Here is a 58,003-nt window from a genome sequence, read left to right as displayed (position 1 = left end):
AGGGGATGTCGGGTAATTTACTTATGCACAGAGTGGTGAGTGCATGGAATGGGCTGCCAGCAGTGGTGGTGGAGGCGGATATGATAGGGTCTTTTATGATACTCCTGGATAGGTACGTGGAGCTTAGAAATAGAGGGCTACGGGTAGCCAGAGGTAATTTCTAAGGTAAGGACATGTTCGGCGCAGCTTTGTGGGCTGAATGGTGTGTATTGTGCTGTAGGTTTTCTATGTGTCTATGTTAGATGGCTAGATTTACCCCAGTACCACTGAGGGAAGAAGTAGGAGGTGTTCTTGATGGCTGGCGATGTTGAGTTCCCTAATTTTGCAGGTGATGTGCTGATCGTAGGTAGACAGAGACTCCTTCCAGATCGCCTGATTAAAGTCTTCCAACATGAAATGACAGGTGTCAGGCTACACCATTTCCTTTTTTGTTGATTACAGCTCGTTTCCTCAAGAGCTAGTTTGATGTCCGCCTGAGGTGAGATATTGACTGCAGTCAGGATAATAGCAGAGAACATAGGTGGAAGGTAGAAGTTGGTTGCTAGATGTTGTGTGTAATTTAGGTTTAATTTGATTTTCTTGTAAATGCTTGTATGATGCTCTGTCCCTGTAATACTGCTGCAAGTAAGTTTTTCATTGCACTTGCGCAAATGATAATTATAACTTTGACTTTGTTGTATTATTGTAGTTATAAATCACTACTGCACAGGCACAGGCTCTTTGGCCCATCTAGTCCATGCTTAATCCTGTCAACTTGCACCTGGACCGTAGCCCTTCATACCCTGCCCATCCGTGTACTTATCCAAGCTTCCCTTAAATGTTGAAATCAACCCCACATCCACCAGTTTCACACTCTCACCATCCTCTGTATGAAGACGTTCCCCCTCATGTTCCCCTTAAAAATGTCACCTTTCACCCTTATCCCATCATCTTTAGTTTTAGTCTCACCATACCTCAGTGGAAAGATTCTGCTTGTGTTTACCCTGTCTATGCTCTTCATGATGTTGTGTTACGTGCTCAAGGAGATTTTTTTTTTGTGAAAATGATGTAATGGTCTTTGGGAGGTCACCTGATGTTTCTATTTTCCCGCCGTTGTGAGGTCACGTGATGACATGTGTCCCGTGACTATACAAGGGTCGACTCAGGTGACGCAGTTGGTTTTTAAGTTTGTAGATTTCCAGGTAGAACGTGCTGTGCCTCCGTTTCTGTTGCGTGTTTGTTTTTGTGACGCAGTTTCATTTTTAAAATGGTTGGGCATTCTGTTGAAAGATTCCATATTACTTGGACTGGAAATTTGTGGCTGGATGTGCCAATTTACTCAATTCCAACAGTTGAAGGGAGAGTGAAGAATTTATTGAAGGATCGAGAGAAGTCCGCATCGTTTGGCAGATTAATAAAGAATCAACCTTATTGAGTCTTCGTTGGAGGAGTACCTGCATCAAGATACCTCTTGCCAGAAAGAGCAAAGAGTTCATGCAAAAAGGTGCTTTCTCTCTCTCTCTAAAGGAATTTAAGGTCAGTCGATTTAAACTGTTTATTTCGGCATCATGAATCCTGTGGACAGAACCAGCAGTAAAGGTGCGTCCATGAAGAAATATTTCTCCAGAGAAGTCTCTCCCAATTGAATGTGTAAAACTGTTGGACTTTTGAAGTTACCGCTCTAAGAACTATATCTGACTGTATCACTTTAAGAACTGTTTTAGCATTTAACGCTTTAAAAACCAGAGCCGAGTGGAGTTGGTGAACGGCTGCATATCTGTTAACTTCTGGTTAAAGTTTTCCTTTGTTCTTTTCTCCCTTATCATTTATACGTGTTTAATAAATACTTGGTTGTTTTTATATAACCTGTCTCGATTGATATTCATTGTTGCCGCTTACATAACAGTTGTATACCTTTATCTAGTCTCCACTCATTCCCCTACATTCCAGCAAATGAAGCCCTAACCTACTCAACCTATCCCTATAACTCAGGTCCTCAAGACCTGGCAACATTCTTATGAATTTTCTGTTTATTCTTTCAATTTATTGATATAAAGTATAAAGTATAAGTATAATTCCTGTGGGTAGGTGACCAAAACTACACACAACTCTCCAAAATAGGGCTCACCAATGTTTTATACAACTTCAGCATGACATCCCAACTTCTGTACTCCGCATTGTGATTTATGAAGGCCAATGTGCCAAAAGCTCTCTATATGGCCCTGTCTACCTGTGACACCACTTTCAAGGAATTATAGATCAGTATTCCCAGATCCCTCTGTTCTACTGCACTCCTCAGTGCCCTACCGTTTACTGTAAGTGCTACCCTGACTCATCCTCTCAAAGTTCAACACTTCAGACTTGACTGCATTAAATTCTATCTGTTATTTTTCAGCACATTTTCACAAGAGGGCCAGATCCCTCTGCAAACCTAGCCAGCCTTCTTCGCTGACCACTACACCCACAGTCTTGGAGTTATCTGCTAACTTGCTGATCCAGTTTACCACATTATCATCCAGATGACAAGCAACCATACAGTGAATCCTGTGGCACAGCACTTCTGTCAGAGAGGAAACCACATACTGCTGCAATCCGGCTTCTGCCACAAAGACAATGGTGCATCCACTGGATTAGTGGAGTCAATTATTGGATGTCCTGCTGGAATGAATCATTGTGTTTGGCATCAGGAAGTGGAAATAGCCAGGGCATGACTGGATAAACCTGGAGATGGTCAAATTACCTGATTCATCCGTCCCTTCCCTCCACGCGAGACCTGAAGAGGCAAAACCCTGCTTCTGGATTGCTACAACACTCTTGGTTGGCTCCAAACAATAAGTTCACTTTTATTCCATAGCGCTGAGAAAACAAATGACTATGGAATTGAACTTCTGGATATTACCTAAGCTGTGTTGTAATTAAAACCTACAGAAAGCAGTTCAGGACATTTGTACAATTTGTAAAATGGTCATTTAAGAATTTAATAAACTGATTCAGGATTTTACTAGTAATGTGGAAATAACACAATTGAACATTTAACATCAAGATCTTTATTTCTCAGAAACTACATGTCCCTTACTAGTTTAAGAAACTAACATGAGAAGTATTTGCCAATGGTTCTGATGATTCTGTAAGATTCTCAAAACTTGCACTTAGCGTCAGATTTGCAGGATTCAGGAACTGCCTTATCCAGTGGAAGTACTTGTGAATTTTGGTGTAGGTTCCATACTTGCCCTCACGGGCACACCCTTCTCCCCAGCTAACTATCCCTGTCAAAAACCAGGTGCCTTTGTACTTTGTGACGTGTGGTCCCCCACTGTCTCCCTTACAAGTGTCTTTCGATGCCTCATAATATCCAGCACAGAACATGTTGTCAGTAATTTTAAACTTGGTGGTCGACCGGCACAGAGATGTCCAGACAACTGGCACCTGGAGGATTTGCAGTATGTTAGCTACCAGCCCACCTTCGAGTACCCTTCCCCATCCAGTCACGGTGGAAAACCGAATTTGTGTTAACTCCCGCACAGCAAAGTCTGGCTCAGGTAAACAGATAGGAACTGCATAGTCATTCAGAGTAATGGGCACATCAAGCTTCAGCATTGCAATATCATTGTCAACAGTCTCAGGGTTGTAGTTCTCATGGTTGATCATTTCCGACACGTTCCTTTTCTGCTCCGTCCCTTCTTCTATATTCAGCATATGTTCCCCTTCAGAGAGGAGTAAAGGTGAATTTAGTTAGGCTCACTTATCAAGTCAATCCATTTGCCTTGTGCAGGCCAACAGTAAATTGCCATTAGTTTCCAGGGTCCATCTGTTCAATGTTATTCCAAAACTCCATCAGGTGATCACATTCAATAATGAGCATGCTTGGAATTGGCAAATTCTAATCCCACACATTTTCATCAAACCCGTAAGATTCTACACACCGGGGGCAATTTAGAGTGCCCGAAAAACCAGCCAACCCACATGTCCTTAGGATGTGAGAGGAAAGCACAACTCATGCCAGCACAAGGGGAACATACTTGTTCCTCATAGACAGCACCCAAGGTCAAGGTTGATGCCAGGTTAATGGAGCTAAGAGTCAGCAGCTCTATCAGCTGCACTGCTGGCTCACCCCTTTCTGCATATGTAGGCCTTCGAGAAGCATATGATGGGGTTTTTAACAATCAATGTGTGACTATGCTGAATCCTTTAAGAACTAAAGAGATGGCTGGCTATAAATTTGGCATTTGCTCAGTTGTTGATGTTATTTGGTGAAAGCTTTAAATTGAACAGTACTTCTGTGTTGACATAATTTAAACTTTTTCAGAGCGGTAGAAAACTTTTTCTAGCCCCTGATTATTCTTTACTTATGTGTGAAATCCCAAACAAATCACCTGCAAATTCAATATGAGTTATACCCAAATCCATCTAATCCCCACATCAAACCACGGTAATCCCCATTACAGATTCCCAGACCAACCTGGCCTCAGCTGCACACTACCAATCCAAACTTCATGACATTATCTCAAATTGGTAGATTTTCAGTTATCTCATTTCCATGCAAATGAAACCACAATACAGAATTCAAAAGCAACCATATTTTGGGCTGCTCATTGGCCAATTTGGGGGCAGCTGCAGGGAATGTTGAAGGATAACACAGGATTTGTGTAAGTGGCTGGTTGTTGGTTGGCACAGATTCAATGATTTCAGTGATTCACTGGGCCTGCCTCCATGCCGCATCTATTTATTACTCTACAATCCTCCTTCACAAGGGGATACGACCGGGTCTTTTAAGAGAGTTTTAGATAGGTATATGGAGCTTAGAAAAACAGAGGGCTATGGGTAACCCTAGTAATTTCTAAGGTAGGGACATGTTCGGTACAACTTTGTGGGCCGAAGAGTCTATATTGTGCTGTAGGTTTTCTATGTTTTTATGTTTCTAAGGGCAAACACAAGCTATACGTTCCTAGTGGACTTCCAATCCAGTTCTTTTGACACAATCCCAAACCACTATAGCATCCAGATTTGTGGAAAAGTTTCAGTATCAAGTATCAACAACAATCAAATTGAAATGGGAAAAGGATGGAAGGGGTGAATCGTAATGTGGTTCCACAAAAGAGCTCAGGCTTTCAGTGATACCATGGTATCATTCTCAGCCTTGGATCTACTCCATGGCAGAGTTGAGAATAAAGAAACCAAAACCCAAAACTATGTTTCTAGCTGAAGACTGTCTGGGAGAGAAGGCATTAATCACTTTGAACAGTGCTGGTGAAGATAAGTAAATGTGTGCTGGACCAATGAATGTTTTGAAGATCTACTCCCATAAAGTTGGGCAGCACACAATACTGCTCCTGATTTGATGTTCCACAGTGAAAAGCCATTGCTTCACCCTCTGCATGCAAAGGAAATCCAGATTTGTATTTGATGGGGGAAGGGGTTGTTAGTACTGTAAATTTGCACTTGCAATGGAGGAGATGAGGGGAGAGATTGGTTGATGCGGGGGTTGGGGCAGATGAACAGGTGTGAGAGGAGGTGTGAGCTGGAGGAAGTTGCAACCACTCGAATGGGGTTGAAATAATAAATCAGCCATGATCGAAGCAGATCTGATGAGGCTGAATGGCTTAAATCTGCTCCTATGTCTTATGGTCTAAGAAAAACATACCTGCTACAATTTGCAGATCCTCACTCCTCTTGTCATGGGTGCAGTGAGCAGCAGTGAGAACCCACTGAGGAGCAATTAACACAGCGCCACACAAAAATTCTCCTTTATTAGTTAAAAATATCTGTTCAAAAATACAGACCAGAATCAGATAAAGCCTTCAGCTAATCCCACTCTAGGGCTCAGATACTGTACAAAGATTTAATAGTATAAATACCCATATAAGTTGAGGGGTATAAATACAAAAAGAATGGGGTACCTACACCTGATCAAGGACTACATCAATTTATCCACACAATGAGTATATGTACAAAGATCTAGAAGTTGGAACCTTCATGTTGTGTTAGATTCTGAAAGGTAGTGATGCTTCCTCCTGTTTCAGTAAATCTGGAGATGTGTGTCAGATCAAGAAAAGCAAGAGTGTCCTTTTTCACTGGTTGGAGCCAAAACCTGAGGCTAAGTACCACCAGGATGCCGACCTTGTGCAATTGGATCCCTAATTTCATCACTTGCAGACGCCAGTCAGTTCAGATTGGCAACAACATGATCTCCATCAGCACAGGGGCTCCACACGGCTGTGTGCTTTGCCTCTTGCTCTACTCACTTTACACGTATGACTGTGAGACCAAGCACAGCTCCAATGCCATATGTAAGTTTGCTGATGTCATTGGCGAAATGAATGGCAGTGACAAATCAGCATTTTGGAGAGAGATTGAAAATCTGGCTGAGTGGCCAGACAATGACCTCACACTCAATGTCAGCAAGACCCAGGAGCTGATTATTAACTTCAGGAGGAGGAAAACAGTGATCCATGAGCCAGACCTGATCGGGGAAATCAGAGGTGGAGAGGGTCAGCAATTTAAAATTCCTCAGTGTTATCATTGCAGAGGAACGGTCACGCACAGAAGTGTAATATAAAGGAAGCATGGCAGCACCTGACTACCTCAGCAGTTTGCTAAAACTTTGACTAACGTCTATAGGTGTGTGGTGGAGACTATATTGACTAGCTGCATCACAGCCTGGAATGGAAGCACCAATGTCCTTGAACGAAGAATCCTACAAAAAGTAGCGGATACAGCCCAGTCCATCACAGGTAAAGCCCTCCCCACCATTGAGCACATCTGCATGGAGCGCTGTCGCAGGAAACCAGCCTCCATCATCAGGATTCCACCACTCAGGACATGCTCTCAGCTCACCATCAGGAAGAAAGCACAGGAGCCTCCAGGTTCAGGAACAGTTATTATTCCTCAACTATCAGGCTATTGAACTATTGGGGATAACCTCATTCAAATTCACTCGCCTCATCACTGAACCTATGGACTCACTTTTGAGAACTCTTCATCTCATCTACTTGATATTTATTGCTTGCTTACTTATTTATTTATCTATCTATCTATCTATCTATCTATCTTTTGTATTTGTCTTTTTCACATTGGTTGTCAGTCTGTCCTGTTGGGTGCAGTCTTTCATTGATTTTATTATATTTCTTGGACTTACTGAGTATGCCTGCAAGAAAATGAATCTCAGGGTACGTTGATAATAAATTAACTTCGAACTTTGAGGAGGAAGTCATGCGTGTAGCATGTAGATTGGCAGACCACAGTACGTGTGCTTGCAACACTGTGTGTTCGACAGAGTGATCAGCAGCACTGGGGCTCCACAGGGGACTGTCTTGTCTCCCATTCTCTTCACCATTTACACCTCGGACTTCAACTACTGCACAGAGTCCTGTCATCTTCAGAAGTTTTCTAATGACTCTGCCATAGTTGGATGCATCAGCAAGGGAGATGAAGCTGCGTACAGGGCTACGGTAGGAAACTTTGTCACATGGTGTGAGCAGGATTATCTGCAGCTTAATGTGAAAAAGTCTAAGGAGCTGGTGGTAGACCTGAGGAGAGCTAATGTACCGGTGACCCCTGTTTCCATCCAGGGGGTCAGTGGGGACATGGTGGAGGATTACAAATACCTGGGGATACAAATTGACAATAAACTGGACTGGTCAAAGAACACTGAGGCTGTCTACAAGAAGGGTCAGAGCCATCTCTATTTCCTGAGGAGACTGAGGTCCTTTAACATCTGCCGGATGATGCTGAGGATGTTCTACGAGTCTGTGGTGGCCAGTGCGATCATATTTGCTGTTGTGTGCTGGGGCAGCAGGCTGAGGGTAGCAGACACCAACAGAATCAACAACCTCATTCGTAAGGCCAGTGATGTTGTGGGGATGGAACTGGACTCTCTGACGGTGGTGTCTGAAAAGACGATGCTGTCCAAGTTGCATGCTATCTTGGACAATGTCTCCCATCCACTACATAATGTACTGGCTGGGCACAGGAGTACATTCAGCCAGAGACTCATTCCACCAAGATGCAGCACAGAGCGTCATAGGAAGTCATTCCTGCCTGTGGCCATCAAACTTTACAACTCCTCCCTTGGAGGGTCAGACACCCTGAGCCAATAGGCTGGTCCTGGACTTATTTCCTGGCATAATTTACACATTACTATTTAACTATTTATGGTTTTATTACTATTTAATTATTTATGGTGCAACTGTAACGAAAACCAATTTCCCCCGGGATCAATAAAGTATGACTACGACTATGACTGCTGAAGCTCAATCAAGAGTAGCTGGGTCAATTGTGCAAGGGAGCAGAGGAGAAGAGATTATTTCTCGATTATTTGATACCTGCAGGCTTCACCAGCCATGCCTTGTGACACCAGTGAATTGTCATGGGCACTGCAGTTCTGATCAGAATCTAATTATTGGTGATTACCTGCCACGGGGATTGTCCTTTGACAGCATTTTTCCCATGCACAATTCTGGCCAATCGGTCAGGCGCTTCAGCCACATGCTCCTTCATCCGGGGCGCTTTCCCACATGGGTACGGCACTATTGAGAAAATAAATCATTTCTTTTTTTCCATTAAGTAAATGTTGTGCCAACAGATTTGTTTTGATTTGGACACTACACTTCAGGTTATCTCCAACTAAGACTTTTGATCTATGGCAGTGATAGGGTCAGATAGCAGAAAGCCAATGTGTCCATGTGTCTTGTGGATCAACTGCTCAACCAGGTGTGGCTGAGATCGCAGCTCTTACTGACGTTATTCAGCTCCACATCCCAATATGGGATGGGAACTAACTCCTCCGGCTCCACCATTCACCCTCAGCCGCTGCTTAACCTTCTTTCTGTCAAGGGATAATACTGCCCTTTCTTTGTATCTTAACCTTTCAGAATCTACCCTCCTCACACAGTCTCCTCTTTTTTAGGGTGAAGAACCTCAGCCCTGCCAATCGTTCTTCATCATTAAAGTCTTCAACTCCAACACCATTCTCCTGACACAATTATGGGGTCCTCAACTATACACAGTTTTCTAACTGACCTAACTAAGAGCCTCTCTGCTCTTGCATTTTTGCTTTGATTGCTAAAGGAATATTTTACTTTATCTTTCCTTATCTGCCTTTCCCTTTGCCATCAGCTCTCCATGGACCTACTGAAGGTTCTGTTTGTGCTCCTGATGTCTCCAAATGCTGCTATCAGCAGGTTCAAAGCTTCACCCTTCAGCACCTGCACTTTGTCACCCTGTTCTTGCCAATGTTACAAATCACTTGTCAAATAAGCATGGTAGAAATGACCTGTTTTTACACACGATACTCCATCTTCTGCAAGCCTGTAGTCTTCTGTACAGCTACATTCACGAGATGAATGAGCAAAATCGTTGCAGAACTGCTGGCAATTCCCATTTTCAAAGATGCATTTAATCTTTGTAGTTTTTTCTACAAGCAAGCAAAGTAGGTTATTTTCAGGCAATGGGGATACAAGTAACTGCAGATGATGGATCCTGAAGCAAAATGAACAAATAACTGGAGGAACTCAAAGGGTCAGGTAGCATCTATGGAGGGAAATAGAGCGTTGATGATTCAGGTTGAGGTCCTTCACTTGGACTGCTCTTCTCCCTGGCATCCCAAAAGTTAATTCCCACTGTTCTCTCCAATTAGGCCCTCACCTGACTTTCAGCCTGACCTGGGAACTTACTCTGTCTGTCCAACTCCCAGTGCTGCTCTCTCATGGACAGGTCAGCGATAACAAAGCTATTGGGATCAGGCAGGCAAGCAGGGCGAAGGCTCAGATTGTACCAACTATGTTCTCAGTGAACATGCCCAAATCCTCAACCTGATCCCTCTTGTCCAAAACTAGAGGAATTTACACAGAATCGTTAGTTATTTTCCCTTTAAATATCATCTCCCAAGTGTGGTCCAGAGGCTTTCAAGGTCACCAAAAAGGAGTCCTAATGGACCTTGTTCAGAAAGCTGATCCGAGTTTTATAAGAATTTTATGAGGTTTGAAATTTTACAGAGTGGAACATGACATGATAAGACCTTTAAGAATGACACAAGTAGAGATGGGAGATATCTACACATAACCATTTCAACCATAAATGGGAAAATTCTGATGGTTATGAATTTGTGAGGAATTTGAGGGACCCTAAAGTCAGCAGAAACATCGAGACTGCTAATGTGACTAATACATAGTAAATCTCTGATAATTCAAAGATTTGGCATTGCTGGACTGGCAGATTATCCACTCTACTAAATGCTCCCAACCATTTTTTGAGACAAGTCATAAAACGTGACAGCACAGAAATAGACATTTTTTCCCATCCTCTGTGCCGAAGTATAAATCTGCATCCTCCCATTGATTTGCATCTGGACCACAGCCCTCCAAATCGAATCCACATCCCCCATATCCACTGGGAGCTCGTTCCACACTCTCACCACCCTCTGAGTGAAGAAGCTCTCCCTCATAGTCCCCTTAAACAATTCACCTTTCACCTTTAACCCATGACCTCCACTTCAAGTCTCATTCAATCTCAGTGGAAAAAGCCTACCCTATCTATACCCCTCATAATTTTGTATATCTCCCCTCATTCTTCTATGCTTTAGGGAATAAAGGCATAACTATTCAATCTTTCCTTATAACTCAGGTCACCCAGTCCCGGAAACATCCTTGTAAATTTTCTCACAATACTCCAAATTAGGCCTCAACCACGTCTTATACAACTTCAACATAACATACTCTCTCCTGTACTCAGTACTTTGATTTACGAAGGCCGATGTTCCAAAATCTTTCTCTATGACCCTATCTACCTGTACCGCCACTTTTAATGAATTATGGATCTGTATTTCCAGTTCCTTTTGTTCTACCAGAACCATCAATGCCCTACCATTCATTGTGTAAGTCCTACCCTGTTTGGTCCTACTGAAATGCAACACCTCACACTTGTCTGCCATTTTCCAGCTGGTCCAGATATTGCTGCAAGCTTTGATAGACTTCCTTGCTGTCACCAATCTTGGTGTCATTTGCAGATTTGCTGATCCAGTTAGATGCTTTATCATCCAGATGGTTGGTATAGATGAAAAACAACACTGATAACAACGATACAGCACTGATACAGCACTGATCAGCACTGATACAGCACTGATACAGCACTGATCTCTGAGGCACACCTCTAGTCACATTGTCCAGTCAGAGAGGCAACCACCTACTACAACTCTCGAGCTTCTCCTGCAAAGCCAATGTCCAATCCAATTTACTATCTCATGGTGAATATTGAGCGACTAAATCTTCTTGACCAACTTTCCTATGTGGAACTTTGCTGAAGGCCTCGCTCAAGTTCATGCAGACAACATCTACTGCCATGCCTTAATCAAATATCCTGGTAACTTCCTTGAAAAGCTGTAAAGAAAAGATTGAAATGATTGGTTAAGCATGACCTACCATGCACTATACCTACATTGACTATCCCAAATCAGTCCCTGTCTATCCAAATACTAATGCACCTGGTCCTTTAGAATACCTTTCAATAACTCACCCACTACTGATGTCAGGCTCACCAGCCTATAATTTTCTGATTGATACTTACAGCCTTTATTAATTAACAGAACAACCTTACCTACCGTCCTCTCCTCCTGCACCTCACCCGTGCCTAAGGTTATTTTAAATATCTCTGCTGGGGCCCCTGCAGTTTCTGCACCAGCCTCCCATACGACCCGAGGGAATACCTTATCAAGACTTGGGGATTTATCCACCCTAAATTTCTTCCAAACAGCAAAATCTCCTCCTCCTCTCTAATCCATATACAGTTCATGACCTTACTGTTGTTTTCCCTCACTTCTTGGTCCATCTCTCGAGTAAATACAGATGCAAAATATCCATTTTAGATCTGCCCCATCTCCTTTGGCTCCACACATTGAGGACCATTCTGATCTTCCAGAGGACCAGCTTTGTCCCTTGCTAACCTTTGGCCCTTCATATATCTGTAGAAGCCCTTGGGATTCTCCTTCACCTTGTCTGCTACAGCAACCTCTTACCTCCTTTTTCCCTCCTGGTTTCCTTTTAAGTGTTCTCATGCATTTCTTATACTTCACAAGTACCCGATTTGTTCCTACCTGCCTACGCCTGATCTATCAATTTTCCTTTTATTTACTTTGAGTAACAGCATGGAATAGGCTTTCTAGCCCTTTGAGCTGCACTGCCCAGCAATGCCCAACCACCCCGATTTAATCCTGACCTAATCATGGAACAATTTACAATGAACAATTAATCTACCTGGTATATCTTTAGAATGTGGAGGCAACCAGAGCACCAGGGAAAACCCACGCATTTCACAGGATGACGTACAGACACTCCTTACAGAGGATGCTGGGATTGGACTCTGCACTCCGATGCCCTGAAATGTAATAGCATCACCCGAGTGTCTGCACTACTGTGGCTATGCACCTCCGTCTTTTTCTTAACCAGGACCTCAATATCTCTCGAAAACCAAGGTTCCCTAAAACTTTTATCCTTGCCTTTTATTCTGACAGGAACATACAAACACAATGCTCTCAAAATTGCACTTTTGAAAGTCTCCCACTTGGTGCGTATATCCTTGCCAGAAAACAACCTGTCCCAAATCATACTTGCCAGCTCCTTTCTGATACCATCAAAACTGACCTTTCTCCAGTTTAGAATCTCAACCCAAGGACCAGAACTATCCTTCTCCATAATTATCTTGAAACTAATGGCATTATGATCACTAAATGCAAAGTGATCCTCTACACAAACTTCTGTTACCTGTCCTTTCTCATTTCCTAATGAGAGATCTAGTATCTTTTTAAACAAAATAAACTTTATAATGAAGAATTATTTCTAATAATAAACTGTTTAATTCCTATTCATTCTTTACATTCATAATCAATGCTTTCTGAACTGTTCACACCTGCATTCATACAAAGCAACAGGATTGCTGGCTGTCACACATGTGGCACTCTGGGGTGGTATAATGCTACAATAATAATTGGTGGGCTTCCTCCTCAATCCAGCAACTCCCTCTCTGGTAGAGGAAGAACTCTACTCTGTGGTCCTTCTCACCGAGCCCTTGTGGTGGCTGCATCAAATTTCTGTGTGTCCCTCAGCACGAACTCCTGCAGCCTGGGAAGTGCCAGTCAGCAGCATTCCTCCACGGACATTTCAGTGTGTTAGCAGATCAACTAGTTTCAGGCAAATCAAAGAGCTGATGAACTGCCAACAGCACTTGCTGTTTGACTCCGAGTGTGTCCCTGGGAACAACCCTAGATCTCAGGGTCTTCTATCATGCAACATGTAGTACAATAAATTCTTCAGCAAATCACATGGAATTAAGGGGAGTGTGGGGAATTTTTCTCCATTGAGTTTAAAAGGCAATATCATCAGCTGATGTTGAAACTTCAGGATATCCAACCACTCAGAGACTGGATTATTAAGATTTTTACAATAGAATGGGAATCACTAAGCATTACCAAAAGCTAACAGTGCATGGAGATTGGCACCTGAACTACAATTTAGGTGCCTGCTCTCTGACCCAGTCCAGACTGAAGTAATTTTAGAAAGGTTATGGAGGATCTGAGGAACATCATCCGTGGGAAAAGAGTAGAGCAACTGTGTTTATTCTCCCTGGAGTGCAAAAGGTTAAAATGAGATTTGAGAGGCAGGCATTCCAGATTATGAAATATCTTTGCAGAGTAAACAGAGGAACTGTTTCCATTTGCAAATGTCAGTGACCAGCAGTGCATGAGCCGTTTTCCAACTGGGAGGTTAGAATGATCCAGACTATGCTCTCTGAGAAAGCAGATGAAGGTCCCATGTTGTGCTGCAGAAGCTAGCTATTCAGCCTTCCCAAACCATACATCTCTCAAAGCAATTCCAACCACACCCTCTCTAGCTTATAACTTGCCTGTAACATCTATAACCCACTATTCTCGACCACCCACACCAGTCACAAACCTGCACACCTTTGGGACGTGGGAGAAACCAGCACATCCATGGGAAACACATAATGTCACAGGGACACAGTCAGTTCTAGAGGTCAGGATTGCATCTGAGTTTCTAGAGCTGTGACTCTATAGACAATAGACAACAGACAATGGGTGCAGGAGTAGGCCATTCTGCCCTTCGAGCCAGCACCTCCATTCACTGTGATCATGGCTGATCATCCACAATCAGTACCCCGTTCCTGCCTTCTCCCTATATACCTTGACTCCGCTATCTTTAAGAGCTCTTACCATCTCTTCCTTGAAAGCATCCAGAGACTTCACCTCCACAGCCTTCTGGGGCACAGCAGTCCACAGATCCACCACTCTCTGGGTGAAAAAGTTTTTCCTCAACTCTGTTCTAAATGGCCTACCCCTTATTCTTAAACTGTGGCCTCTGGCTCTGGACTCACCCATCAGCAGGAACATGCTTCCTGTCTCCAGCGTGTCCAATCTCTTAATAATCTTATATGTTTCAATAAGGTCCCCTCTCATCCTTCTAAATTCCAGTGTATACAAGCCCAGTCGCTCCAATCTTTCAACATATGACAGTCCCACCATCCCAGGAATTAACCTCGTGAACCTACGCTGCACTCCCTCAATAGCAAGAATGTCCTTCCTCAAATTTGGAGACCAAAACTGTACACAATATTCCAGGTGTGGTCTCACCAGGGCCCTGTAAAACTGCAGAAGGACCTTTTTGCTCCTATACTCAATTCCTCTTGTCATGAAGGCCAGCATGCCATTAGCTTTCTTCACTGCCTGCTGTACCTGCGTGCTTACTTTCAGTGACTGATGTACAAGAACACCTAGATCTCGTTGTACTTCCCCTATTCCTAACTTGACTCCATTCAAATAGTAATCTGCCTTCCTGTTCTTGTCACCAAGGTGGATAACCGCACATTTATCCACATTAAACTGCATCTGCCATGCATCCGCCCACTCACCCAACCTGTCCAAGTCACCCTGCATTCTCATAACATCCTCCTCACATTTCACACTGCCACCCAGCTTTGTGTCATCTGCAAATCTGCTAATGTTACTTTTAATCCCTTCATCTAAATCATTAATGTATATTGTAAAACAGGTTCGGTCCCAGCTGAGCCCATCACAGAAACCAGCCCCTAAGAACCCCCACCACCCTCCCCGAACATTCTCTCTTCTGCCCCCACCCCTCCCATCGAGCAGGAGGTACAGAAGCCCAAACACACGTCCCATGTCTAGCAGTAACTTTCAAAAGAGAACGGGATTAATACCGTTCAGAACAGAAATTGCAGTGCACTCGGAAAAGGCTGGAGAGGGTTAGTTAGGGATCAACCATGGGCCAAATGATTGTGCCAAACTGTATAATGCTGAAATTCTGTGAGTATTGGTCTTGTGTTGGCTATAATCCTCCAGAACCCTTAAGATCAAGGAGCTGTGAAGCAATGCTGCTGTAATTCACTGGAAAGGTGAAAACTTTGTGAGGAGTGGGGTAATTCAGATCCTGACTGTCATCCCAAGCACATGGCAGGAAGTGGGAGAAAGCAGATTGAGGAGAAGTGCCAGAGGTAATGGGAGTTGGTCTAGATCAATACAAGAGTTCAGATGGGAAAAGGGAATCTGTGTCCATGAGATAATTAAACATGCTATGGACCAAGGAGTAGAGAGTGCAGGGTGTGCTGCACTTGATCAGCTCCCACCTCAGAGGTTGTGGAAAATCAGGGGTTATGGTGCAGGAGGTAACATTTTAGCGAGGGCTACCGAAGTGACTTTAAACTAGAATGGTTGGGGGGTGGGAATCAAATGAAAAAGAGGCTAGGTGTGAGGAGGTTAGTTCACTACAGGGGGATGGGAACCAGTGCAGAGAGACAGGGGGGTGTAAAGTGAGGGTAAAAGCAAAAAGTACTAAGGAGAAAAGTGAAAGTGGCAGGCCGACAAATCCAGGGCAAGCATTAAAAAGGGCCACTTTTCAACATAATTGCATAAGGGCTAAGAGAGTTGTAAAAGAGTGCCTGAAGGCTTTGTGTGTCAATGCAAGGAGCATTCGTAATAAGGTGGATGAATTGAAAGTGCAGATTGTTATTAATGATTATGATATAGTTGGGATCACAGAGACATGGCTCCAGGGTGACCAAGGATGGGAGCTCAACGTTCAGGGATATTCAATATTCAGGAGGGATAGACATGAAGGAAGGGGAGGTGGGGTGGCGTTGCTGGTTAAAGAAGAGATTAACCCAATAGAAAGGAAGGACATAAGCCGGGAAGATGGGAATCAATATGGGTAGAGCTGCGTAACACTAAGGGGCAGAAGACGCTGGTGGGAGTTGTGTACAAGCCACCTAACAGTAGTAGTGAGGTCGGAGATAGTATTAAACAGGAAATTAGAAATGTGTACAATAAAGGAACAGCAGTTATAATGGGTGACTTCAATCTACATGTAGATTGGGTGAACCAAATTGGTAAAGGTGCTGAGGAAGAGGATTTCTTGGAATGTATGCGGGATGGTTTTTTGAACCAACATGTCGAGGAACCAACTAGAGAGCAGGCTATTCTGGGCTGGGTTTTGAGCAATGAGGAAGGGTTAATTAGCAATCTTGTCGTGAGAGGCCCCTTGGGTAAGAGTGACCATAATATGGTGGAATTCTTCATTAAGATGGAGAGTGACATAGTTAATTCAGAAACAAAGGTTCTGAACTTAAAGAGGGGTAACTTTGAAGGTATGAGACGTGAATTAGTTAAGATAGACTGGCAAATGACACTTAAAGGATTGACGGTGGATATGCAATGGCAAGCATTTAAAGGTTGCATGGATGAACTACAACAATTGTTCATCCCAGTTTGGCAAAAGAATAAATCAAGGAAGGTAGTGCACCCATGGCTGACAAGAGAATTTAGGGATAGTATCAATTCCAAAGAAGCAGCATACAAATTAGCCAGAGAAAGTGGCTCACCTGAGGACTGGGAGAAATTCAGAGTTCAGCAGAAGAGGACAAAGGGCTTAATTAGGAAGGGGAAAAAAGATTATGAGAGAAAACTGGCAGGGAACATAAAAACTGACTGTAAAAGCTTTTATAGATATGTAAAAAGGAAAAGACTGGTAAAGACAAATGTAGGTCCCCTACAGACAGAAACAGGTGAATTGATTATGGGGAGTAAGGACATGGCAGACCAATTGAATAATTACTTTGGTTCTGTCTTCACTAAGGAGGACATAAATAATCTTCCAGAAATAGTAGGGGACAGAGGGTCCAATGAGATGGAGGAACTGAGGAAAATACATGTTAGTAGGGAAGCGGTGTTAGGTAAATTGAAGGGATTGAAGGCAGATAAATCCCCAGGGCCAGATGGTCTGCATCACAGAGTGCTTAAGGAAGTAGCCCAAGAAATAGTGGATGCATTAGTGATAATTTTTCAAAACTCGTTAGATTCTGGACTAGTTCCTGAGGATTGGAGGGTGGCTAATGTAACCCCACTTTTTAAAAAAGGAGGGAGAGAGAAACCGGGGAATTATAGACCGGTTAGCCTAACGTCGGTGGTGGGGAAACTGCTGGAGTCAGTTATCAAAGATGTGATAACAGCACATTTGGAAAGCAGTGAAATCATCGGACAAAGTCAGCATGGATTTGTGAAAGGAAAATCATGTCTGACGAATCTCATAGAATTTTTTGAGGATGTAACTAGTAGAGTGGATAGGGGAGAACCAGTGGATGTGGTATATTTGGATTTTCAAAAGGCTTTTGACAAGGTCCCACACAGGAGATTAGTGTGCAAACTTAAAGCACACGGTATTGGGGGTAAGGTATTGATGTGGATGGAGAATTGGTTAGCAGACAGGAAGCAAAGAGTGGGAATAAACGGGACCTTTTCAGAATGGCAGGCGGTGACTAGTGGGGTACCGCAAGGCTCAGTACTGGGACCCCAGTTGTTTACAATATATATTAATGACTTGGATGAGGAAATTAAATGCAGCATCTCCAAGTTTGCGGATGACACGAAGCTGGGTGGCAGTGTTAGCTGTGAGGAGGATGCTAAGAGGATGCAGAGTGACTTGGATAGTTTGGGTGAGTGGGCAAATTCATGGCAGATGCAATTTAATGTGGATAAATGTGAAGTTATCCACTTTGGTGGCAAAAATAGGAAAACAGATTATTATCTGAATGGTGGCCGATTAGGAAAAGGGGAGGTGCAATGAGACCTGGGTGTCATTATACACCAGTCATTGAAAGTGGGCATGCAGGTACAGCAGGCGGTGAAAAAGACGAATGGTATGCTGGCATTTATAGCGAGAGGATTCGAGTACAGGAGCAGGGAGATACTACTGCAGTTGTACAAGGCCTTGGTGAGACCACACCTGGAGTATTGTGTGCAGTTTTGGTCCCCTAATCTGAGGAAAGACATCCTTGCCATAGAGGGAGTACAAAGAAGGTTCAGCAGATTGATTCCTGGGATGGCAAGACTTTCATATGAAGAAAGACTGGGCTTGTACTCGTTGGAATTTAGAAGATTGAGGGGGGATCTGATTGAAACGTATAAAATCCTAAAGGGACTGGACAGGCTAGATGCAGGAAGATTGTTCCCGATGTTGGGGAAGTCCAGAACAAGGGGCCACAGTTTGAGGATAAAGGGGAAGCCTTTTAGGACCGAGATTAGGAAAAACTTCTTCACACAGAGAGTAGTGAATCTGTGGAATTCTCTGCCACAGGAAACAGTTGGGGCCAGTTCATTGGCTATATTTAAGAGGGAGTTAGATATGACCCTTGTGGCTACGGGGATCAGGGGGTATGGAGGGAAGGCTGGGGCGGGGTTCTGAGTTGGATGATCAGCCATGATCATAATAAATGGCGGTGCAGGCTCGAAGGGCCGAATGGCCTACTCCTGCACCTATTTTCTATTTTAGTGTGGATAGAAGATTGGTTAACAGTGTGACAAAAGACCAAGTTATCAGAAGATTGATGCCGATGAGATAAGGGAGACAATGGGGAAACATGCAGAAATGTTAATGGCAGATGAGAGAGATTAACGAAAAGAGACACAGTTCTGAGTATTGTCAGACTGGTGGCTTTGAACCTGAACTGTTTGAAGTTTGACGGACAGGCGATACCCTAGCAGGGGGATAAAAGGAACAGGTTTGCTAAGGCAAGAGACACACCAAGACACCACGAGATCACGAGACTCTGGAAGAGCAGTGTGCCCCCCCCCCCCCCATGTTGGTGCGAGTTTTGGAGTTCTGAATGCAGGACCGACCATAGACGCACAGGGTGAAAAGGGACGATCAGCGGGAACCCGGTGTGTGCGTCCGCCCTTGCCTGGGTGCTGGGTTCACCGCGGAAGGATGATCGTATCCGGAACGGAGGGGTCACAGTCGGTGACCTCAGAAGACAGTAAAAGGGCTCGCCCGAAGGTTAACGGCGAGGAACATCAAAGGTCTGTTTTGAATCAGGAAATTTGCATATTCGCTCTCTCTCTCTCTCTCTCTCTCTCTCTCTCTCTCTCTCTCTCTCCAACAGCACAACAGCAATTACTGCGAACTGTACTAAGCTGAACTGAACTCTGCGTCACTTGAGACTGATCATTTTACCCCTAGACTGCGATAGAGCTTGACTGATTCCTATTATCCTAGTTCTGTGTACATGTGTGTTTTACCATTGCTAACCTGTTGCATTTATAGCCTTACTATTAGAGTACTGTGTTACTTATTTCTTTAAATAAAACTTTCTTTGTTCCAGTAATCCAGACTCTCAACTAAGTGGTCCATTTCTGCTGGTTTGGCAACCCAGTTACAGGGTACGTAACAACAGGAAGCAGAGTTCACATACACGCAGGCCCCAGGTTCATTAGGGTTCCATTCCTGAGAATTGTTCGTATCCTGAATAGCTCATAAATCAGAATAAACAATAGCAGTGTGTGGGAGAGAATCACAGAAACAGCTGGGATGGGAGAGTGAGCAGGCATGGGAACTCTGGCCCGGCTGACACAATACTCCCACCTCTGCTCAGCTTGACAGACCCCAATTGCTGCAGCTCGGGGTGGGGAGAAGTGCCATACAGACCCACTTGGAGGCAGATGAAGGCAGTCCCACCACAGTTAGCCGAGTCCGTAAATCCAGGAGAATCGACACATAGGTCTTCCTCACCTTGGCAAAATGTGCTGCACTTATAAAACAAGATACCTAGATTAAGGCACCAAAGGTACGGTTGCTAAATTTGCTGATGATACAAACATAGGTTAGAAAGTTAGCTGTGAAGGGAACATGAGGGAGATACAAAGGAACAGAAATAGCTGGAGTCTTTGAAACATGAACAGAATGATGAGGTGAATTTATTTTCTGTCAGATGGTTGAGGGACTTTGCAACTCTCATCCTGAAAGCACAGAGGAAGCACATCCTGAACATTTCTAAGGCAGAGGTAGATAGGTTCTTGATAAGCTAGTCGGTGAAAGTTTCTGGCGTTAGGTGGGAACGAAGTTAAGGTCATTTTAGCCATTGTCCTATTGAATGGCAAAGACCAAGAACATGACCCCTGGCCTGAATTTGTATGCTCTGGCTGGCTGCAGTGATGTCTGTAAAAGTCATTGGGATTGAGAGAGACATGAATCGAAATGAAACACGGGATAAATGAAAGGTGGGATGGATGAGTGATAGGGACATGCAGCAGAGCATGAAGGGATGGATAGGTAGAGAGGAAATATTTGTCAGTGATGGATGGGAAGTGTGATAATTGCAATGTTGAAGGGAAGGGTGAAGCAACGAAAGAATGGGATGAAGAAAGAGAGAGGTGTTTGTATGAACAAAGAAACTTAAATGGGGTTCGTCAGTAGGATTTAGACAATTAGAAGTAGATACGCCCCATTTTCCTGCTTCCTACCCTTTACCTCTGACAACTTTACTAATCAAGAACCTGACAAGCTTCACTTTAAATATATCCTATAGCTTGTCTGCTTTAACTCTACTCAATGACTTGACCCCCCCACTCATCTGCAGCAATAAATTCCACGGATACACCACTGCCTGGCTAAAGAAATCCTTCCTCTTCTCTATCTCTATTCTGAAGCTGTGCCCTTTGGTTCGAGACTCTCCCAGTATTGGAAAAGCTCTCTCCATGTCCACTCTATCTAGGTCTTTCAATATTCAGTAAGTTTCAATGAAATTCCCCCCTTACTCTTCTAAACCCCAGTGAGTACAGGCCCAGAGCCACCAGACACACCTCAAACATTAACCCTATCATCTTTTATCTATTATGACCCTATTATTGTATTTTCTGGCTTCAACAGCTTGCTTTTCATTTGGCTAAATCTTGACATGGTGTATATTGGCAGAAAGATATACACATTTAGCTAATACGGTGAATTTTCAATCACATTTTCACTCAGACTTGCTATTACAGCCATATATCCTTCCTTGGAATGTGTCTCCACCATCAACGTACTCCAGTTGACTTTAGGATTCGTTTTTGTGCCTCTCAATTTGGACCTTCTGAGGATCCCAGGTACTCACATTTTATTGACTCTGCCTCTCGCCACTTCTCCCGTCAAGCTCTGAAGGCCACCCTCTTCGCCATGAGGAGGTACTTGGTGTCCCTATCCCAGACCCTTCCACATCTTCGGGACACTTTCTTCGCTGTCTGTAATGGTCCTACCCGTTATTTCATGCTCCGTCGGATTCACGCCTGCAATCGCCGTTTTTTTGACCTTGTCATGTTAGGCAAGGATCGCAAGATCCTACATCTACGGACTCCAGAGCCTGCCGGCCCCGATGCTAGCCGGCATGAGCTTCAGATTGTGGCCTCTGCCATTGATCTCGCCGGCTCCAACACCTCAGGGCATATTCAAAACCCGGACTCCAGCAATGACCATGGACACCTTCAAAGTGATTGCGCAACCACCAACTGCGACTCCAGCCTTGAACTCCAGGCCGGGTCTTTATGTGCTGCTATTGTGACTTCCGTCTCCCCTTCCCCCACCACCACTCTGCAACCCCGTCTCCCTCAGATCCCACCGTCAACTCCTGGGCCCTCAGAGGCTCCATCTTCCTCTCATCCCAACCCTCCCCTCTCCACTGACACCCCCAGCCTCCCCCCTCTGATCCCAGCCCTCATCCGTACCGGGTCTTCACCAACCCCTCCGACCTTCAACTGTCGGAGGCAGAACGCTCTGTCCTCAGTAAGGGCCTCACCTTTGTCCCCCTTCGCCCACACCTCAGCGAGTTCCGTGTTCGCCATGACGCTGAACTGAACGCTTCTTCCGCTGGCTCCGTCTTCGAGCCTACTTCTTCGGCAAGGACTCTCCCACCCCCACGGATGACCCCTTCTCCCGTCTTCAACCCCCCTCCTCTTCATGGACACCCCGCACTGGTCTTCTGCCTGCTCTGGATCTCTTCATTGCTAACTGCCGACAGGACTTCACCGCACCTTGTTCCCATTCCAACCTCACCCGATCTGAACGCTCTGCTCTCCACTCCCTCCACACTAATCCTAGCCTTACTATAAAATTGGCTGATAAGGGGGGTTGCTGTTGTAGTCTGGTGTATTGACCTCTACCTTGCCGAGGCACAGCGACAACTTGCGGATACCTCCTCTTATTTACCCCTCGATCATGACCCCACTAAGGAGCACCAGGCCATTGTCTCCCATACCATCACCAACTTTATCCGCTCAGTCAGGGGATCTCCCATCCACTGCTACCAACCTTATAGTTCCCACACCCCGCACTTTCTGTTTCTACCTCCTACCCAAGATCCACAAACCTGCCTGTCCAGGTAGACCCATTGTCTCAGCTTGCTTCTGCCCCACCAAACTCATTTCTGCATACCTCAACACGGTTTTATCCCCCCCTTGTTCAATCCCTTCCTACCCATATTCGTGACGCTTCTCACGCTCTTAAACTTTTTGATGATTTTAAGTTCCCTGGCCCCCATCCGCTTTATTTCCACCATGGATGTCCAGTCCCTATATACTTCCATCCCCCACCAGGAAGGTCTCAAAGCTCTCCGCTTCTTTTTGGATTCCAGACCTAACTAGTTCCCCTCTACCACCACTCTGCTCCGTCTAGCGGAATTAGTCTTTACTCTTAATAATTTCTCCTTTGGCTCCTCCCACTTTCTCCAAACTAAAGGTGTAGCTGTGGGCACCCGTATGGGTCCTAGCTATGCCCACCTTTTCGTTGGCTTTGTGGAACAATCAATGTTCCGAGCCTATACTGGTATCTGTCCGCCACTTTTCCTTCGCTACGTCGATGACTGCATTGGCGCTGTTTCCTGCACGCATGCTGAGCTCGTTGGCTTCATTAAATTTGCCTCCAGCTTTCACCCTGCCCTCAAGTTTACCTGGTCCATTTCCGACACCTCCCTCCCCTTTCTTGATCTTTCTGTCTCTATCTCTGGAGACAGCTTATCTACTGATGTCTACTATAAGCCTACGGACTCTCACAGCTACCTGGACTATTCCTCTTCCCACCCTGCCATCAACTTCCAGCAATTCATCTGCTCCGCCGCATCTGCTCTCAGGATGAGGCTTTTCATTCCAGGACGAAGGAGATGTCCTCCTTTTTTAAGGAAAGGGGCTTCCCTTCCTCCAACATCAACTCTGCTCTCAAACACATCTCTCCTATTTCATGCACATCTGCTCTCACCTCATCCTCCCGCCACCCCACTAGGAATAGGGTTCCCCTTGTCTTCACTTACCACCCCACTAGCCTCCAGGTCCAACATATAATTCTCTGTAACTTCTGCCATCTCCAATGGAATCCCACCACGAAACACGTCTTTCACTTTCCCCCTCTGCTTTTCGCAGGGATTGCTCCCTACACAACCGCCCGTGTCCACTTGTCCCCCCCATTCCTTCCCAGCGATCTCCCTCCCGGCACTTACCCTTGTAAGCGGAACAATTGCTACACATGCCCTTACACTTCCCCCCTCACCACCATTCAGGGCCCCAGACAGTCCTTCCAGGTGAGGCGACACTTCACCTGTGAGTTGGCTGGGGTGATATACTGCGTCCGGTGCTCCTGATGTGGCCTTTTATATATTGGCGAGACCCGACGCAGACCGGGAGATCATTTCACTGAACACCTACGCTCTGTCCAGCAGAGAAAGCAGGATCTCCAAGTGGCCACACATTTTAATTCCACGTCCCATTCCCATTCTGACATGTCTATCCACGGCCTCCTCTACTGTCAAGATGAAGCCACATTCAGGTTGGAGGAACAACACCTTATATTCTGTATGGGTAGCCTCCAACCTGATGGTATGAAGATTGACTTCTCTAACTTCCGTTAATGCCCCACTTTCCCTTTGTACCCCATCCGTTATCTATTTATTTATTTATTTATTTATTCTTTTTCTCTCTCTCTCTCCCTCTCTCTCTCTCTCTCTCCCTCTCTCTCTCTCTCTCTCTCCTTCTCTCTATCTCTCCTTTTTCTCCCTCTGTCCCTCTCACTATACTCCTTGCCCATCCTCTGGGTTCCCCCCCCCCTTGTCTTTCTCCCTGGGCCTCCTGTCCCATGATCCTCTCGTATCCCCTTTTGCCAATCACCTGTCCAGCTCTTGGCTCTATCCCTCCCCCTCCTGTCTTCTCCTATCATTTTGTATCTCCCTCTCCCCCTCCAACTTTCAAATCCCTTACTCACTCTTCCTTCAGTTAGTCCTGACGAAGGGTCTCGGCCTGAAACGTCAACTGTACCTCTTCCTAGAGATACTCCCTGGCCTGCTGCGTTCACCAGCAACTTTGATGTGTTTTACAGTGAATTTGAAGTAGGAACAGTTTTCGAACGTGAAAGAAAGCCAAGCTTGTTTTTATTTGGCTGCTTCAATAAAATATTTTTCTTACCTGTTTCACAATTCCAGCCCTCAAAGTTCTCTGGACACCAGCACTGGTAACTTTTCAACTGGTCAGTGCACGTTCCGCCATTTTGGCATGGGTTTGATGCACATTGATCGCCATCTGCAGGTGACAATTGTTAAAACAAGTCTCTGGTTTCAACAAAATAACGAATCAATAGTATATGAAAATACTTGAATCACAGATATTGGGAACACAGCTTTGAAAAATTGTGATTAAATCAAAGTAGCAAAAAAGCATTTGTTATTTTTACATCTTTGTTTAATCCCATCCAGTGATTTCGGATTGCACAGAGTCTTGTTGTGTTTACCGGAATGCTCAATGGTTCCTGCAGACATTCTATTCCCACTGACAAGTCTCCATTTCCTCTGTCAGGCAAATTAAAGTAATGGTGTGTTAGAATGGGAGTTTGAGAGTTTACGTTTAGCCTGTGATAGGTTTCTTAACAACAGGACAGGAGCTGTCCTCGAGTGTTCTAAGCTTTTAAAATCTTGCCCAATGGAAGAGGGTGAAGGAAAAGTAATGAGAGGGTGGGGGGTGTTCCTTGATTATGTTGGATATTTTCCTCACGTAGTGGGGGGGGGTGTAGACAGTCTTTGGAGGCAGGCTGGTTTGAGTGATGGGCTGGGCTGCATTCTCAACTCCTTAGAGTTTGGCCCTGTGAACACATGGGCTTCTGCTCACATCATAAAGGGATGGTAGGTTGATTGGCCAAAATGAATTTCCTCTGGTAGGTGAGTGGTAGAGTAGATTAAAGACATGCAGCACAGAAACAATCCTTTTGGTTCACCATGTCTGCACTCACCTTACCTCCAGAGGATCTTCAGAGACCCCATATCATAAGACCATAAAACAATAATATATAGGAGCAGAATTAAGCCATTCAGCCCATCGATCCTGCTCCACCATTCCATCGTGGCTGATCCATTTCCCCCCAATGCCATTTTCCTGCTTTCTCTCTGTAACTTTTCACACCCTGCCTAATCATGAATCTGTCAATCTCCATCTCAAATATACCCAATGACCTGGCCTCCAAAGCCACCTGTGGCAACAACTTCCACAGACTCACCACCCTCTGGCTAAAGAAATTCCTCCTCATCTCTATTCTAAATGGACAGCCCTTTATTCTGAAGTTGTGCCCTCTGGTCCTAGACTCCCCCATTGTAGGGAACATCCTCTCCACATCCATTCTATCTAGGCATTTCAATATTCGATAGGTTTTAATAATATCTTCCCTCATTCTTTTAAATGCCAGCAAATACAGGCCCTGAGCCATTGCAGTGCCTATAAAAAGTATTCACCCGCCTTGGAAGTTTTCATGCTTTATTGTTTTACAACACTGAACCACAGTGGATTTAATTTGGCTTTTTTGACACTAATCAACAGAAAAGACTCTTCAGTGTTAAAGAGATCTAAATTAATTACAAATATAAAACACAAAATAATTGATTACATAAGTATTCACCTCCCTTTAATATGACACACCAAATCATCACTAGTGCAGCCAAATGGCTTTAGAAGTCACATAATTAGTCAAATGAAGATGTATTTTTGGAGACCTGTGTACAGTTAAGGTGTTTCAATTGATTGTAGTGAAAATACACCTGTATCTGGAAGGTCCAACTGCTGGTGAATCAGTACCCAGGCAAAAACTACACCAAGAAGACAAAAGAAAACTCAAAGCAACTCTGTGAAAAGGGTATTCAAAAGCACAAGTTAGGAGAAGGATACAAGAAAATTACCAAGTCACTGACTATCCCTTGGAGTACAGTTGTCAATATCGAGAAATAGAAAGAATATGGCACAGCTGTAAATCTGTCCGGAGCAGGCCGTCATCAAAAACTGAGTAACTGTGCAAGAAAGGGACTAGTGAGGGAGGCCACCAAGAGACCTATGACAACTCTGGAGGAGTTACTGGCTTCTGTGGCTGAGATGAGAGAGACTGCGCATACAACAACTGTTGCCCAGGTGCCTCACCAGTTGCAGCTTAATGGGAGAGTGGTAAAGAGAAAGCTACTGATGAAAAGAACTCACATGAATTCTCAGCTAGAGCTTGCCAGGAGGCATGTGGGAGACTCTGATGTCAGCTGAAGAAGGTTCTATGGTCTGATGAAACCAAAATTGAGCATTTTGGTCATCAGGTTAAGTGCTATGTTTGGCATAAGCCAAACACTGGACATCATCAAAGCACACCATGTGAACACATCATCAAAAAATCCCTACCGTGAAGTATGACGATGGCTGCATCACGCTGTGGGGATGCTTCACTGTAGCAGGCCCTGGAAGGCTTGTGAAGGTAGAGGGTAAAATGAATGCAGCAAAATACAGGGAAATCCTGATGAAGTCTGCAAGAGAACTGTGACTTGGGAGCAGTTTTCCAGCAAGACAAAGACCCCAAGCATAAAGCCAAAGCTACTCGAGAATGGCTTAAAAACAACAAAGTTCATGTCCAAGAGTGGCCAAGTCAGAGTCTAGACCTCAATTCAATTGAGAATTTGTGGCTGTACTTGATAAGGGCTTTTCACTCACAATCCTCATGCAATCTGACAGAGATTGAGCAGTTTTGTAAAGAAAAATGGAGAGAAATTGGAGTGTCCAGATGTGCAAAGCTGATAGAGACCTATCTACACAGACTCAAGGCTGTAATTGCTGCCAAAGGTGCATCTACTAAATACTGACTTGAAGGGGGTGAGTACTTGTGTAATCAATTATTTTGTGTTTCATGTTTATAATTAATTTAGATCACTTTGACACAAAAGAGTCTTTTTCCGTTTATCAGTATCAAAAAGAAAGCCAAATTAAATCCATCGTAATTCAATGTTGTAAAACAATAAAACATGAAAACGTCCGGGGGGGGGCAGTGGGGAGGGTGAATAGTTTTTGTAGGCATTGTACATGATCCCCCTATGATAATTCTTTCATTCCCTCCTTGGAACCCCCTCCAATGTCAGCACAGCTTTTCTTAAATAAGGGCCCCAAAAGTACGCATAATACTCCAAGTGAGGTCTCACTAGTGCCTTATGAAGCCTGAACTTTAATAATAATACTAAGTACTTTATTGATCCCGAGTGAGAAATTCTTTTGTTACAGCATTAACATTTAAAAACACACTTAGCAGCGTGTAGACTTAAATAATAATAAAGTACAGAATAATAACATACACAATAATAATTTCCCAATGTGCAATAATAACGTACGAAGTAATACAACAGAGACTATTGTACTATGATGTGTGTTCTCCTGTCGCACAGAGATGAACCTGTTGTATATGCTTATTGCATTCAATAGGGAAGATTTTCTGTAATGATCTTTGTGACGGCGGAGCTGAATATCTGTTTGAAAAGGTGCTCTGCTGCTTATTCAGTAGCTTATGGAGAGGATGAGCCAGATTGTCCATAACAGATAACAGTTTGTTTAGTGACCTCCTCTCCACCACTAACTCAAAAGAGTCTGGGTTGTAGCCCAGGATGGATCCAGCCTTCTTGATGAGTTTATTTAATCTGTTGCATCACCAGCAGCGACGCTGCTCCCGCAACATAAAGAAGCAAAGAAGACTGCACTCGCTACAACAGACCGGTAAAAGATTTTTAACATCGTGCTGCACATATTGAAGGAGCTCAGCTTCCTTAGAAAATAGAATCTGCCCATCCCCTTCTTGTAAAAGCCTTGGTGTTGGTTTTCCAGTCAAGTCAGTTGTTGAGGTGAACACCCAAGCATCTGTATGCCTCCACCACTGCCACTCCTTCTCCCAGAATATATACAGGACTCCTGACAGTCCTCTTCCTCTTAAAATCAATCACCATCTTCCTAGGTTTGGCCACATTCAGGAGCAGGTAATTCCTCACATACTGCTCCACAAACTTGTCCATCTTTCCTCTGTACTTACTCCTGCCCACCTCTGATACACCCAACCACCACAGAGACATCAAAGAACTTCTGCAATTGACAGGACTCAGATTTGTACTGAAAGTCTGAGGTGTACAGTGTGAACAGAAACGGAAACAGGACAGTTCCTTGTGGGGCTCCAGTTCCACTCACCACCACCTCAGACAGAGAACTACCCAGCCATGCAAACTGGGGTCTATCTGTCAGGTCGTCAGTAATCCAGCAGATAGTGGATTGGTCTACGCCCATCTTTTGCCGCTTCTCGCTCAGAAGTGGCTGAATTGTACTGAAGTCACTATAGAAATCAAAAAATGTGATTCTCACAGTGCCACCAGCATCATCCAGGCGGGAGTGAGCTCCCTTCGACAGGTAGATGATGGCATCTTCCACTCCCACATGAGGTTGGTAGGCAAACTGTAGAGGGTCCAATGAAGATCTCACCTGTGGTCCAAGGTAAGTCTGCAGCAGCCTCTCCAGCACTTTCACACAAGAGATGTGAGGACAATTGCTCTGTAGTCAGATGATGTCAGATGGAGTCACCTTCTTGGGTACAGGAACCAAGCAGGAAGACTTCCATGGCACCGGTATCTTTTCCTGACTCAGACTCAGATTGTAAAGGTACTGGCAAACTACCAGACAGCTGGCTCGCATGGGCCTTCAGTACCCTGGGGCTGATACCGTCCAGCCTAGCAGCCTTGCCTTGATGTAGTCTCTCCAATATCTCTCATCCTGACCCGCAGTCACAGTCAGGTGGGGAAAGATGGTTATACCCATGGAGACAGGAAACTCAAAAGCTGGGGGGCTTGGAACAGAAGCACTCACCAGAGGGGAGAGAAGGGTGGAGGGAGAAGTCTTCAGGGGCAGGGAGGGTTATTATGTTATATTATTATTATATTATGTTCCTTGTTATTATATTCTAGTCCTCTTGAAGTAAATGCTAACATTGCAGTTGCCTTGTAATGAATGGCATTATGATCACTAGATGCAATGTGCTCCCCTATGCAAACTTCTGTCGCCTGCCTTATCCTATTCCCTAATAGGAGATCTAGTATTGCACTCTCTGTAGTTGGGACCTCTATGTACTGACTAAGCCGGAGCACCGTCCTGAACATATTTGACAAACTCTATCCCATCCAGCCCTTTTCCATCATCCCAGTCAATATGTGGAAAGTATGCCTTTTGCAACAGTCTGCGATCTCTCTACAGAATTTCCTCCTCTAAATCCACTGACTGTGGGGGCTAAGCTATAACATGATACCATTAATGTGGCCATCCCTTTCTTATTCCACAGTTCCACCCATATAGCCTCAGTAGGCGAGCTCTCCAGTCTGTCCTGTCTATTCACTGTCGTGACATTTTCCCTGACTAGTAATGTCACCCTTCCCTTTAATCCTTCCTGCTCTATCATGTTTAAAACAACAGAACCCCGGAAGACTGAGTGGCCAGTCCTGTCCCTCCTGCAACCAAGTCTCACTAATGGCTACAATGTCATAATTCCTCATGCTGATCCATACCCTGAGCTCATCTGCCTTCCCTACAATACTCCATGCATTGAAAATCAGAACATTAGTCCCACTATGCTCAATTTGTCATTTCCTGACCTTGTATGTAGACTTAACTACATCTTTCCCCACAGCCACTCTGCACTTGTGTTCTGGTTCCCACCCCCCTACAACTTCAGTTTAACCCCCCCCCCGACCCCCTACCCATGTAGTACTAGCAAGCCTTCCCCCAAGGATACTAATCACCCTCCATTCAGACACAATCCGTCCCTTCCGTACAGATCCCACCTTCCCCAGAAGAGCACTCAATGATCCCAAAAATCTGAAGCCCTCTCTCCTACACCATCTCTTTAACCTTGTGTTAAACGGTTTAATCTTCCTAGTTGTAGCCTCACTACCACATTGCACAGGTAGTAATCCTGAGATCGCAATCCTGGAGGTCCTTTCCTTTAACTTAGCACCACACTCTGCCGAACTCACTTTGCAGGACCTCATCACCCTTCCTAACTAAGCCATTGTTACCAACCTCTGGCTCCTCAGCTTCCAGTTAAGAATACTGTGCTGTGGACCCAATCCAAGATGTCCTGGACCCTAGCAGCTGGGAGGCTACATACCATCCGGGAGTCTCATTTTCATCCACAGAACCTCCTGTCTGTTCCCCTAACCGAGGAATCCCCTATCACTACAGCTTGTCTTTTCTCCCCACTTCCCTTCCGAGCCACAAAGCCAGGCTGAGTGCCAAAGACCTGTCTACTGTGACTTTCCTCTGCTAGGTCTTATCCGCAACAGTATCCAAAGCAGTATAGCTGTTGCTGACAGAAATGGCCACAGGGTATTCTGCACTGGCTGCCCATCCCCTTCCCCTCCTAATGGTCCACCTATGTGCTGAATCTTGGGGGTAGCTACCTCCCTGTATGTCCCCAGTCTCCCGAATTATCCAGAATTTATCCATCTCCTGTTCTAAATCCTTAACACACCCTGGAAGAAACTGCAGCTGGAGACACTTCTTGCAGGTGAAGTCATCAGGGACACAGGACATTCTGCAGAGCCTCATTTCACTATCCTGCCCGACATTCCCAGTGCACTTACGATGCATTAAGACCGTAAGCCACTAGAGCACAATTAGGCCATTTGGTCCATTGAGTTTGTTCTGCTATTTAATCATGTCTGATACATTTCCCTCTCCACCCCATTCTCCAACCTCCCCGTATTCTTTCACACCCTCACATATCAAGAATCTATTAACCTCCCCCTTAAATACACTCAATGACCTGGCCTACACAGCTGCCTGTGGCAATGAATTCCACAGATTCACCACCCTCTGGCATTTCTGTTCAACGTGGACATCCTGCTATTCAGAAATTGTGTCCTCATGTCCTACACTCCCCCTCTACAGGAAACATCCTCTCCACATCCACTCTATCTATGCCTTCAGAGATCCCCCCTCATTCTTTTAAATTCCAATGAATACAGGTCCAGAGGCATCAATCCCGGATCATCTTCATGAACCTCCTTTGAACCGTCTCCCATGTCAGCACACCCTTTCATAGATAAGGGGCCCAAAGTACTCCAAGTGAGGCCTCACCAGGGCTTCACAAAGCCTCATAAAATGAGTGCTAACATTGCACTTGCCTTCCTCACTACCAGCTCAAACTGCAACTTAACCTTTAGGAAATCCTGCACAAGGACTCTCAAGTGCATTCACACCGATGAGTTTTGAAATTTCACCCCATACAGAAAATAGTCTACACTTTTATTCCTTCTACCAAAGTGCATGACCTTACACTTCCCGACACTACATTCCATCGGCCACTTATTAGCCTGTTTTCCTCTGTCTCAGTCCTTCTGCAACCTTCCTGCTTCCCTGCTTCCTTCTATCCTACTCAGACCCCGAGATATTCCCAAACCCAGGTCTTCCAAAGCTTCTAGCACTAAGTAAGGGACATCTGAAAGAGGGCCTTCGGCTACACTCTCCTGCCAGACTCACCTCTTCACTGAAGCCAGGATCACCTTCCTTCTCAGTTTCCTTGTCACAGGACATTTCCAAGCAGCCACTATCAGATCTCTGGCAGCCCACTGCAGCATCAGGGAGGTCACTCAAGCACTGCATTCATGAAGAATGGACGATGGTGTTGAACAGGTAGCCTCTCAGCTGCATTGTCAGCTTCCAGGAGGCTGTCTACTCCTGTGGAAAGCCAGCGACTTCCTTCAATAGCTGGGACTTCTTTTCTCAATGAGAAGGACGTCTGCTCTCACAATATGTGAGCTGTTACGGATTATGAAAAAAGTTTTCTCATGGCAAACTCCATGTTTCCTGGCACATAGTTGACTTTATCTCCCTAAGGGAGTCAGCACTTCTGACTATTTCAACAGGCACTACTGGGACAGAACCTGGGGTACAAAGATTACCCTCTGTGGCTCCACACACCACAATGATGCAGCTAGAGCCATGACACTACCAGAAGTGCAGAGAAAGACGAGAGTTTACTGCCCGCATCAGTCTGAGGATGACATGGGACGGAGAGATCAGATTCTGCAGCCTCATCATTGCCATGTTTAGACACAGTCAGGCAGGAAATGGTGGAAACACTCAGTGGGTCAGGCAGTAAATGATGGGATATTCAGTGGGCCAGGCAGTAAATGATGGAAACACTCAGTGGGCCAGGCAGTAAATGATGGAAACACTCAGTGGGCCAAGCAGGAAATAATGGGACATTCAGTGGGCCAGGGAGTGTGGTGAAGATAGAAAGGGAGTTATTGCTTCAGCTTGATGATTGTTTATGGTAACACAGTGACCACTGCCAGAGCTGCTGCCTCATTGTGCCAGTGAGCCAAACTTGATCTTGATCTTGAGCTCAGACGTTGTCAGTGTGGAGTTTGCTCATCCTCCCTGTGACACTGTTGCTTCCCCTGGGGTGTTCCAGTATTTTTGCACTTCTCAAGCCCTTGCAATTGGGTCACTAGGTTGTCTGGCCACTGTAAATTGCCCTAAATTTGTCGGTGAGTGGTTGAAACCAAGAGAAATTATGGAAATGTGGGTAAAATAAAATAACATTTTTGCACATAGAGAGAACAAAAAATCCAACATGGAGCTCCTGCAGGATTGAACCCGAGCTTCCTGTTGCCTCTTGCCTGCCCACTCTGACCCCCTGCACCATTATTCTGAAGCCCAGTACGAGGCTGAGGGTGAACACCTTATCTTCAGTCTGGGTGCATTGCACCTGCCTGGACTCTGTACAGAATTCACCACCTTTCCACTGTATCAAACAATTTCTGCTGTCATCATTTTGGCTCCTGTTTTCAATTCTAATTTTACATTCTGACCTGTTGGACATGTCCTACAGTCTTGCTATTTACAACACATTAACCAACAAAGAAGCTTACTGTCCTGGTAAATGCCGCATTAACCCACTTGGACTCATCCTATCAAAGATATGCCCATTGTTCTACCCACCTCCCCTCATGACAACTAACTTGTTTCTTTTTTGCTGACGGCACTACATTGATTGGTCTTATCTCAAACATTAACGAGGTGGCCTATAGGAATGAAGTTATCTCTCTGACTCAGTGGTGTCAAAGGAACAACTTCTTCCTCAATGTTGCGGAAACAAAGGAGCTGGTTGTGGGTTACAGGAGGAATGGAGACAGGCGAACCCCTATTGACATCAGTGGATCTGAGGTTGAAGTTCCTTGGCATCCACATCACTGAGGACCTCACTTGGTCTGTACACATCAGCTGTGTGGTGAAAAGTGCACAACAATGCCTCTTTCACCTCAGATGGTTGAGGAAGTTTGGTATGGATCCGTAAATCCTAAGAACTTTCTACAGGGGCACAATTGAGAGCATCCTAACTGTCTGCATCACTGGTATGGGAACTGTACCTCCTTTAATCACAGGACTCTGCAGAGAGTGGTGTGGACAGCCCAGCACATCTGTAGTTGTGAACTTCCCACAATTCAGGACATTTACAAGGACAGGTGTGTAAAAAGGGCCCGTAGGATCATTGGGGGCCCAAACTATCCCAATCACAATCTATTCCAGCTGCTACCATCCCGGAAGTGGTACCGCAGAATAAAAGCCAGGACCAACAGTCTCTGGGACAGCTTCTTTCACCAGGCCACCAAACTGATGAACTCACACTGATCTGAGTGTACTCGATATTACATTGACTGTTCTATTTATTATAAATTATTATAAGTTACTGTGATTACACATTGTACATTTAGATGCAGACGTAATGCATGGATTTTTACTCACGCATGTGAATGATGTAAGAAATAAAGTCAATTCAGTTCAATTCTTTCCCAGTTTTGACAGCAAGTGTTAGCTGTTTATCTCCAGAGATGCTGAAGGATTTACTGAGTATTTCCTGTCTTTTCTGTTGATATTGTATAAATGTGTTCCTGATGGTTCACAGAGGCTCAGCAGGCCAAAAGGCCGGTTTCATTGATGCATTACACCACAACAGAGATTTTCGAAAGACCATCCCAAGTTTAGGACAGAAGTGGAGAAATACATTTCACTCTGCTGATAATCATCCAGCAGTTTGTGAAATGTTCTGAAAGCATACCTGTATAGATGACCCAGAACTCCTCCTGGAAAGAAGAGAAGAAAATAGTTTGTGTAAATTCCCTTAAAACAACACCAACATGAAGTACAGTCAAAAGATAAAGAGATATTTAAATCAACTCCCAAAAAGTGGAGTTGGGTCGTGGCAGAAGTTACACTGTAAAAATCTATATTAGTAATCAAGCTTGCCCTAAAGTGGCTGTTTCACAAGAGAGGTCTGAGGTGTTGGTTGCTGGTGTACTCAATGTGATGCAATATCATTACAGCTTAAAGATTAAAGTTGTTCTACCCTTGGTCACAGCTGACTGGGCTTTCAAGACCAGACAAAGCCAGCAACAGGGACTAGAAGCCAATGAAGTCGGTCTCCCTTTCCTCCTTCGCCTCTGGGTGGCTGTGCAGTAGGTGAAAGCTCTTGGAAGCAGGGGAGACGAGGCATCAACTATGGAGGGGTCAAGGGGAAACATACAGAAATGGTGACACAGGACGAGGGGAGTGGAACAGAGGGTGGGTTCAAGTACACTGGGTGTCGTTGAGTGAAAGGGTTCAGGTGCACTGGGTGAGGGAGAGTGAAAGGATTCAGATACACTGGGTGATGGAGAGTGAATGGGTTCAGATACACTGGGTGTGGGAGAGTGAAGGGGTTCAGATACACTGGGTGTCGTTGAGTGAAGGGGTTCAGGTGCACTGGGTGAGGGAGAGTGAAAGGATTCAGATACACTGGGTGATGGAGAGTGAATGGGTTCAGATACACTGGGTGTGGGAGAGTGAAGGGGTTCAGGTACACTGGGTGTGGGAGAGTGGAGGGGTTCAGGTACACTGGGTGAGGGAGGGTGAAGGGGTTCAGATACACTGGGTGTCGTTGAGTGAAGGGGTTCAGGTGCAGTGGGTGAGGGAGAATGAAGGGGTTTAGGGTCACTGGGTGAGGGAGAGTGAAGGGTTCAGATACACTGGGTGAGGGAGGGTGAAGGAGTTCAGGGTCACTGGTTGAGGGAGAGTGAAGGGGTTCAGGGTCACTAGGTGAAGGAGAGTGAAGGGGTTCAGGTACACTGGGTGAGGGAGGGTGAAGGGGTTCAGGTACACTGGGTGAGGGAGAGTGAAGGGTTCAGATACACTGGGTGAGGGAGGGTGAAGGGGTTCAGGGTCACTGGGTGAGGGAGAGTGAAGGGATCAGGTGCACTGGGTGAGGGAGGGTGAAGGGGTTCAGGGTCACTAGGTGAAGGAGAGTGAAGGTGTTAGGTACACTGGGTGAGGGAGAGTGAAGGGGTTCAGGTACAGTCGGTGTGGGAGAGTGAAGGGGTTCAGATACACTGGGTGAGGGAGAATGAAGGGGTTCAGGTACACTTGGAGTGGGAGAGTGAAGGGGTTCAGGTACACTGGGTGATGGAGAGTGAATGGGTTCAGATACACTGGGTGAGGGAGAGTGAAGGGGTTCCGGTACACTGGGTGTGGGAGAGTGATGGGGTTCAGGTACACTGGGTGAGGGAGAGTGAAGGGGTTCAGATACACTGGGTGAGGAAAAGTGAAGGGGTTCGGAGACACTGGGTGAGGGAGAGTGAAGAGGTTCAGATACACTGGGTGAGGAAGAGTGAAGGGGTTCAGATACACTGGGTGAGGGAGAGTGAAGGGGTTCAGGTACACTGGGTGTGGGAGAGTGAAGGGGTTCGGATACACTGGGTGTGGGAGGGTGAGGGGGTTTAGGTACACTAGGTGTGGGAGAGTGAAAGGGTTCAGGTACACTGGGTGAGGGAGAGTGAAGGGGTTCAGGTACACTGGGTGTGGGAGAGTGAAGGGGTTCAGGTACACTGGGTGAGGGAGAGTGAAGGGATCAGGTGCACTGGGTGAGGGAGGGTGAAGGGGTTCAGGGTCACTAGGTGAAGGAGAGTGAAGGTGTTAGGTACACTGGGTGAGGGAGAGTGAAGGGGTTCAGGTACAGTCGGTGAGGGAGAGTGAAGGGGTTCGGATACACTGGGTGATGGAGAGTGAAGGGGTTCAGATACACTGGGTGTGGGAGAGTGAAGGGGTTCAGATCGACTGGGTGATGGAGAGTGAATGGGTTCAGATACACTGGGTGTGGGAGAATGAAGGGGTTCAGGTACACTTGGAGTGGGAGAGTGAGGGGTTCAGGTACACTGGGTGTGGGAGAATGAAGGGGTTCAGGTACACTGGGTGTGGGAGAATGAAGGGGTTCAGGTACACTTGGGGTGGGAGAGTGAAGGGGTTCAGGTACACTGGGTGATGGAGAGTGAATGGGTTCAGATACACTGGGTGAGGGAGAGTGAAGGGGTTCCGGTACACTGGGTGTGGGAGAGTGAAGGGGTTCAGGTACACTGGGTGAGGGAGAGTGAAGGGGTTCAGATACACTGGGTGAGGAAAAGTGAAGGGGTTCGGAGACACTGGGTGAGGGAGAGTGAAGAGGTTCAGATACACTGGGTGAGGAAGAGTGAAGGGGTTCAGATACACTGGGTGAGGGAGAGTGAAGGGGTTCAGGTACACTGGGTGAGGGAGAGTGAAGGGGTTCAGGTACACTGTGTGTGGGAGAGTTAGGGGGTTTAGGTACACTAGGTGTGGGAGAGTGAATGGGTTCAGGTACACTGGGTGAGGGAGAGTGAAGGGGTTCAGATACACTGGGTGAGGGAGAATGAAGGGGTTCAGATACACTGGGTGAGGGAGAATGAAGGGGTTCAGGTACACTTGGAGTGGGAGAGTGAAGGGGTTCAGGTACACTGGGTGATGGAGAGTGAATGGGTTCAGATACACTGGGTGAGGGAGAGTGAAGGGGTTCCGGTACACTGGGTGTGGGAGAGTGAAGGGGTTCAGGTACACTGGGTGAGGGAGAGTGAAGGGGTTCAGATACACTGGGTGAGGAAGAGTGAAGGGGTTCAGATACACTGGGTGAGGGAGAGTGAAGGGGTTCAGGTACACTGGGTGTGGGAGAGTGAAGGGGTTCGGATACACTGGGTGTGGGAGGGTGAGGGGGTTTAGGTACACTAGGTGTGGGAGAGTGAAAGGGTTCAGGTACACTGGGTGAGGGAGAGTGAAGGGGTTCAGGTACACTGGGTGTGGGAGAGTGAAGGGGTTCAGGTACACTGGGTGAGGGAGAGTGAAGGGGTTCAGGTACACTGGGTGAGGGAGAGTGAAGGGGTTCAGATACACTGGGTGTGGGAGAGTGAAGGGGTTCAGGTACACTGGGTGAGGGAGAGTGAAGGGGTTCAGGTACACAGGGTGAGGGAGGGTGAAGGGGTTCAGGTACACTGGCAGTGGGAGAGTGAAGGGGTTCGGATACACTGGGTGAGGGAGTGTGAAGGAGTTCAGGTACACTGGGTGAGGGAGGGTGAAGGGGTTCAGGTACACTGGGTGAGGGAGGGTGAAGGGGTTCAGGTACACTGGGTGAGGGAGCGTGAAGGGGTTCAGGTACACTGGGAGTGGGAGGGTGAAGGGGTTCAGGTACACTGTGTGAGGGAAGGTGAAGGGGTTCAGGTACACTGTGTGAGGGAAGGTGAAGGGGTTCAGGTACACTGGGTGAAGGAGAGTGAAGGGGTTCAGGTACACTGGGTGAGGGAGAGTGAAGGGGTTCAGGTACACTGGGTGAGGGAGGGTGAAGGGGTTCAGGTACACTGGCAGTGGGAGAGTGAAGGGGTTCGGATACACTGGGTGTGGGAGAGTGAAGGGGTTCAGGTACACTGGGTGTGGGAGAGTGGAGAGGTTCAGGTACACTGGGTGAGGGAGGGTGAAGGGGTTCAGGTACACTGGGTGAGGGAGGGTGAAGGGGTTCAGGTACACTGGGAGCCAGAGAGTGCAGGGGTTCAGATATACTGGGTGAGGGAGGGTGAAGGGGTTCAGGTACACTGGGTGAGGGAGAGTGAAGGGGTTCAGGTACACTGGGAGTGGGAGGGTGAAGGGGTTCAGGTACACTGTGTGAGGGAAGGTGAAGGGGTTCAGGTACACTGTGTGAGGGAAGGTGAAGGGGTTCAGGTACACTGGGAGTGGGAGAGTGAAGGGGTTCAGGTACACTGGGTGTGGGAGAGTGAAGGGGTTCAGGTACACTGAGTGAGGGAGGGTGAAGGGGTTCATGTACACTGGGTGAAGGAGAGTGAAGGGGTTCAGGTACACTGGGTGAGGGAGGGTGAAGGGGTTCAGGTACACTGGCAGTGGGAGAGTGAAGGGGTTCGGATACACTGGGTGTGGGAGAGTGGTGAGGTTCAGGTACACTGGGTGAGGGAGGGTGAAGGGGTTCAGGTACACTGGGTGAGGGAGGGTGAAGGGGTTCAGGTACACTGGGAGCCAGAGAGTGCAGGGGTTCAGATATACTGGGTGAGGGAGGGTGAAGGGGTTCAGGTACACTGGGTGAGGGAGAGTGAAGGGGTTCAGGTACACTGGGAGCCAGAGAATGCAGGGGTTCAGATATACTGGGTGAGGGAGGGTGAAGGGGTTCAGGTACACTGGGTGAGGGAGAGTGAAGGGGTTCAGGTACACTGGGAGTGGGAGGGTGAAGGTGTTCAGGTACACTGGGAGCCAGAGAGTGAAGGGGTTCAGGTACACTGGGTGAGGGAGAGTGAAGGGGTTCAGGTACACTGGGAGCCAGAGAGTGCAGGGGTTCAGATATACTGGGTGAGGGAGGGTGAAGGGGTTCAGGTACACTGGGTGAGGGAGAGTGAAGGGGTTCAGGTACACTGGGAGTGGGAGGGTGAAGGTGTTCAGGTACACTGGGAGCCAGAGAGTGAAGGGGTTCAGGTACACTGTGTGAGGGAAGGTGAAGGGGTTCAGGTACACTGGGAGTGGGAGAGTGAAGGGGTTCAGGAGCACCTTGTTTGAGGTGTTGTAAGGAATTTGGATTGCAGAGCAGTGTAATTTTATGAAGTTGTTTAGATTGGTGAATGATTTATGTGTTAAAAATAACTGAGAGAGTAAGAAAGAAGTCACAGTGAAGGTTAGAGATAGATAGGCATGGGATTCCAACTGGATGGAATTCAGGGTAAAACATCTCTGATTGGGGTACCTTGACGAGATATGTTTCCTACCTCTCCCTAATTTTCACAAAAAATATGCTCGCTGACAGATAGACGTGTTAGTTTTGCATGCTTTCATCTAACAATTTTATTAATTCATATTCATCCCCTGTGCCCAGTGAGGTTCTTCAAATGGATCTTACCAATCTCGATTCATTTTCAAACACTTCTCTTGCTTCTTCACGTGTGCATTGTTCCTCGAAACATTCTCGCTCAGCCAAACCTGTTTTCAGTTCTTCAAATAGTGTATTAGCTCGCTGTCTTCTGTGCAATAGACTTTTAGCTTCCCCCTCCTGCAGGAAGACTGGCGTGACAGATTGCAATCAGCATGTCAGCATACTCATCCAACACCGCTCCTCAGATATTCCTGTGTGCACAACACTGAGACCGATTAAACCAACGTGTCCGATTGTTCGTACTCCGGTTATGATTTTAACATCATTGCTTCTTTCTTTGGTCAACACTCAGTTTGCTAATTGAATAATGTGGGTGAGATGAGGATGACACTCCTTCAGTTTGGAGTAAAGTTTGATCCCAAATCAACTTAATATTAATCGATGAAATATCCCATTGTCTTAAAATGGGGGCATTAATATTTCATGCAGTTAATGAGGCAACAGTGAAACAAGCCCCATGCAAAAGCACACTCACACTTTAAAGGTACAAACAACCAGCTGGAGGAACTCAGTGATTCGTGGGAGGAAAGAACTGTCGAAATTTTAGCTCAAAACTCTGCATCAGGACTATTACCCACACCTCACGGATACTGCTCCTCCAGCAGATTGTGTGTTGCTCCAGATTCCAGGCCTGTTGTCTGTTGTGCCTACACTCTTGGAAGGTTTGGCATATATCAGAACCAGCAAACCTGTGCTCTGTCAATGTTGATTCTATGGCCTTCCACCAGTATGGCTGCTTCTCCTTCAGATACCCAAGCATTCACTTCTGATCCTCACATAGAATCATGGAGTTGGCAGGGACAGAAACAGATCCCTCAGCCCACCACATCCTCGCTGACCATCAAGATGCTAAACCCATCTATCAGCCTTGTGTTCCACAAGATATTTCTTAAATGCTTTGAGAGTCTCTGATTTCACCACCCCTTAGGCAGGTTGTCTCATTTCCCAATCACCCTCAAAGTGAAAACATTCTTCATGATCCCCGCTAAATCTCCTATTCGTACCTTAAAACTATGATCTTGAATTTTAGACGCCTCTGCTGGGGGGAGATTTCTCTGTCTCTCAAAATTTGGATACCTTAATGCATCATCCATTCCAAGGCCAATAAATCAAGCCCATCCAATCTCACCTATTTCTTGTCCTAATTGTAGTCTTTCTTGTAAAAAAACTGTGTGTAATTAGTGTTAAAATTAAACTGCTTATTTGATGCTATGTGCCTGGGATGCAGCTGCAAGTAAGATTTTCTTTGTACCTGTGTACACATGTATTTGTGCATGTGACAATAAACTCAACTTGACTCAATAGACAATAGGTGCAGGAGTAGGCCATTTGGCCCTTCGAGCCAGCACCGCCATTCACTGTGATCATGCCTGATCATCCAGAATCAGTACCCTATTCCTGCCTTCTCCCCACATCCCTTGACTCCGCTATCTTTAAGAGCTCTGTCTAACTCTTTCTTGAAAGAATCCAGAGAATTGGCCTCCACTGCCTTCTGAGGCAGAGCATCCCACAGATCCACAACGCGCTGTGTCAAAAAGTTCTTCCTCAACTCTGTTCTAAATGGTCTACCCCTTTTTCTTAAACTGTGGCCTTTGGTTCTGGACTCCCCTAACATCGGGAACATGTTTCCTGCCTCTAGTGTGTCCAACTCATAACTGATAAACTTCGGGCAACATCGTGGTGAATCCCCCCACTGTGTGGTGACACCAAATACACACAATACTTGAGCTTTGCTCTAGCCAAAGTTTTAAAAAGTTGTACAATTCTCTCCATGCTTATATTTTCTATGCCCCAGTTAATGAAGCCAAGGAACCCGAGTGCCCTAATCACAGCATCACAGCATCGCCCCTTCCCTAATTCATGTACACATTGATTCCCCAATTCATGCACACACATTGATTGCTAATTCATGCATACATTGATTTTCTAATCCATGCACACATTGATTCCCCAATTCATGAAGACACATTGATTATCCAATTAATGCACAGACTTTGATTCTCCCATTCATGCACACACATTGATTCCCCAATTCATGCACATGTTGATTCCTCAGTTCATGCACACACAATGATTCCCCAATTCATGCACACACATTGATTCTCCAATTCATGCACACATATTCATTCCCCAATTCATGCACATGATGATTCCCCAATTCATGCACAAACAATGATTCCCCAATTCATGCACTCACATGAATCCCCAATTCATGCACATGTTGATTCCTCAGTTCATGCACAAACAATGATTCCCCAATTCATGCACACATTGATTCCCTAATTCATGTACACATTGATTCCCTAATTCATGTACACACATTGATTCCCCAATTTATGCACATACATTGATTTCACTATGTGAGTGTTGATTTTGCTGAATACATGTTGAAGATGGGGGACTGGGAGTAGAGCAGACTCCTGTGATTCTCTCTCAAGATTGCCACACCTGAGACAGTTGAGGCCAGCTCGTGACCGCGCAAACCCATACCCGGTAAGGGGGACTTTAGCCCATGGCCCCTGTGAACCTCACAGGGCAGAATAAAGAGGAGGAATGTGGGTGGAATAGTACAATAGGACTCTCGAAGACAACAGAGATCAGGGAGTTCTCTGCCAAGAACTGGTGGGATGGGGGGGATAGGGGGCGGGGGTCATGGTGATTGAGGATATGTATTGGGAGGGCGTTACCAGAGTGAGTTCATCTAATCGGGGGATTAGTACTTTAGGGGGCTCTCATCCCAACATCCTGAGAATGCCATTCGCTCCCCATGAGAGTAATAAATCCCTATGTGATCAGGTGGCAGTGGCAGTCATTGAGTGAGACTTAAAGCCCTGTGCAGAGTGGAAACCAGTAGAGAAAGGGACCAGAGCGGGCTCTAGTTATGGGTTTATACAGCGATACTGATAACCTGCCAGAAGATTCTGAACAAATTGCTGCCACAGTAGGGCAGTTGGTTACGACAGCAGCTCCCCACCTGAAAGGGGACCTGTCGTTGGGGGGACTTACCTGTCACTCGGCTGTATTATAGACCCATTAACGTGGTGATACCTTTCTTATTTCTCAGTTCCACCCGTAAAGCCTTGCTAGATGAGTTCTCCAGTCTATCCTGACTGAACACTGCCATGACATCTCTTATCCCTTCAGCTCTGTCTCATCTAAAACAACAGAACCCTGGAATACTGAGCGGCCTGTCCTGTCCCTCCTGCAACCAAGTCTCACCAATGGCCACTGTGATGGGATCCAGGAGTGCCCCTATTAACTGTTTGAAGAGAGACAGAGAGAGACATGCATCATTGATGGTTTGTTTTGAAAGGAGAGAGAGAGAGAGAGACGAAGATTAACGGTTGGACTGTCACTTTAAGGCATTGGAAGTAACTTTGGATTTCTACTGAGTTTGGAGCTGGAGACAGCACTGAGCAGCTTATAAGTTGCTATAGTGACTGAAGGCGGTGTTACTTAATGGACACTCGATGTTGTGATTTTCAGCAGGTTGTTGATATTTCTTCAAGGACAGTTGCCTGCTTGTGCACTCCTTTACAGACAAAGGAAGGAGGGACTCTTTGAATGACAGGTGATGCTCAGCCTGGTGAAATAAATGGGAGGTCAGATGATACAGACCTCAGACACGTGATCTGGACACTGAATGAGCATTGTTGTGCCCGCAAAGAAATTGGGTTTTGGAGGATCGATCAGGCGGATCAATTCCAAATTGCAATTCCAATGTAGGAGAAGGGGTTGACTGGTGGGGAGTTGTCTATATGTCCACCCTTGCCGGGGTGATAGCTCCACCAGAGGAAAACCGGTCCCCCTGGTTAAAGTCACAGTCGGTGCCTTGTAAAGGATTTCGGAGGACAACGAGAAGATCGACAGCATCAGCTCACCTGAAGACTCAACTCACTCTCTCTCTCTCTCTCTCTCTCTCTCTCTCTCCATCACCACTCAACCAAATACCACGAACTGAACTGAACTTTACTCAACATGGTAAGACTGTATCTTTTTACCCCTAGACTTAAAGAAGCTTGTTTTTCATACATATATATTCCACACTTACTTTTATATATAATTATTGCTTGATTTATAATTATTGTTTGATTTATCTACATTTATATTACTGTATTGCGTAGTTACCAATAAATATTATTAGTTTATAGCAATACTGGACTCCAAAGTGGTTTCTATTTCTGCTGGTTTCTTTATCCCCGTCACGGTGTACATGACAGCCACAATGTCATAATTCCAGGTGTTGATCCAAGCCCTGAGCTCAACCGTCTTTCCCACGATACTCCTGGCATTGAAATATATGCAGCTCAGAACATTAGTCACAATTTACTCAACCGTTGAGTCCTGACTTTGCTGAAGGACGTAACACCGTCTGTCTCCATAACCTCTCCACTGATTATTCTGGCACTCTGATTCCCCGTGCAACTCAAGTTTAACCCCCGCCCCACGCCATGCGGCACTAGTGCCTGTGAGAGTGTGTTAACGGTCCTATGGATGGCGTATGAGCATGCAAAAGCACTCCAAAGTGTTGGACCGCTGGGTCTGTATGAGGGTGCCGACACACGCCATTGAAGGGCTGTCGCACCGCTGGGTCTGTTTCAGGGTGCCGACACACGCCACTGAAGGGCTGTCGCAGAAAACAGTGAAGAACAGGACTGTTGGAGGAACTTGTCCAGCTTCCCGAGTTTGGGGGAAAGCTGGGAGGGACAGCCCATTCCAGCCAACCTCTCCCCATTGTATGGGAATGGCCTTAAAGGCTCTGAGACTCGGTAACCTGCTGTGGTGTAGTGTTTTAGGGGCTGGTACTTCCCGGGCAATGATTTGTCTAATCCCAAGGTGCTGACTCTGAGAGTAATCCCTCTGTCAGGCGATACCATGAGCACAGTTCCAAACAGTCAGTGTGTGCGTACAGGAGCGTTACCCCGAGTCGCCTGTGTCGACACCAACTGGGGCCTTGAAGATGGGCACTCCCTGAACCCTAAACGCTACCTACTGGGTATGCAGCACCTGGGCCCCCCCGTAGCTTTCTGTGGGACAGTACGGCTGCTGCTATCAGCACCTCAATAGCCCGAACAAGCACTCTGCCCATGAGAGTGACATGGTAGGAAGCATCCCACAGAGGTAGAAAGCCTCTCCCCTGTACGATACATCCAGGCTGTCCTGGGAAATCACACGCATTACCTCTGTCATGCCAACTCCATAATTACTGTACTCTGGGGGTAGTTAGTGGCCTTGGGGGTCATTGAGAGGCTGGTGGATGACAGTATTACACTGGTGGGTTGATAATTCTGGGTCTTGAGTATTATAGTGGAGTGCCCTCGGGGGTTACACCAGCCTGCAGGTTGAGTGTCACGGTGTTAAGGCTTTCGAGCGCTGGGGCGTTGCAGTGAGGGCCTCGACTGACCTGCTCAGCAAAAGGTGGCGACCAGCCGGTGTGAGGAACGTTGAAGCCCCTTCCACCAGCTTCCATTCAGCCGGTGATGTCACGCCCCGAGGGTTAATCTGGAGCGTGGTAAGCGCGTGGTCTCCTCTCAGTTGGGCGGTCGGTGTGGAAACGGTAAACAGCTGGGGTTTGGCTCAGTAAGTGTTAACTTCGGACGCTCAGTTTAGATAAGAGTTTATCATGAAGGGTTATTAAATGGTTAGCGCTGCAGCCTTGTAACTGAGGATGCTTCGGTAAATACTTGTTTGGTTGAGTGTTTCACTGTTTCATAAATAAAGAGTTAATGTGCTATTCGCAATGAGCGTCTTCTGTTCCACTTAGCGAATCGGCGAATCTGTTTCCCTGTAGGGGACACTCGCCACAGCTCACTCCACATGCCACACCCCATCAGTTCCTTGTCCTCGCTCAGCATGTTATAATCTCAGCTCTGTCTTTTACTAAATCATGCTTCATTCATCTGTGAGGAATACAGCAGGTCGGGCAGTATTTATTGACGGAACTGATCTACCCCCTCCCCCAACTACTCACCTGGATTCTAGCATCTGCAAAATCTCTTGTGCCTTCGTTCATCTTTTTACATCTGGTTCTTTACCAAAAATTATTAGTTCCCTCTGGGTTTGCTACATATCTGTTTGGATACACACATCCAAGTTATTTCTAAACATTGGAAAGACCAGTCAGCAATTAATCTGGCTCCTCTCACTGCCCTGTAATTTTGTCTGTTGAGAATCATCTACCCCTTTGAAATTCCCTTTAAAATCTGCTTCTAGAACACTCTGTGGAAGAAGCTTCCAGATCACAACTGATGTGTGCAGCTACCTCAGAGCTCCAGGGACCCACCTTCACCACGACTAGTGAAGTTTGCATAGTCTCCATGTGACCATGTTCCAGCTGGATGGGCTGCCAGAGGAAGTGTTTGAGGCAGGTACAATAGCAACTTTCAAAAGACACTAGGACAAGTACATGGCTAGTTAAGCTTCAGAGCGATATGGGTCAAACACAAACAACAGTCATGGTCCAGTCCGTGAAGTCCACGTTCCGGTTCTATAGACAATAGACAGTAGGTGCAGGAGTAGGCCATTCAGCCCTTTGAGCCAGCACCACCATTCACCGTGATCATAGCTGATCATCCACAATCAGTACCTTTTCCTGCCTTCTCCCCATATCCCTTCACTCCGCTATCTTTATACTTATACTTTATACTTTATTGTCACCAAACAATTGATACTGGAACATATAATCATCACAGCGATATTTGATTCTGCGCTTCCCACTCTCTGGATTACAAATATTAAATATTAAAAATAGTGAAAAATAGTAAATAATAAAAATTTAAATTATAAATCATAAAAAGAAAATAGAAAAATGGAAAGTAAGGTAGTGCAAAAAAAACGAGAGGCAGGTCCGGATATTTGGAGGGTACGGCCCAGATCCGGGTCAGAATCCATTCAACAGTCTTAGCACAGTTGCAAAGAAGCTGTTCCCAAATCCGGCCGTACGAGTCTTCAAGCTCCTGAGCCTTCTCTCGGAGGGAAGAGGGAAGAAAAGTGTGATGGCTGGGTGGGTCGTGTCCTTGATTATCCTGGCAACACTGCTCCGACAGCATGCGGTGTAAAGTGAGTCCACGGACGGAAGATTGGTTTGTGTGATGTGCTGTGCCGTGTTCACGATCTTCTGCAGCTTCTTTCCGTCTTCGACAGGACAACTTCCATACCAGGTTGTGATGCACCCTAGAAGAATGCTTTCTACAGTGCATCTATAAAAATTAGTGAGGGTTTTAGGGGACAGGCCAAATTTCTTTAGTTTTCTCAGGAAGTAAAGTTGCTGGTGGGCCTTCTTGGCAGTGAACTCTGCTTGGTTGGACCAAGTCAGGTTATTTGTGATATTGACCCCGAGGAACTTAAAGCTTTTGACCTGTTCCACTTGCGCACCACCGATGTAAATTGGGTCGTGCGGTCCGCTACTCCTTCTGAAGTCAACAACCAATTCCTTCGTCTTGCTGACATTGAGGGATAGGTTATTGTCTTCGCACCATGTCACCAGGTTCTTAATTTCCTCTCTGTACTCAAACTCATCATTACCTGAGATATGGCTGACAATTATTGTGTCATCAGCAAACTTATATATTGAGTTTGATGGAAACTTGGCTACACAATCATGGGTGTACAGTGAGTACAGCAGGGGGCTGAGTACACAGCCTCGTGGGGCACCGGTGCTCAGAGTGATTGTAGAGGAGAGCTTGTCCCCTATTTTTACAGCCTGGGTCCTGCCTGTGAGGAAGTTGAAGATCCAGCTGCAGATCTGCATGCTAAGGCCCAGGTTCCGGAGCTTAGGAATCAGTTTATTTGGAATGATGGTATTAAAGGCAGAGCTGTAGTCACTGAAAAGGAGCCTTACGTATGCATCTTGATTCTCCAGGTGTTCTAAGGAGGAATGTAGGGCCAGAGAGATGGCATCTGCCGTTGACCTGTTGCTCCGGTAAGTGAATTACAAAGCGTCGAGGTTGACCGGTAGGCTGTAGTTGATGTGTGCCATAACCAATCTCTCGAAGCACTTCATAGCAATTGATGTCAGAGCCACAGGTCGATAGTCATTCAGGCATGCCACCTTGCTCTTCTTCGGCACTGGGATTATCGTGGCCTTCTTAAAACACGAGGGGATCTTAGACTGAAGCAAGGAGCAGTTGAAGATATCAGCAAACACTCCAGCTAGCTCGCTTGCACAGGGCCGGAGAACCCATCCTGGGATGCCACCTGGGCCCGTCGCCTTCCTTGGATTTATCTTCAGGAAGGCCCTTCTTACGTTCTCCTCGGTGACGATGAATCTCGATGCCACCAGGTCCGGTTCATCCGGAGAGAGCAGAACGCTCCTCTTCTGTTCGAATCTTGCGTAGAATACGTTAAGTTCGTCAGGAAGAGAAGCGCCACAGTTATTGATATTCCCAGCCTTTTCTTTGTGCCCAGTAATCTCATTTAGACCCTGCCACAGTTTACTGGCATCTCTCTAGTTAGCCTGGGCTTCCAACTTGGCTCGATATTGCCTCTTGTCACCCTTAATGGTTTTCTGGAGTTCACGCCTGGATTCCGTGTAGCGACTGGTATCCCCGGACCTAAAGCCCGCAGCCCTAGCCTTCAAAAGGGACTTGACCTCATAATTCATCCAAGGTTTCCAGTTAGGGAATACCTGGATCGTCTTGCGAGACACACAGTTCTCCGTGCATTTCCAAATAAAGTCCGTGACAGCTTAGGCGTACTCATTGAGGTTAGCTGCCGAGTCCTTGAATACTAACCAGTCCACCGATTCAAAGCAGTCACGGAGGACCTCATCCGTTTCCTCCGTCCAACGCAACACTACTTTTGACACCGTGACCTCCCGCTTCAGTTTCTGTCTTGGTGAAACAGAATACACAGCAGTTCTGCATCTCCCTGCAGTAGGTGAGTCTCCATTTAAGATCATCCACCTTGTTCTCTATGGCTTGCACATTAGCTAATAGGATGGTGGGCATAGGGACCCTGAAGCCCTTCAGCTTCAATCTGACCAGCTGCCCAGCTCTTTTCCCACACTTCCTCAGTAAATAGTGCATCTTTCCAGGTTTCCATCGATGCAGTGTGTTGTTGGCAGCTCTTTGAGGTTGGTGGATGCGTCCCGCGGGGATCGATCAGCGGGTCGCGTCGTCGGATGCTCCGGGTCGGGCTGAGTAAGGGGAGAGGCTCCACTGCCACTTCCAGCTGCCGGGGGCCCGGGCTGTCGATTGAGTCGGGCCCCGAAGTCGACACTTAATCCCAGATGGCCGGGCTCCTGGCTGAAACAAGTCCTTAAGCCAAGTCATGGTTGCGGAGACCTCCACTCCAGTCGAGCCTCAGGCTCGATTTCCAAGGTCGGTGGCGGAGGCCTCACTTCTGGCAGCTGTGGATGGCCACCAACGGGGCTTTACACTGGTTGCACCGGGGAAGCATCTGGGGCACTTTGAGTTCTCCGCCATCACTTCTGTGTGGTCGTCTGTTTCGGAGAGGTTGCTGGTTGGAATGGGCCGTGTCTCCAAGCGCTCCAGCACGGTAGCAGACCGCGGGTCTCCAGGAACGTGGTCGGCCTCGCTGGTCGGGTCCCGGTGCGGTCCGGAGTTTAAGAAGCAGTTCTGGCGTGGTGGTCTCCAGCTGGGTCAGCAGCTTCGCCAGGGTGTTGTTGATCTTGATCTTGCTAGATTGGAGGTTTAGAAGGGTTTCTCGGGTACAGGATAGTGGAGAGGGCAGTTTGCTTGGGAGAGCACGGGCAAAGTCGCCATTTACCGGCACCATCTTTCTCTTCTTTTCTACCGTTCCGTCCCACAACCTCACTTCGGAAAATCGGACTATCAGACCTTCCTCCTCCTCCTCCCGGATTACAAACAGAAACTGAAGCGGGAGGTCACGGTGGGGTCAAAAGTAGTGTCGCGTTGGACGGAGGAAATGGATGAGGTCCTCCGTGACTGCTTTGAATCGGTGGACTGGTTAGTATTCAAGGACTCGGCAGCTAACCTCAATGAGTATGCCTCAGCTGTCACAGACTTTATTTGGAAATACACGGAGGACTGTGTGTCCCACAACCTGCATCTGGAGCCTTGCCCTGCAACCTTGTCAAGTTCTACCACCGGAGCAAGACCGGAGCCTTGCCATGTCAAGATAGGAACTGTCTCTATGTCCATGCCTTTGCTAGGTAGGTCCGGCCATTTGTCACTACCTAGTGTTGGGAACTGTCTCTATGTCCACGCCTTCGCTAGGTAGGTCTGGCCATTTGCCACTACCTAGTGTTGCGAACTGCCTTGTCGTGTTCAGTATTCTGTGTAGAGCCCCAGCCCCAAGTCCTGTTCCCAAGGAGGGTTTCCGGCTCTGTGTTCTATGTCCCTGTGTTCCTGTCTCTCAAGTCCAAGGCTCCATGTTCCCATGCTCTAGACCAGCGGTCCCCAACCACCAGGCTAGGGACCAGTACCGGGCCGCAAAGCATGTGCTACTGGGCCGCGAGGAAACGATATGAGTCAGCTGCACCTTTCCTCATTCCTTGTCACGCACTGTTGAACTTGAACATAGGGTTGCCAACTGTTCCGTATTTGCTGGGACATCCCGTATATTGCGCTAAATTGGTTTGTCCCATACGGGACCGCCCTTGTCCTGCATTTCCCCCGCTAAGGTAGAGTGTTCCTATGAAACCTTTCATGCCGAAATGGCATAAAGCGAAGAAGCAATTACCATTAATTTATATGGGAAAAATTTTTGAGTGTTCCCAGACCCAAAAAATAACCTACCAAATCATGCCAAATAACACATAAAACCTAAAATAACACTAACATACAGTAAAATCAGGAATGAAATGATAAATACACAGCCTGTATAAAGTAGAAATAATGTATGTACAGCGTAGTCGGGAAGATTAACCCAAAACCAATTTGTGGGGGAGAAAATCGGCACATACGCACAGGCGCACGTCACTCATGCGCACACAGGTGCCCGCGCAAGGCTTCATGGTTATGGTAGTCTTTCTCGGGGTAAACACAAGTGTCCCATCAACACACACAAAAAGTGCTGGTGAACGCAGCAGGCCAGGCAGTATCTGTAGGAAGAAGTACAGTCGACGTTTCGGGCCGGGACTCTTCGTCAGGATTTGACTACTACTTTTGTCCCTTATTTGGGAGTGAGAAAGTTGGCAACCCTAATCATAAAAGGCATGTTGAGGTGAGTTTAACCCTACTTGAACACCCCCCGCACCCCCCCCCCACGTCGGCCGGTCCGCAAGAATATTGTCAATATTTAACTGGTCCACGGTGCAGAAAAGGTTGGGGACCCCTGCTCTAGACCAAGGCTCTGTGTTCCTGTCCTCCCCAAGACCAAGGCTCTGTGTTCTGCGTTCCTGTCATCCCAAGTCCAAGGTTCCTAGGTTCCTGTCGTCCCAAGTCCAAGGCTCGGCTGTTCCTGAGTACCAAGTCAAGGCTTCGTGTTCTCGTCCTGTCTATATGCCTCATCCTCTCCATGTGCTTCGTCCTGTGCTGGAGTTCCCTCATCCTGTATTGGAGTTCCCTTGTCTTCCCCAAGAGTCTCTCATTCTGTCCTGTAGCCTTGCTTAGTCCTGTCTCCCAAGACCACGTCATGTCTTCGCCTAATTCTGGAGTTCGAGCCCGAGTCAAGACCCAGGTTCTAGATCCTTGTCCAGTCTCTAGCTCGGAGTCCGAACCCAAGCCTCATCATGTCCTCGCCTCGAGGAACCCAAGCCATGAAGAATCCAAGGCATGTCCAGTCCTGTAGTCATGTCATGTCCTTGCCTAGTTCCGGGGTCCTAACCCGAGTCAAGACCCAGGTTCTGGTTCTTGTCCTGTCTCCGGCTCAGAGTCCAAACCCAGGCTCCTAGTTCCCAGTTCCTTGTCCTGGTCCCGCTTGCCTAGCCAATGTCCTAGCCCAAGTCTGTGTTCTTGCCCTAGCTCTCTAGTCAAGTCCTGTTCCTAGTACTTTAGTGTCTGGGTCTTACATTTGGGTCCTCTCATCGCACCCCACTCTGCCATGACAACAAGTCAGACTAGCTTTGATGGACATCATGATCAGCATGGATGATTTAGGCTGAAGGGTCTGTTTCTGTGCTATACAACTATGCTCTATGGCAGGGTTTCGCAACCGGGGTTCTGCGAGAGGTTGCTAGGGGGTCCGTGAGGGATCGTGATTTTCAGGAAACAGTTTTTTGAATGTTGACCGATGCTCGTGCTCGCAGTGGTGATTAGTGACCAAGCAGTTCTGTGAGCAAACACCTATCAGTTCTTTAGTGAAACTGACTCAGATTTTCTGCTGAAGGAAATCGATCAGGTTGCCTGGTTAAATCCAGTGAATCAACCAGTCACCTGAATTCCCTCATTTGCAACCCTCTGAAAGTTCCAGAATTTGCTTCTGTTTGCCGGGCCTAACCTGATCATATATTTACAACCACTTCCTCTGGTCCCTATTTACAGTTGCAGGACTCGTCACTGTTGAAACTTTCTGATGGTACAGATGCAAGTGTATTCCTAGGGCTTGCAATGTGTCCTCTGTGTGTTGGGTGAGCAAACTACTCATCAAAATCTTACTGGTGTCCACTTCCATCATCACTACAATCTTCTCTTCCTCGGTCTAATTATTTTAGACCATAAGATATAGAAGGCCATTTGGCCTATTGAGTCTGCTCTATCATTTCATCATGGCTGATCCAATTTTTCGCTCAGCCCCAATCTCCTGCCTTCGCTCTGTCCAATCAAGAATCTGTCAAGAATATACATAAAGGAAGTGGCTTCCACAGCTGCATTTGGCAAAGAATTCCACAGATTTACTACCCTCTGGCTAAAGAAATTCCTCCTCATCTCCATTCTAAAAGGATGCCCCTCTATTTTGAGGCTGTGACCTCTGGTCTAAACTCTTCCACGGTAGGGAACATCCTCTCCACATCCAGTCAATCAAGGCCTTTCACTATTCAGTAGGTTTCAATGAGATCATCCCAAATTCTTCTGAATTCTGGTGAATATAGGTTCAGAGCCATCAGACGCTCTTCACATGACAAGTCATTCAATCCTGAATCATTTTCGTCAGGCGCCTTTGAACACTCTCCAGTTTCAGCACATTCTTTCTAAGATAAACCTGCTTACAATACTCTAAGTGAGGCCTCACCAGTGCTTTATAAAGTATCAACATCACCTCCTTGCTTTTATATTCTAGTCCTATTGAAATGAATGCTAACATTGTATTTGCCTTCCTTACCACAGACCCAACCTACTAATTAACCTTCAGAAAATCCTGCACAAGGACTCCCATGTCCATTTGTATCAGAGATTTCTGTATTTTCTCTCCATTTAGAAACCCTTTCATTTCTTCTACCTAAATGCATGACCATACACTTTACGACACTGCCTTTTCTTTGTTCATTCTCCTAATTTGTCTAAGTCCTTCTGTAGCCTCTCTACTTCCTCTTCATTTCCTCAAAACTACCTGCCCCTCCACCCATCTTCATATCGTCTGCAAACAAAGCCATCAATTCCATCATCCAAATCATTGACATATAACATAAAAAGGATCGGTCCCAACACAGACCCCACTAATCACTGGCAGATAATCAGAAAAGGCTCCCTTTATTCCCTCTCTTTGCCTCCTGCCAATCAGCCACTGCTTTATCCATACTAGAATCTTTCTTGTAACGTCATGGGCTCATAGCTTGTTAAGCAGCCTCAAGTTTGGCACTTTGTCAAAGGCCTTCTGACAATCCAAATACACAACATAACCGATTCTCCTTTATCTATCCTGTTTGTTACTTCTTCAAAGAATTCTAACAGATTTGTCAGGTAAGATTTTCCCTTGAGAAAATCAGCTGACTATGGCTTATTAGTCCTTGAATATATCATTCACGCTTTGGAACACTGAAGGACTGAACCCATTTATCAAATCCACCACAACCGCTACCTGCCATTACCCAAGGCACCCAGCTGTCCATTGACATAAACACCACAATGGGTTTGAGTTTGATCCTGGTCTTGGGTCCTGCCTGGTGGAGTTCTCTGTTTCTCCCAGATGATCCAGCTCCATCGCAATACTTGTTAGCTGGTAGGTTATAGCCCCTGATGTGGGGGGATTGTAGGAGAGTTGACAGATATGTAAATGCATTACAGTACAGGGAATGGGTTCCATGAAATGTCTTCCTGTGTTTTAGGGAAACTGAACCTTCACACTGGGTCACTGCCCTGATTGGCCCCCAAGCAGCAACACCCCTGACTCAAGACCTTTGTAGCATCGCTGACTCTCTGGTGCTGCTATTTACTCCAGTAAATAACACTGGTAAAGCTGGCAACAGAGCATCCTTTTTTGAAGGCAGTGACTCCGGCCTAACTGCAGTGTCTGTGACAATGCATCAAAGCTCATACCATATAATATAGCCAGTTCTAAGTACACACAATCTGCACTACATAGGGAAGTATTTGTCAATTATTGAAACATTCCTTTTTCAGAACAATCCTATACCTTTAGTACAAATGGAAAAAACAATCTTCATATCTATCCCATCTCCACCACAATCATCTTCTGTAGGCTTCTCACTTATAAAGAAAGAAATGAACTGTTTACTCTTTCCCACTGTGAATGAGACACCTTAAAAAGGAGGCAGAAAATTCATCAAATGTGTTACAGCAACATAGTGAACAGGGACTTGGCAAAGGGTTAACATTAATTGGCAGGCTTTGAGTAATTAACATACCTGCGGACTGTGTCAGGCAGAACAGCTGGAGGACCCAGGAAACCAGTACACTGGCATAGAAAGAAGCCATTTTCAGGTTAATGATGACAGATCTCTTCAGTCAGAGAACAAAAACAAACAGAAATCTTGTGGGCAAAGTACAGCCTTTGCTCGAATGAACACTGACCTCAGAGCCATTAAACCCAAGTCAGAGATGACAAGGCAACTCAGCCTTTTGATACTAATTTTCCTTACCCAGTCTACATTTGCGTAGCAAAGGAGCCCACAGGCTCTCTGGTCATAAAGATTAAAATTGACCTTTTAGCTCCTCTCTTGCTGTCCAATTCAAGATATCACCAGAAAGTGGTGATTTTTTTATGTGCAGCTCTGAAGGGAATCATCAAATATTCCAATTTAGGACTAGTAGAGCTGAAATCCAGCACTGCTTTGGGTACTTCAGTAAGCAACATTGTTTTAAGACATTTAAAAAAATCTGTCAATCCTCAAAATTGTCGGAGTCTGGACTACAGACTCGAGTCGTAAGTGTAGTTACCCTTTAAGAAAAAGGAAACGAGGAAAGTGTGCTGGTCTGCAAGTAAGATTGAAATGCACAGTCCTTAGACCATCACTCCCTACTATTCTGCTGGTGAATGTACAGGCTCTGGAAAATACAACTGAAGACCTCAGAGCAAGATTGCAGTACCAGAGTGACATCAGGGATGGCTGTGTACGTTGCTTCATGGAAACATGGCTCACACTCACCATTTAGGATGCAGCATTGCAGCCCAAGGGCTTCACCATCCACTGCAAGGACAGGACAGTGAAGTCTTTTAAAGGTAGAGGAGAAGAAATGTGTTTCATGATAAACTCACTGTGGTGCACTGATGTGGCAGTTCTGTCTCAGTCCTGCTCACCCGACCTATCTAGCAGTCACATGTCGTCCATTTACCTGCTGGGAGAGTTTTCTGCCATAATGCTGGTGGCTGTGTATATTCCACTCCTGGCCAATATCAGGTAGGCACTGAAGGAGCTGAGCATAATGATCAGCAGCTATGAAACTGTGTACCCTAATGCCTACGTTACCATTACAGGGGATTTCAACCAGGCCAGTCTCTGATCAACTACCACCAACATATCGCCTCCAGAACTAGAGGAGACAACTCACTAGAACACTGTTACACCATCATCAAGAACACATACTCTGCCATCCTACTTCAACGTTTCAGAATGTCCGATCACCTGGGTGTACTTTTACATCTGGCGGAGACTGAGAACTACAGCACCAATGATGAGGACCACAAAATTATGGTCATGGGTGGCAGAGGAACACTACAGAACTACTTTGAATTGATGGACTGGACAATAATCAGTGACTCATCTTCAAATCTGAATGAATATGCTATTGTGTCACTGACTTCATCAAGATCTGTGTGGATGAGTGTGTGCACTACCTTCAAGAATATACCGGACGTACTGAAACCAAAAGCCAAGGATGCACCTGGAGATTCATAGTCTCCTGAGGGCTAGATCTGTGGCATTCAAGACTGGTGATGCAGAACTACACAAGAAGTCCAGGTGCAATTATGAAAGGCTACTTTAAGTGCAATAAAAAACAATTCTGGTTGGATTTAGAAATGGAATTGGATGCACAGCAGCTCTGACAGGGTTTGAGGGCCATTACTTCCCTCAGTACGAAGCCTAACATCATGAATGACTGTGCTGCTTCACTCCCAGATGAGCTCAGTGCTTTTTGTGCATAAACACAAGAAAATCTGCAGATGCTGGAAATCCAAAGCAACACACACAAAATGCTGGGGGAACTCTGCAAGTCAGGCAGCATCTGTGGAAATGAATGGATAATCAATGTTTCAGCCGAAACCCTTCTTCAGGACGTGCACGCTTTGAAAGGGAGAATAAAACTACAGCTGTGCAAATCCCTGCAGCATCTGGTTACCCTGTGATGTCTGTCTCAGAAGCCTTATAAGAGGGAGAACCCTTACAAGACATCACATTCCACTGGTGTACTTGGTAAGGCTCTGAAAACCTGCGCCAACAAACTGGTGGGAGTGTTCAGGGACATCCTGAATCTCTCACTGCTGCAGTCGGAGGTTCCCAGTTGCTTCAGAAGAGTGCCATCAGTGTTCTAATGGATAGTGAACGCATGTACATAATCTCATTAATTTTCCCTCCTTTGCACTGCTTAATTTCATAAATATATATATAGTTCTTATTATAATTGATAGCGTTTTTATTTATGTTTTCCACTGTATGGCTGCCTGAAAACAACAAATTTCACAACATATGCTAGCGGCATAAAACCTGATTTTGATTCAATTCCCTTGGAAAGATTCAAGATTGTTTAGTGATAATTCCAGTACACAAGAGTAACGGAGAATGAAATAATTGTTACTCCAGGTCAAATGCAGGACCACAAAAAAGATGTTTTTAATGGATTGATTGGATGTCCATAATGTGATGCTAGGCGGTACATAATGTGCCGAACAGAAAATGATAAAGCAGCTTCACTGCTTGGGGAAAGAACTGTTTTTGAGTCTGGTGGTCCTGGCACGGATGCTACATAGACTCCTCCCTGATGGGAGTAGGACAAACAGTCCATGAGCAGGGTGGGTGGGATATTTCATGATGTTACTGTCACTTTTCTGGCATCTTTCTGTATATATTTCATTGATAGTGGGGAGGTTGGTGCTGGAGATACGTTGGGCAGTGTGACGACCCGTTGAAGAGCCTTCCTGTCCACCACAGTGCAGTTTCCGTACCATGCAGTGATACAGCTTGTCAGGATGTCCGCTACTGTGTATCTGTAGAACAACATGAGTATAGTTCAAAGTTTAAATTAAACTTATTGTCAAAGGACATATATGAATATTTGGATAAGCATGGACTGATTATGATAGCCAGCATGGTTTTGTTAATGGTAGGTCATGTATAACCAATCTTATAGAGTTTTTTGAGGAAGTCTCTAGGAAGGTTGACGAAGGCGAGGCAGTGGATGTTGTCTACATGGACTTTAGGGAAGGATTTGACAAGATCCCATATGGAAGGTTGGTCGAGAAAATCCAGTCACTTGGCATTCAAGATGATGTTGTAAATTGGAATAGAAATTGGCTTTGTGGGAGAAGCCAGAGAGTGGTAGTCGATGGTTGCCCCTCTGACTGGAGGCCTGTGACTAGTGATGTGCTGCTGGGATCAGTGCTGGGTCCTTTGTTGTTTTTTCATTTCTATCAATGATCTGGTTAATAATGTTGTAAACTGGATCAGCAAATTTGTGGATGACACCAAGATTGGAGTTGCAGTGCATTGAGGAAGACTGTGAAAGTTTACAGTGGGATCTTGCTGTTATGTCTCCCCGCTGGCTGGGAAACGGAGACATGTCCTTCTCCCTCATTAGGGAGAGAGAGAAAGAGTGTTGTATACCAGGTGAAATGTGAAGTCTTTG

At 46.0% G+C, this 58,003-nt stretch overlaps 1 protein-coding gene across 1 annotated transcript; it reads right to left on the bottom strand.

Annotated features, from left to right (window-relative positions):
• Positions 1-3,010: 3,010 nt before the first annotated feature.
• LOC140199209 (coagulation factor VII-like) lies at positions 3,011-54,657 on the bottom strand. Its single transcript, XM_072260890.1, has 8 exons — positions 54,568-54,657; positions 39,867-40,027; positions 34,719-34,743; positions 24,749-24,862; positions 9,251-9,391; positions 8,389-8,504; positions 5,621-5,741; positions 3,011-3,683 (listed from the first exon to the last, which is right to left on the bottom strand). The coding sequence occupies exons 1-8, from the start codon at positions 54,635-54,637 to the stop codon at positions 3,055-3,057; spliced, it is 1,377 nt and encodes a 458-aa protein (XP_072116991.1). The 5' UTR covers positions 54,638-54,657; the 3' UTR covers positions 3,011-3,054.
• Positions 54,658-58,003: the final 3,346 nt, after the last annotated feature.

The sequence above is a fragment of the Mobula birostris genome, chromosome 6 (assembly GCF_030028105.1).
Source record: "Mobula birostris isolate sMobBir1 chromosome 6, sMobBir1.hap1, whole genome shotgun sequence".
Classification (NCBI taxonomy): domain Eukaryota; kingdom Metazoa; phylum Chordata; class Chondrichthyes; order Myliobatiformes; family Myliobatidae; genus Mobula; species Mobula birostris.
Note: the sequence above shows the minus strand (reverse complement) of the source record. Positions and strands in the feature narration are given on the sequence as shown.

What these genes read in the sequence shown, in the direction of transcription:
- LOC140199209 (XM_072260890.1), bottom strand. Translation starts at nt 54,637, where the DNA reads ATGGCTTCTTTCTATGCCAGTGTACTGGTTTCCTGGGTCCTCCAGCTG. An exon ending in AGTATCGTGTGTAAAAACAG is followed by an intron (nt 8,505 to 9,250) that starts GTCATTTCTACC and finishes TTTTCTCAATAG; the next exon opens with TGCCGTACCCATGTGGGAAA. An exon ending in AAGGACAATCCCCGTGGCAG is followed by an intron (nt 5,742 to 8,388) that starts GTAATCACCAAT and finishes ATTTTTGAACAG; the next exon opens with ATATTTTTAACTAATAAAGG.